The sequence below is a fragment of the Microcebus murinus genome, chromosome 6 (assembly GCF_040939455.1).
Source record: "Microcebus murinus isolate Inina chromosome 6, M.murinus_Inina_mat1.0, whole genome shotgun sequence".
NCBI classification, from domain to species: Eukaryota; Metazoa; Chordata; class Mammalia; order Primates; family Cheirogaleidae; genus Microcebus; species Microcebus murinus.
This window is the reverse complement of record NC_134109.1, coordinates 112,611,208-112,683,296: the sequence shown is the minus strand read 5'-3', so window position 1 is coordinate 112,683,296 and position 72,089 is coordinate 112,611,208. Positions and strand designations below refer to the sequence as shown.

Sequence of the window (72,089 nt, the reverse complement as noted above, 5' to 3'; positions counted from 1 at the left end):
TGCCCATCTGCCCTGAGTGTGTGGACACAGCCAGTTTCACACAGCGCCCTGCCTGCCCGTCTCCCGTGGGTGTGGGGACACAGCCAGTTCCACACATCGCCCATCCCTCCCGTCTCCCGTGGGTGCGTGGACAGAGCCACTTCCACCCAGCGCCCTGCCTGCCTGTCTCCCGTTGGTGTGTGGACAGAGTCAGTTCCACACAGCACCCTGCCTGCCCGTCTCCTGTGGGTGTGTGGACACAGCCAGTTCCACACTGCGTCCTGCCTGTCTGTCTCCTGTGAGTGTGTGGACACAGCCATTTCCACACAATGGCCTGCCTGTCTCCTGTGTGTACCAGGATAAAGCCATTTCCACACAGCGCCCTGCCTGTCAGTCTCCCTTGAGTGGTGGTCACAGCCAGTTAGTTCCACAGAGCACCCTGCCTGCCCGTGTCCTGCAGGAGCGTGGACACAACCATTTCCTCAGAGCGCACTTCCTGCTCGTCTCCCGTGAGTGCGTGGACACCCCCACTTCCACACAGCGCCCTGCTTGCCCATCTCCCGAGGGTTTGTGGACACACGCTAAGAACATTTAAAAGCCAAAAAGAAGACAAATAAACCAATTAAAAACAGCACAGAACTGCATGGACACCTCAACGAAGACACACGTATGGTCAAGGGTCATGCAAAAGGACGTCCAACTTCATATGTCATTAGGGTACAGCACATTGCAAGAACAATGAGCACGGCACTTCTTTAAAACTGCTAAACTCTACAAACTTGACAAGCCATTGCTGCAGGCAAGCACAGGAGCTTCACCCGTTGCGGGTAGAGTCCATAATGGTACAGTTCCTTTCAAAGACAACGTAGGAGACCAGAATATGCCACCCCCAAATATGACTGTAGAAGACCACAATAGACCACCCAAAAATATACATCTCTTTTTTGAGACAGGGTATTGTACAGTCATCGAGGCTGAGTACAGTGTCATGATCTCAACTCACTGCCACCTTGAGTTCCCAGGCTGGAGTGATCCTCAACCTCCCAAGTAGCTGGGACTACAGGCATGTACCACCACACCCAACTAATTTTTTTATTGTGCGGGCAGGTTCTTGCTATATTGCCCAGGCTAGTCTTGAACTCCTGGCTGCAAGGGAGCCTACTGTCTGGACCTCCCAAAGTGTTGAGATTTCAAGCATCATTCACCATACCCAACCCAGCGTAAGGATTATTTTGAGCTGATTATTTTAAGAAACTACAGACACAGGAGAAGCTCTCACAACAGGATAGAAGTTACCTTTTTGTAAGGGAAATTCACGTCTAAAAAGGAAACTTACCTCCATTTGTAAAGGTGTCGCCCTCTCGTACCAGGAAGAGAAGGATGACTAAATCATGAGAGATTCTTATCAATAGACAAGGCACCACTTAATTCTGGACAACAAATCTTACCTTCGCTCACCTTGCTTTTCCTGGTTCTCTCTCCACTAGTGACCCCCTACGGCACCCATTCTTTCTTTGTTGCTTGTGAAGATAGTATATAAGCCTGAACTCAAAGCCACCTCTTGGAGATTTACTCTTTTTTGCTGGGTATTTCCAATGCATACATAAAGAAAAAATTTAATTATACTTGTTAGAGCATGGTAATGTAAAAAAAACAAATAAACAGGGATTCTTGATATTAATGAATACATTGAGTGTTTATAATATTACACAGATCCAGAGCAAAAGAAAAATAGAGAGTATATTAGAACAATTTGGTCACAAGTGCTAGGTTATACTTATACTAAATTAAGCATAAAAACATACTAAACTAAGCAATAAAAACTTACACTAAATTAAGCATTAAAAAAAAAAAATTTACTGGAAGGATATTTGGCTTTGTTACAGAATCAAGGAGCTATAATAACTCATGCAGTTTCCAGGATCTTGGATATTGAAACCAGAATCTGGATGCCACCAAATACTCCTCTACTCTACTCTCTTCTTCTCTATTCCCCTCTCCTTGCCTCTCTTGTAGTCTCTTCTCTTCTACTCTTGTTCTCTGTCTCTCTCTCTCTTTCTCCACCTATCTCTCATTTTTATTAATTGCGTGGCTTCACACTCTCCCATAGAAAGGATTTTGCACCATAGCAGGGGGAAAAAACAGATGCCAGAAATTCTATCACGTTTTCACAGCTCAAAACCAATGAGATGAAAAAATCCCCTTCCTCTGTTGATTGCAGTTAAAAGAATCCTGGGGAAAGACTCTGACTGGCCCCACTCAGGGCTCACGCTCAGTCTGGACCAATCACTGGGTCCAGAAGGACTAGATAGTAAGACAGTCTCAGCCTTGGTCTTGTGCCCATCCCATGAGCGAAATTTTCTGGGTATGTTACAAGAATGAAGCTTGTTGATTTCCTAAGAACTCTCCCAAGTGAACTGACTATAAAAGGTAAATAATACATAGCAATCGCCCTGACCCTAACCCTGACCCTAACCCTAAACCCTAAACCTTAATTATAACGTTAACCTTAAAACTGTCTACAACCTTTTTATCCAACACTGTCTTAGAAATACAGTGACTATACACTGGCGTTTCTCTGAAAAGTGTTTAGTTTCCTAAGAATTATACATTAGAAAAGGTAAACACTCGCATACAGAAGTTCCCAACAGCAATATTTACTGCAAATTACACAAAGACTTGATCATATAAATTTACTTGATTTTCTTTGAGAAGTGAAGCCGTAAAGAATAGAAGTTCTTTATAGAAGCATTGAATGTTTCTAATATGTGTTTGTGAAAACAATGTAAACATTGTTTTGTTCTTATAGAAGAACAAGCGTTTATGCAAGGCTTTATCTCCTGTGTGTAGGTTAAGGTACACACATATAGAAGTTCTTTAAGAGAGAACAGAATGTTTCTTATATCCGTTTGTGAAAAAAATATAAACAGTGCTTCAGGTATTAGAGAAGAAAAGTGTTTAACAGGGCATATTCTATCTCTTTAGTCTAACTGCAAACATTTATGTAGGAAGTTCTTTATGAAAGAACTGAATGTTTTTTATATCAGTTTGTGAAAACACAGCACACAGTGTTTCATTCTTAGAGAAGAACAAGCAAATAAGCAAGACATTCTATATCCATAGTCTAATTCACTGCATTTATGTGTGGAAGTTCTTTATGAAAGAACTGAATGTTTCTTACATGGGTTTCTCAAATTTTTCTACAAAGCGCTTCAGAGAACTAGCGTATAACCAAAACACTTTCTCCTTTTGTAAGACACTGTAAACATTTATATATGGAAATTCTTATGAAATAACTGAATGTTTATATGTGTTTGTGAAAACAATGTACACGGTGTTTGTATGCTCAGGGAACAAGCATATAAACAAGGAACTCTCTATTTTCTTTATCAAAGTCATTGTAAACATATATATGTGGGAGTTCTTTATGAAAGCACTGTATGTTTCTTCTATGTTTTTGTGAAAGCAATGTGCACCTTGCTTCAGTTCCAAGAGAACAAGCGTATAAAAGTTTATTATGAAAGAATTGAAAGTTTCTTATATGCATTTCTCAAATCTCCCTACACAGTGCTTCAGAGAATAGGAGTATTAACAATGCACTTTTTGTCTCCTTTGTGTAAGACACTGCAAACATATACATGGAAGATCTTTATGAAAATACTGAATATGTTTCATATATGTTTGTGAAAACAATGTACATGGGGTTTCAGTTCTCAGAGAAGAACAAACGTATAAACAAGGTACTCTCTCTCTTATGATTAAGTTACTGTAAACATTCATATATTGGAGTTCTTTAAGAAAGACTGTTTCTTATATCCGTTGGAGAAAACAATGTACACAGTGCTTCAGTTTTCAGAGAAGAACAAGCATAACAGCAAGGCACTTAATCTATCCTTTGCCTATGGCACTGCAAATACGTCTATATGAAGTCCTATATGAAAGAACTGAATGTTTCTTATACGAGTTTGTGAATACAATTTGCTTCTGTTCTAGAGAAGAACAAACGTACAAGCTAGGCACTTTCTCTCTTTTAAGTCACTGCAAACATTTATATAGGAAAGTTATTTATGAAAGAACGATGTTTCTTATAGGCGTTTCTGAAATAACATGCATGGAGGTTTAGTTCTCAGCTGAGAATAACCTTACAAGCAAGAGACTGTCTAGCTCCTTGGCCTAAGTCATTGTAAGCATCTATATGTTGGCGTTCTTTATGAAAGAAGTGTATGTTGCTTATATGCGTTTATGAAAACAATGTACACATTATTTCAGTTATCAGAGTAGAACAAGCATATGAGCAAAGCATTATCTCTCTTCTTTGTCTAAGTCTCTCCATTTATATATGGAAGTTCTTCATGAGAGAACTGAATGGTTTTTATATGGTTTGTGAAAACAATGAACACAGGTCTTCAGTTTACAGTGAACACGCAAGGCACTTTTCATCACCTCTGTCTAAATCACCGCATTTAGATAGGAAGTTCTTTAAGAATGAACTGAATGTTTCTTATGTGCACTCTCAATTCTCAGAGAAAAACAAGCGTTTAAGCATGGCTCTTTCTATATGCTTTAAGTCACTGTAAGCATTTATATATCGGAGTTCTTTAAGAGAGAACTGTACTTTTGTAATATGTCTTGTGAAAACGTACAGATTGCTTCAGTTATCAGAAAAGAATAAGGATATAAGCAATTCGCTTTTGGTCTCCTTTTTGTAAGTTACTGTAAGCATTTATACATAGATCTTTTGAAATAACTGAATGTTTCTTATGTGCGTTTGTGAAAACAAAGTACACAGTTTTTCAGTTATCACAGAAAAAGCGTATACACAAGGCATTATCTAGCTCGTTTCTTTAAGTTACTGCCAACATTTATAAATGGAAGTTAGTTTTAGGAAACAACTGAATGTTTCTTATATGCGTTTTTGAAAACAATGACATAGACGATAGAAAGTGCCTTGTTATACGCTTGTTCTTCGCCAAGAACTGATGTGCTATGTACAAAATTTTTGACAAACGCATATAAGAAACATTCAGTTCTTTAGCAAAGTTCTTCCACAGAGAAATTGTTACAGAGACTTAGACAAAGGAGATAGAAAGTGGCTGGCTTATACATTTGTTCTTCTTTGAGAACCGACACAGTGTGCACATTGTATTCTCAAACAGATCCTAAAGAAACCCAACATTTACAATGACTTAAACAAAGGACAGAGAAAGTGAATTATATGCTTGTTCTTCACTGAGAACTGATACTGTTTACATTGTGCTCACAAACGCATATGAGAAACATTCACTTCTTTCATAAATAATTTCTTAGTATAAATGTTCATCGTGACTTCACAACGAACATAGAAACAGCCTTGTATATGCACTTGATCTCCTCTGAGAACTGAATAATTGTGTATATTGTGCTCACAAAGACATGAGAAACAGAGTTCATTCATAAAGAACTTCTATATATAAATACAGTGACTCAAAGGAGATAATGCCTGGCTTATACGCTTTTTCTTCACTGAGAATTGCACTTAGAGAGATTTGAGAAACACACTTAAGAATCTTTAACTTCTTCACTATAGAACGTTGTAAATATTTACAGTCACTCAGAAAAAGGTGCTAGAAAGTGCCTTGCTTAAACGCTTATTCTCGGCAAACTAAAAGCTCGACTACATTGTTTTCACAAATGCATATGAGAAACATTCAGTTCTTTCATAAAGAAATCCCATATATAAATGTATGCAGTGACTTATGCAAAGTAGATAAAAGGGCCTCGCTTATGCGCCTCTTCTTTACTGAGACTTGAAGCACTGTATAGATTCGAGAAACCCATGAAAGAAACTTTCAGAGTTCTCATGAATTCTCCCAGAAGCCACCGCTCTTCCTCTTCCCCTCAAGCGGCCTGAGGTGATAAGTGAAAATGGTTCGCTATTCACTTGACCCAGAAAACCCCACAAAATCATGCAAGTCAAGAGGTTCAAATCTTCGTGTTCACTTCAAGAACACTCGTGAAACTGCCCAGGCCATCAAGGGTATGCATATACGAAAAGCCACCAAGTATCTGAAAGATGTCACTTTAAAGAAACAATGTGTACCATTCCAACGTTACAATGGTGGAGTTGGTAGGTGTGCCCAGGCCAAACAGTGGGGCTGGACACAGGGTCGGTGGCCCAAGAAGAGTGCTGAATTTTTGCTGCACATGCTTAAAAATGCAGAGAGTAATGCTGAACTTAAGGGTTTGGATGTAGATTCTCTGGTCATTGAGCATATCCAGGTGAACAAAGCACCCAAGATGCGTCGCCGAACTTACAGAGCTCATGGTCGGATTAATCCATACATGAGTTCCCCCGCCACATCGAGATGATCCTCACTGAAAAGGAACAAATCGTTCCAAAACCAGAAGAGGAGGTTGCACAGAAGAAAAAGATATCCCAGAAGAAACTCAAGAAACAAAAACTTATGGCACGGGAATAGATGTAACATAAAATAAATGAAAATAACAGTAAAAAAAAAAAAAGAAACTTTCAGTTCTTTTCATTTGGGACTTATTAATATGTGTACAGTTACTTAGTCAAAGAAGATAGAAACTGCGTTGCTTATATATTTCTTCTTTTTGTAAATCTGAAACACAGTGTACATTGTTTTCAGAAACACATATAAGACACAATTCGTTCATAAAGAACTTTCATATATAAATGTAATTGCAAACATAGATAAAATTTGAAACAGATAAAATGAGAAAAAAATTCCTTGTTTATACACTTGTTCTTTGAGAACTGACCTTCTGGATACATTGTTTACTCAAACGTATATAAGAAACATTATGTTCTTTCATAAATAACTTCCGTATATAAATGTTTGCAATGACTCAGATAGGAGAAGGTGCCCCGCTTATACGCCTGTTCTTCTCTGAGAACAACAGTAATGTGTACATACTTTTCATTAAACACAAAAACACAGTAATTTCATAAAGAAATTCCACTTATGTATACTTACAGTGATTTAGAAATTTAGAAAAAGAGAAACTGCCTAGTTTATATGCTAATTCTTCTCTGAGTAGGGAAACTCCCTATTATTTTTTATTAACGTATATAAGAAACAGTCAGTTCTTTTATAAAGAACTCCCACGTTTGCAATGACTTACCCAAGAAGCTAAGTGCCTTGCTTATACAGTATGCTTCTCTGAGAACTGAAAACACATCTATATTTTCACAAAAGCATATACGAAACATTGTCTTTTCATAAAAAACTCCCATACATACATGATTACAGATTCATATACATAAGCGATAGAAAGTGACTTCTTTATATGTTCTTCTCTAATTAAAATATACAAATGTTTGCAGTGACTTAGACACAGAGAAAGTGCCTTGCACAGATATCTCATCTGTGAGAACGGAAACACATTTTTCATTGTTTTCAAAAAAGCATATAAGAAATATTCAGTTCTTCCATAAGCAATGTCTCTATGTGGACATTTAGTGTCTTAGACAAAAAAGATAAAACACCCCTTGATTTTACAGTAGATTTTCTCTTAGAACAAAAGCAATGTGTATATGGTTCTGCAAAGGAAATATGCCATTCTTTCATAAAAAAACTCCAATATATAAATGTCTGGAGTGACATAGACAAAGGAGATTAAAAAGCGCATTGCTTGAAGGCTTTTCTTCTTCTCTGACAAATGAAACACATCGTATATTGGTTACACAAACGGATATAAGAAGCATTTTGTTCTTTCATAAAGAATGTCCATATATAAATGCAATCATTTACACAAATGATAGACAGAATTCCTTGCTCATATGCTTGATCTTTTCTGAGCAATGAACTGTGTACATTGTTTTCAGAACAATAAGAAACATACAGTTCTTTCATAAAGAACTCCGATATATAAATGATTACGGTTTTGTAGACAAAAGCTATAGAAAGTGACTACCTTATATTTGTTCTTCTCTAATTAAAGCACATTTTACACGGTTTTCACCAACGTATATTAGAAACGTTAAGTCCTTACATAAAGAAGGTTACATATAAATGTTTACAGTGACATGGACAAAGGAGATAGAAAGTCCCTTGCTTAGACACTTGATCTTCCCTTAGATCTGAGGAACTGTATACATTGTTGTCAAAAACGCATTTAGAAAATATATAGTTCATTGTTGTGTGCTGTCCCGAACACCGGAGAGTTGAAGTGCGGTTGTTGCCCGGAACACTGGGGTCCTTGACACATAGCACCTGGCGCCTTAACTTTGAGCTCTGACATTCTTGGCCTTTCTTCCAGCTCATGGGGGGTGCTGGAGATAACAGTAGCAGTTATAGAGGTCACTGAAGTAATCCTGTGCACATAGCCCTTGTAGCTTATAGCTCCCCACTGAAGCCCTACACCCTCCTTTACCAGAATTGTTAGTTACGTTTGGGTGCTCTTTTCCTTGAACTGTCTGAGTGATCATAGTTGAGTGTATTTTTTTTTTTTTTTGAGCCAGAGTCTCACTTGTTGACCAGGCTAGAGTGAGTGCCTTGGTGTCAACCTAGATCACAGCAACCTCAAACTCCTGGGCTCAAGCAATCCTTCTGCCTCAGCCTCCCAAGTAGCTGGGACTACAGGCATGCGCAACCATGCCCCGCTAATTTTCTATATATATTAGTTGGCCAATTAATTTCTTTCTATATATAGTAGAGACGGGGTCTTGCTCTTGCTCAGGCTGGTTTCGAACTCCTGACCTCGAGCAATCTGCCCGCCTCAGCCTCCCAGAGTACTAGGATTACAGGCGTGAGCAACCGTGCCGGCTGAGTGTATCTTTTTTGATATCAGAAAACAGTTAAGTTGTAGGTTAGAAAACTGCTTAAGCGAGGGAAAGGGCTATCAAAGTGAGGTAAGTTTGAAAGAACAAGAACTGTTTTGTTTTCTGGTTTAATGAAGATATATACTACCTGTTCCTTTGTATTTCGCTTCTCCTTTGTTCTTTTTTTTTTTTTTTTTTTTTTTTTTTTGAGACAGAGTCTCGCTTTGTTGTCCAGGCTAGAGTGAGTGCCGTGGCGTCAGCCTAGCTCACAGCAACCTCAAACTCCTGGGCTTGAGTGATCCTTCTGCCTCAGCCTCCCGAGTAGCTGGGACTACAGGCATGCGCCACCATGCCCGGCTAATTTTTTATATATATATCAGTTGGCCAATTAATTTCTTTCTATTTATAGTAGAGACGGGGTCTCGCTCTTGCTCAGGCTGGTTTTGAACTCCTGACCTCGAGCGATCCGCCCGCCTCGGCCTCCCAAGAGCTAGGATTACAGGCGTGAGCCACAGCGCCCGGCCTTCTCCTTTGTTCTTATCTGTATAAATACAGCAACGGAAATAAACGAGGTGCGGAAGTCACCAAGGACTCTGTCCTCCCGTCCCCATCTTTTTTTTTTGTCTCTTCATTTCTCAGCCTCGCCCCCTAAGTCCAGGTGATGCACGTCGCCGGCTGGCACCGGCAGGCAGTGGCCCCTATAGGGAACCCTCTCTCCAAGACGGCCTTCGGCGGTACTTGGTGACACGGGGATTCGGTGAAAGCTGTGGCCATGGAAGGCCGGCTGTGACAGAAAGAAAGGTGAGTTGGGCAGAGAGTGTAATTGATGGGAGTCAGAAATTATGGGACAAGGAACTAGTAGGATGTTGTTTGTACAAGTGTTGAAGACTATGCTTCGGGCCCGCAGTGTTAAAATAGGAAAAAAGCAGTTAGAAAATTTTTTAAGTTTTGTAGAAGAAGTATGTCTTTGGTTCCCTGAGGAAGGAACGGTAAATTTTGATACATGGAAGAAGGTAGGAGTTAAATTGCAGGACTATTACTCAGCCCATGGACCTGAGAAGATTCCGGTGGACGCTTTTTATCTTTGAAATCTTATTCGGGATTGTCTAAACCCCCGGCATACTCAGAAACAGGCACATAATGTGTAAGGAATTAGAAAATCTAAAAAACATGATGCAACAACTTCTTATTCAAAATGCTGCTATAGGCTTGTTATTAGGTAGAAGCAGTATCACTTTGAAAAGCTTACTGGTGACACCAGGAATTATAGATCAGGATTATACAAGAGAAATTAAAGTTTTGTACTCCTCTCCTAGCTCTATTTCTGTTGTCAATCCTGGCCAGCGCATTGCTCAGCTTGTTTTGATTTCTTTGCTATCCCTTGGTAAAGTACAATCGCAACAAGCCAGGGTACCCTCTGCTTTTTGCTTTCAGCTGCTTACTGGATGCTATTACTAGGAATAAGCCTGAAATGGTTTTGTGGGAGAATGGCAAGGCATTTAAAGGAATTGTAGATACTGAAGCTGAGGTTCCTGTTATCACTGAGCAACACTGGCCCTCCTGTGGCCCAAGCAGGAAGCCGTTGGTTCGCTCCAAAGTATAGGCTAAGCCCGTAATCCTGAACAGTAGTGAATTGCTTACCTGTGTTGATGAGTAGGGACATTCCGGACAATTCCAACCATATGTTTGACTTACTCTACCCGTTAATCTTTCGGGAAGAGATTTTATGCAGGCTATGAGAGTTTATTTGTATAGCCCGAACTTGTGCCAAAGATTTGTTGCCAATGCTTTGCTACTAGAATCAAATATCCTACTGTGTATATCATCCACTATATGGATGACATTCGTTTAGCCTATGCAGATGAAGGATTCTTACTGCAAGTTTTTGATCATGAAACAACACAATTAAACAGGGCCTTGTCATTGCTCGGGAAAAGGTGCAGAGGCACCCTCCTTATTGTTATTTGGGATACCAACTGCATAAATACCATTTTATTAACCAAGGAATTCAACTTCGTAAAGATGGCTTAAAAACTCTTAATGATTTCAAAAGACTTCTGGGAGATATCAATTGGATTCGACCCTATTTGAAAATTACCACTGGAGACCTTAAGCCTCTTTTTGACATCTTACAGGGTGATACCAATCCTGATTCTCCTCGTCAATTAACCTCTGATGGGAGGCAAGCCTTAAAATTAGTAGAACAGGAATTGTCCCGCCAACATGTTCCTTATGTAAACTATAACTTGGAATGGGCTGGCTATGTTTTACACAACTCTCATACTCCCACAGCAGTCCTCTATCAATGGGGACCACTAATGTGGCTACATTTGCCCTCCTAGCCCTCTAAAGTTCTAACTCCTTATTATGAGATGGTTGCTACCTTAATCCATATGCTGCGTTCAGAATCCTGCAAATTACTAGGTAAAGAGCCACACTTTTTTTGTGTTCCTTTTTCTAGTCTGCAGCAGGAGTGGTTGTTCTAGCATAGTGACTCCTGGGCCAGAGCCCTGGCCAATTACCCTGGAAAAATTGATAACCATTACACCCCTGATAAGTTGTTACATTTTGCTAGCCTACATCTGTTTATTTTTGTTGCCCAAGTGTCTCCTGTACCCTTTGACAATGCTGTTCTGATTTTTACAGATGGGTTTTCTAATGGTATGCAGTCTATTCAGTTAACAATGCCATTAAATCTTGGCACACTGGGTCTTCCTCGTCTCAAGAGGTCGAATTGCAGGCAGTTTTTTCAGCTTTAGAGGCCATCCCTGCTACACCTGTTAACCTTTATTCAGATAGTCATTATGTGATTCGTGCACTCCAAGTCATAGAGAATGTGCCCTTTATTGGGACTTCTAATAGTAATGTTCAGAAATTGTTTCGTGCCTTGCAAGCTCTCATTCACTCACGTACAGGAAGATGTTTCTTTGGGCCCCTTCGTGCTCATTCTCACCTGCCTGGTCCCCTCGACCAAGGAAATGAAATTGTAGATCTTGCCACTAGAACCAAACCCCTTCTTATTTTGTGGAAGGATCCACTGACTAGCCAGTGGTCAGGACCGGATCCAGTTCTTATTTGGAGTCGAGGTCATGTTTGTGTATTTCAACAAGATGCTGAAGGCCCGTGCCGGCTCCCAGAGAGGCTGGTAAGCCAGGCAGGAACCCTCCATAGAAAACAGTATGAAGAGACTGAAGCTGAAGGTCAACCAGCAACCTCCAGTTAGGATGACAACAAGACAAGCTCTGCTGCCATCTTGGAGTCAGATTGACACTTACTGAGATTGCTTCCAAGCTGGTTCGAGCGACAGGAAAGCCACTGAATTCTTTGACCTTGTTTTTAGCTATGGTAACCGTGCTATGGACGCCTACCCAGGCAGCCAACATTTGGACTTATATAACCCTACCCTAACCCTAACCCTAAACCTGACCCTGACCCTAACCTTGACCCTGACCCTTACCTTAAGGCTGATCCTATTCTGACCCTAACCATGGCTTTGACCTTGACCCTGACCCTGACCCTAACGCTAACCATGACTCAGACCCTTACGTTGACCCAAACCATGACCCTGACCCTGTCCCTAACCCTGACCTTGACTCTGACACTAACCATAACCCTGACCCTGACCTTAACCCTAACCCTAACACCTAACCCTAACCCTAACCCCTAACACTAACTATAACCCTAATCCTAACCCTAGCTCTGCATTTAACCCAAACACTAACCTTAACCATCACCCTAACCATAACCCTACCCTAAACCTAACCCCAACCCTAACTCTGGCCATACTCTAACCTTAACCCTAACCCTGACCTTGACCCTGACCCTTACTCTAACCTTCACCCTGATTTTGACCCTGACCCTGGCTTTGACATTGACTAGGACCCTGACCTAACGCTAACCATGACCCTGACCCTGACACTGACACTAATCATGACCCTGAGCCAGTCGCTGACCCTGACCTTGACACTGACCATAACCGTAACCCTGACCCTGACCTTAACCCTAACACCTAACTCTAACAATAACCGCTAACCCAAACCCTAGCTCTGCATTTAACCCTAACCCTAACCGTAACCATAACCATAACCGTAACCCTATCCTAACCCTAATACTAACCCTAAGTCTAACCCTACTCTAACCCTAACCCTGACCCTGACCATGAACCTGACCCTTACCCTAACCCTAACAATGATTATGACACTAACCCTGATTCTGACCTGGACCAGGACCCTGACACTAATGCTAAACATGACCCTGACACTGACGCTAACCATAACCATTATCCTGGCGCTGACCCTGACCTTGACACAGACCTTGACCTTAACCATAACACTAACACCTAAACCTAACCCTAACCCCTAACCCTAACCCTAACCCTAGCTCTGCATTTAACTATAACCATAACCTTAACCATAACCCTAACCTTAACCATAACAATAACCTTACCCTACCCTACCCTAACCCTAACCCTAACCCTAACTCTAACCCTACTCTTACCCTAACCCTGACCCTGATTCTCACCATGACCCTGGCTCTGCCCTTGACCAGGATCCTGACGCTAACGCTAACCATGACCCTGACCCTGATGCTGACCCTGAACCTGTCACTGAACCTGACCTTGATGCTGACCCTAAGCGTAACCCTGACACTGACTTTAACCCTAACCCTATCCCTAAACCCTAACCCTAACCCTAAGCCAGGACTTAAACCTAACCCTAATACTAACCCTAGCCCAGCCCTTAACCCCAACACTTACCCTAGTTGAAAACCCTAAACCTCTCCCTATTTATGCCCTTCACCATAACCCTAACCTTAACATTAGCCCAGCCCTTCCGAACCCTAACCCTAAACCTAGCTCAAAATTCTACCCCTCTTTCTATCTCTGACCTTCACCCCAACCCTAAACCGAACACTAAACCCTGAGTCTAATCCTAACCCTAGTGTGAAACCCAAACCCTAACTCTAAAACTATCATAGAAGTGCATTGAATATACGCTTGCTTCCTCTGAAAGATGTTTCTAATTTCCTGTGAATCCAACAGAAATAACAATCTATAACTTCATAAAGAAGTTCCAAAAGCCAAAAATTAAAGTGACTTACACAAAGAAATGAGAAATTGCATTGATAATGCAGTTGCTGTTCTCTGAGGAATGAAGCATTTTGTAGAGTTTCATAGAAAACACACCTAAGGTACAATAAGTTATTACACAAATAACGTCCCAAGGAAAATATTCACATTGACTTACACAAAGATGCCACAATGTGCATTCCTTACACACTTGCAGTTTCTGAGAACGGAAGCAGTGTGTACAGTTCTTAGCAAACAACGCTAAGTTTCAATGAGTTATATCATACAGATATTATAAAGACACATATTTACAGTAACACAAAGAAGTCACAATGTGCATTGATTATAAACTTGTGTCTCCCAGACAACTGAACAAGTGTTTATAGTTTGCCTTCACATTCGTAAAACAACCATAAGGTTCTCTCTAAGGATCTCCATAAAGAACCCTATGCGTAACCATGGCTCAAAACCTTAACCCTAATCCTAGCTCAGCCCTTACCCCTTACCCGAAACCAAAACCTAACACTAACCCTAACCGTTCCCCTGGCGCTACCACGAAACCCTGATTCTAACCCTAACCCTAGTGCAAACCCAAACTCTAAAGCTGACACGATCCTAGCAGTACATTGAATACATGTTTGCTTCCTCTGAATGATAAGTGTTTATAATGGCCAGTGAATCGAACAGAGTCACAGCGTACACTTTCATAAAGAATTGCCAAATGCAATACTTAGAGTGAGTTCACAATGAAGTGAGAAATTGCATTGAGTAGTGAAGCTGTGTGTAGAGTTTCATAGAAAAACACGAATAAGGCACAATGAGAAATGACATATAACTTCCAAAAGTAAATATTTACAGTGACTTACACAGGAAGCCTCAATGTACATTACTTACACACTAGCTTGTCTCGAAAAACGGAATCAGAGCGTAGAGTTCTTGGAAAACAAGGCTAAGATTCAATGAGTTACATCATAAAGATATTCAAAAGATACGTAATTACAGTTCCATATAGAGTGACAGTGTGTATTCATAGGAAACTTGTGTTTCCCTCACTACTGAACCAGTGTTCGTAGTTTCCCGTCATATTCATACGTCAAACATAATGTTCGTTCTAAGGATATTGATATGAGACCCTAACCCTAACATTGGCTCAAAAGTCTAACCCTAACCCTACCTCTGCATTTAGCCCTAACACTAACCTTAACCATAACCCTAACCGTAACCCTACCCTAACCCTAATCCCAACTCTAACCCTACCCGTACTCTAACCCTAACATTGACCAAGACACTTACCATAACCCTAACACTGATTTTGACCCTGACCCTGGCTCTGACCATGACCAGGACCCTGACCCTAACTCTAACTATGACCCTGACCCTAACGCTGACGCTAACCATGACCCTGACCATTTCGCTGAACCTGACCTTGACACTGACCCTAACTGTAACCCTGACCCTGACCTTAACCCTAACACTAACCCTAACACCTAACCCTAACAATAACCCCTAACCGTAACCCTAACACTAGCTCTGCATTTAAACCAAACCCTAACTGTAACACGAACCCTAACCCTAACCCTAATGCTAAACATGACCCTGACTCTGATGCTGACCCTGACCATAACCATGACCCAGGTGCTGACCCTGAACTTGACACAGACCCTGACCTTAACCATAACACTAACACCTAACCCGAACCCTAACCCCTAACGCTAACCCTAACCCTAGCTCCCCATTTACACCTAACCCTAACCTTAACCATAACCCTAACCGTAACCTACCCTAACTCTAACCCTAACCCTAACCCGAACCCGAACCTGAACCCAAACCCTAACTCGAACCCTAACCCGAACCAGAACCCTAACCCTAACCCTAAACCTAACCCTAACCCAAACCCTAACCCTATAATATATTGTAATATGGTTGTTTTCTAGTAAACTCTGCACACTGCTTCATTTCTCAGAGAAAGCAAATATGTTATCCATGTAATTTCTCACTTCTTAGTGTAACTCACTCTAAATGTTTGCATTTGGAACGTCTTTTGGAGTGTATATACTCTTACCTATGTGTGATTCACAGGAAACTGGAAACGCTGTATTTTAGAGAAAAGCTAGCATGTATTCAATGTAGTTCTAGGGATCTTTTAGCGTTGGCGATAGGATTTTGGCTTCAGGTTAAGGTTAAGGATTGGCTCTAGGGTTAGGATAAGGATTTTAAGCTAGGGTTAGAGTTAGGGTTTCAGGTAAGGGATAGTTGTAGGGTTAGGGTTTTGGGCAGCTCTAGAGTGATGGTTAGTGTTTTGAACTACTGTTAGGGTTAAGGTAATAGTTGCATATGGAACTTCTTTAGAATAAACATTAGGTTTGTTATATGATTGTCACCAGAAACTATAAACACTCCTTTCATTGTCTTTGAAAAGCAGGTTTGTAATCAGGACACTTTGTCACCTCTTTGTGTAACTGTAAATTGTACCTTTACAATATCTTTATGGTATAAATCATTGTAACCTATGGTTGTTTGATAGGAAACTCTATACACTACTTCATTTATCAAGGAAAACCAAGTAATAATGCACATGATCGCTTCTCTGTGTAAGTCACCGTAAGATTTACCATGGGAAGTTATTTAATATCTTATTGTACCTTATCCATGTATGCTATGAACCCCACACCCTGCTTCATTTCTTATAGAAAAGCAGCTGTGTTATCAAATTAATTTCTCACTTCTTTGTGTAATTCACTCTAAATGTTTCCAATTGGAACTCCTTTATGAAAGTACACTATTTATGTGCGATTCACAGGAAACTAGTAACACCTTTACTTTCAGAGAAAACCAAGCGTATATTCAATGTACTTTTAGGATAGTGTTAGAGTTAGGTTGTGGGTTTTGGCTTCGGGTTAGGGTTTCACTCTAGGTTTAGCATTAGTGTTTCACTAATGTTAGGTTTATGTTTAGGTTTAGGGATTCATGCTAGGGTTAAGGTTAGGGTTAGAGTTTCGGGGAAGGCTAGGGTTAGGGTTAGGGATTTTAGCCTGGGTTAAGGTTAGTATTATGGTTGCATATGGAACTTCTGTGTTATGATCATTGTTTGCTGTTAAGAATGTGACCGAAATCTCTTAACGCTGTTTCAGTTGTCAGTGAAAATTGTCTGTTCTTTGTGTAAAGAACTAAATAGGCCTCCTTGTAATGTCTTGTGATATAAAATATTGTAACTTATGGTTGTTTGCTAGGAAACTCTACACAATGCTTAAGATCTCAGAACAGAGAAAGTGTGTAATTAACAAACATTGTCGCTTCATTGTGTATGTACTGTAAATATTTATGTTTGGACATTATTTATGTTATAAACTTATTAGTTATGTAATTTATGTAATTAAGTGTTTATGTAATAACTTATTGGACCTTATGTGTGTTTTCTATGAAACTGTAAACCCTGCTTCTTTTCTCAGAGGAAAGCAACTGTGTTGTAAATGTGAAATCTTCTTTGTGTAAGTCACTCTAAATGCTTGCATTTGGGACTTCTGTATGAAATATCTACTGTTACTTATGTGTCATACACAGGAATATAGAAACATTGTTTGACTTTCAGAGAAAAGCAAGCGTATTTTCAACATACTAGTAGGTGAGGGCTAAGGTTAGTGTTTTGGCTTCTGGTTAGGATTAGGGATTTGCTCTAATTTTAGGGTTAGTGTCAGGGTTTCATGTTAGTGTTAGGTCTTGGGTTTCGGGCAAGGGATAGTGTTAAGTTTAGGATTTTGGGCAGGGCTAGGATAGGGGTAGGTTAAAGGTTGTATGTAGAACTTCTTTAGAAGCAACGTTATGTTTGTTGTATAAATGTGACCTAAAGTGTAAACACTGCTTCTGTTGTTAGAGAAAAGCAAGTTTGTAATCACGCACTCATCACATCTTTGTGTAACTGTATTATATATCTTTGGAATATCTTTATAATATAACTTATTGTAACCTGTGGTGTTTTACTAGGAAACTCTACACTCTGTTTCAGTTCTCAGAAAAAAGCAATGTGTAATTATCGCATGTGTCTTTTGATTGTCACTATAAATATTTATCTTTGGAATTTATTTAATAATTTATTGTACCTTATGAGTTTTTTCTATGAAACTCTACACAACACACCATTTCTAAGAGAACAGCACCTGCGCTATCAAAGAAATTTCTCACTTCTTTGTGTAAGTCACTGTAAATGCTTTTATTTGGAACTTCTTTATGAAAGTGTATGCTACTTATGTGCGATTCACAGGAAAATAGACACACTGACGTTCAGACAAGCAAGCGTATATTCAATATTCTTCTAGGATGCGTTAGGGTTAGTGTGTTTCGGCTTGGCATAAGATTAGGGTTTCACTCTAGGGTTAGTGTTAGAGTCAAGGTTTGGCGTTAGGGTTGGGGTTAATGTTAGGGTTTCGCCCTAGGGATAGGGTTAGGGTTCCACGCTAGAGTTAGTTTTAAGGTTTTTGCCTTATGGTGAAGTTTTGGGAATGGGTTTCGGGTTGGGAAAGGGTTAGTGTTAAGTTTTGGGCCGGGCTATTATTGGGGTTAGATTATTCAGCTAGGTTAAGGTTACTGTTAGGGTTGCATGTGGAACTTCTTTAGAAAAACATTAAATTTTTGTATGAATGTGATCGGAAATTTGAGATATTGCATCATTTTATGGGAAAATCAATATTGGAGTGAATGTTCTCTCTTAGTTCTTTGGGTAAGTACCTATGTAGTGTCTTCTAGACATCTTCATGATATAACTTACTGTAACTTATGGATGTTTTAGAAACTATACATTCCTTCTTTTCTCAGAGTAAAGCAGGTGTTATCAAAGCAATTTCCCACTTCTTTGTGTTAGTCACTGTTAATGTTTGCAATTTGAACTTCTTTATGGAATTATAGACTGTTAATTATGTGTGATTCACAGGAAACTAGAAACACAGAGTTTCAGGAGAAGGAAGTGTATATTCAATGTACTTCCAAAATAGTGTTAGTGTTAGGGTTTTTGTTTCGCCTACAGGATAGGGTTTGGGTTTCACTCTAGGGTTAGATTTAGGTTTGGGCTAGAGATAGCGTTAAAGTTTCACGCTAGGGTTAGATTTAGGTTTTCATGTTTGGGGTAGAGTTAGTTCAGGGTTTCAGTGTAGAGATCAAGTTAGAGTTAGAATTTGGGACTGGGTAGGGATTTGAACTAAGGTTAGTGTTAAGGTGGTTGCATGTGAAACTTCTGAAAGAACAGTATGTTTGTTGTATGTATGTAATCATAAAATATAAACACTGCTTCAGTTGTCAGGGAAGGCAAGTTTGCCATCAATGCACTTTCTCACTTCTTTGTTTAAGTTACTAGGTATGTATCCGGAATATCTTTATAACATATTGTATCTTATGGTTTTTTCTAGGGCACTCCATGCTTCTTCCGTTCTCAGAGTAAAGCAAGTGCATAATTAACGCAAATTGTTTCTTCTTTTTTAAGTCACTGTAAATATTTGCATTGGAAGTTAGTTATCTAAAAACCCATTTCATCTTATGCGTTTTTTTCTATGAAACTCTACACACTGCTTCATTTCTCTGAGAAAAGCAACTGTGTTATCAATGCAATTTCTCTCTTTTCTGTGTAAGTCACTCTAAATGTTTGCATTTGGAACTTCTATATAAAAGGATATACTGTTACTTAAGGTCGATTCATAGGAATTACAAACACTCTTTGACTTTCAGAGTAAAGCAAGTGTATATTCAATGTACTTCTAGGACAGTGTTAGGGTTACTTTTAGGGTTTTAGCTTTAGATTAGGGTTAGTGTTTGCGCTAGGGTTAGTGTAAAGGTTTCTCTTTTGGGTTAGGGTTAGGCTTAGAGTTTGGAGCTAGGGTTAGGGCTAGGGTTAGAGTTAGGGTTAAGGTTTTGAGCATTGTTAGAGTCAGTGTTTGGCTTTTAGCTAGGGTAAAGATTAGGGTTAGGGTCCCATGTGGAACTTCTTTAGAGAGAACAATATGTTTGTTCTACGAATGTGTTCAGAAACTATAAACACTTCTACAGTTGTAGGGAAAAGCGAGTTTTAATCACCACTCTTTGTCAGTTCTTTGTGTGAGTAACTGGATACTTATCTTGGAATATTTTCATGATATATCTTATTGTAACATATGGTTGTTTTCTGGGAACTCTACTTACTGCTTTCTTTATCATAGAAAAGCAAGTGTGTAATTAAAGCACATTGTCAGTTCTTTTTGTAAGTCACTGTAAATATTAACCATGGGATGTTATTTATATAACTTATTACACCTCTGGCGTGTTTTTTGTTAAACTCTATACACTGCTTCTTTGCGCAGAGAAAAGCAACTGTGTTATCAATGCAATTTCTTTTTTCCTTGTGTAAGCCACTCAATGTTTGCATTTGTTACTTCTTTATGAAAATGTATACTGCTAATTTTGTGCGATTCTAGAAACACTGTTGACTTTCAGAGAAAACCAAGCCTATATTCTATGTACTTCTAGGATAGTGTTAGGGTTTCAGTTTCGGCTTCGTGTAAGGGTTAGGACTTCGCACTAGGTTTAGTGTTAATTTTTTGCATTAGGGTTAGGGTTAGGGTTACGGTGTCAGGCTAGGCTTAGGGTTAGGTTTTTAGGGTTTGGCTAAGTTTATGGTTACGTTTTTCAATTATTGTTAGGGCTGCATATGGAAATTTAGGGTGAGGGCTTCTTATAGAACTTCTTTAGAACAAACATTATGTTCGTTGTATGAATGTGACGCAAAACTATTACCAGTGCCTCCGTTCTCAGGGACAAGCAAGGTTGTAATCAATGTAATTTGTCACCTATTTGTGTAAGTAATTCAATAGGTTTCTTTTGAATACCTTATGATGTAAAATATTTTAACTTATGGTAATTTCGTAAGAATCTCTACACACTCTCTAGTTCTCAGAGAAAAGCAAGTGTGTAATTAACACACATTGTCACTTTTTTGTGTAATTCAATGTAAATATTAACTTTGAGATATATATATATATATATATATATATATATATATATATATATATATATTTTGAGACAGAGTCTCACTTTGTTGCCCAGGCTAGAGTGAGTGCCGTGGCGTCAGCCTGGCTCACAGCAACCTCAATCTCCGGGACTCAGCGATCCTACTGCCTCAGCCTCCCGAGTAGCTGGGACTACAGGCATGCGCCACCATGCCCGGCTAATTTTTTTTTTTTTTGTATATATATTTTTAGTTGGTCAATTAATTTATTTCTATTTTTGGTAGAGATGGGGTCTCACTCAGGCTGGTTTCGAACTCCTGACCTTGAGCAATCCGCCCGCCTCGGCCTCCCAAAGTGCTAGGATTACAGGCGTGAGCCACCACACCCGGCTGATATTTTTTATGTATTAAATTATTGTGCCCTATGCATGTTTTGTATGAAACTCTACACACTGCTTCGTTTCTCAGAGAAAAACAGCTGTGTTATGAATCCAAATTCTTGCTTCTTTGTGTAAGTCACTCTAATGTTTACCTATGGAACTTCTTTATGAAACTACATACTATTACTGCTGTTTGATTCACTGAAAACTAGTAACACTGTTTGACTTTCTCAGAAAAACAAGCATATATTCAATGTACTTCTAGGATAGTGTTACGGTTAGCGTTAGGCTTTGGTCTTTCAGTTAGGATTAAGTTTTTGGTCCAGGGTTAGGAGTAGGTTTTTGCGTTAGCATTAGGGTTAGGTTTCGCGTTTCGGGTTAAGGTTAGGGTTAGAGTTTCAGGCTAGGATTAAGTTTATGGGTAGGCTTTTTTATAGGGCTAGGGTTAAGTTTTCTGTTTTGATTTAAAGTTAGTTTTAGTGTTATGGTTGCGTATGGTACTTTTTTACAGGGAACATCATGTTTGTTCTAGGAATTTGACCTGAAACTCTAAACACTGCTTTAGTTGTCATGGAAAAGCAAGTTTGTAATCAGTGCACTTTTTCACTTCTTTTTGTAAGTAACTGCTAATAAGTATCTTCTGAATATCCTCATGACCTAAGTTATGTAACTTATTGGTGTTTTCTCGGAATCTATAACACTGTTTGCTTTCTCAGCAAAAAGTATCTTGTAATTAACGCACATTGTCCCTTCTTTGTGTAAGTTACTGTAAATATTTACCTTTGGAAGTTATTTAATAACTTACTGTATTTTTTTTATTTCGGCATATTATAAGGGTACAGATTTTAAGGTTTCAATAAATGCCCTTTCCCCCCTCCCCCCACATGTCTGATTTCCAGCATGACCATGCCTCAGATGGTGCCCATGTCACTCATTATGTATGTATATACCCGTCCCCCTCTCCCTTTCCCCTTCCCCAATACCATGTTACTGTAGTACCTATGTGTCCACTTAGGTGCTATTCAGCAAATACCAGTTTGCTGGTGAGTATATGTGTTGCTTGCTTTTCCATTCTTGGGAAACTTCACTTAGTATGGGTTCCAGCTCTAACCAGTGAAATATAAGATGCGCTATACCACCGTTCTTGCTTAGAGCTGAATAGTACTCCATGGTATACATATACCACATTTTATTAATCCATTCTTGCATTGATGGGCACTTAGGCTGTTTCCACAGCCTTTCAATTATGAATTGTGCTGCTATAAACACTCGAGTGCAGGTGTCTTTTTTGTAGAGTGTCATTGGATCTTTTGGGTAGATTGCTGGATCAAATGGTAGATTCACATGTATCGCTTTAAGGTATCTCCATATTACTTTCCACAGAGGTTGAACTAGTTTGCAGTCCCACCAGCAGTGTGGGAGTGTTCCTCTCTCTCCGCATCCATGCCAGTATTTGTTATTTGGAGACTTTTTGATAAACGCCATTCTCACTGGAGTTAAGTGATATCTCATCGTAGTTTTGATTTGCATTTCCCTGATGATTAGAGACGATGAGCATTTTTTCATATGTTTGTTGGCCATTCTTCTGTCTTCCTTAGAAAAGTGTCTGTTCAAGTCCTTTGCCCACTTTTTAATAGGGTTGTTTGATTTTTTTCTTACTGATTTTCGTGAGTTCTAAGTATAATCCAGTTAGCCCTTTATCGGATACGTAGGATGCGAAAATTTTCTCCCATTCTGTAGGATATTTACTTTCATGACTGTTTCTTTGGCTGTGCAGAAGCTTTGTAGTTTGATCATGTCCCATTTATTTATTTTTGTTGCTGCTGTGATTGCCTTTGGGGACTTTTTCATAAACTCTTTGCCTAGGCCGATGTCTAGCAGAGTGTTTCCAACATTTTCCTCTAGAATTCTAATTGTTTCATACCTTACGTTTAAGTCTGTTATCCAACGTGAGTTGATTTTTGTCAGATGTGAAAGGTGTGGGTCCTGTTTTAGCCTTGTACAAGTGGCTATCCGGTTATCCCAACACCATTTATTGAAAAGGGATTCTTTTACCCAGTGTATGTTTTGTCAGCTTTGTCAAATATTAGATGACTATATGAGGATGGTTTTATATCAGGATTCTCACATCTGTTCCAGTGGTCAATAATCCTATTTTTGTGCCAATACCAGATTGTTTTAATTGCAACAGCTTTGTAGTATAATTTGACATCTGGTATATTTATGCCTCCTATTTTGTTTTTGTTGCCTAGAATTGCTCTTGATATTTGGGGTCTTTTTAGGTTCCATACAAAGCGTAAAATTATTTTTTCTATATCTGTGAAGAATGCTGATGGGATTTTAATAGGTATTGCATTGAATCTGTAGATCAGTTTGGGTAGTATAGACATTTTAATGATGTTGAGACTGCTGATCCACGAGCATGGAATGGATTTCCATCTGTTTACCTCCTCTACTATTTCCTTCCTCAGTGTTTCATAGTTCTCCCTGTAGTGGTCTTTTACCTCCTTGGTTAAGTATATTTCTAGGTACTTTAATTTCTTTGTTGCTATTGTGAAGGAGTCTTTAATTTGGTTCTCGATTTTATTGTTGTTGGCTTATACGAATGCCTCTGATTTCTGTGTATTGATTTTGTATCCTGAGATTTTGCTAAATTCATTTATCAGTTCCAGGAGTTTCTTGCTTCAATCTTTGGGGTTTTCTAACTATAATATCATATCATCAGCAAACAGTGAAATTTCGATCTCTTCTGATCCTATTTGTATACCTTTAATTCCACTTCCCTGTCTGATTGCTGTAGCCAGGACGTCCAGTACTATGTTGAATAGAAGTGGAGATAGTGGGCAGCCTTGTCTGGTTCCAGTTCTAAGTGGGAATGCTTTCAGTTTTCCCCATTCAGTATGATGTTGGCTATGGGTCTGTCATATATGGCATGTATCATTTTTAGGTATGTCCCTTTTACGCCTATTTTCTTAAGTGTTCGTATCATATAAGGGTGTTGAATATTGTCAAAAGCTTTTTCTGCATCCATTGAGAGGATCATGTGGTCTTTGCTTTGCTTCTGTTTAGGTGGTGAATTGCTTTTATAGATTTACGTATATTGAACCATCCCTGCATCTCTGCAATGAAGCCCACTTTGTCATGATGGATTATTTTTTTGATAAGCATCTGGATTTGGTTAGCTAAGATTTTGTTGAAAATTTTTGAATCTATATTCATTAGGGATATTGGTCTGTAGTTTTCTTCTTTTGTTGCATCCTTTCCTGGTTTTGGTATCAGAGTAACATTCGCTTCATGAAAGGTGTCTGGGAGGTTTCCATTCTTCTTGATGTTGTGGAATAGTTTCTGCAAGATAGGTACTAGTTCTTCTTTGTAAGTGTGGTAAAATTCAGGTGTGAAACCATCTGGACCGGGACTTTTCTTTTTAGGGAGATTTTTAATTGCTGTTTCTATTTCAGCTGTTGAAATGGGTGTGTTCAGGTAATCTATTTCTTCTTGATTGAGCCTAGGGAGGCTGTGTTTCTAGAAATTTGTCCATTTCCTCCACATTTTCCAGTTTGTGTGAATAAAGATTTCTGTAGTACTCATAAATTATATCTTGTATCTCTTTGGGATCAGTTGTGATATCTCCTTTTTTGTTCCTGATGGAGCTTATTAGAGATTTCTCTTTTCTGCTTTTCGTTAGCTTAGCCAGTGACATGTCAATTTGTTTAATTTTTCAAAGAACCAACTTTTGTTTTGTTATTCTCTTGAATAGCTTCCCTGTTTTCAATTTCATTTAGTTCTGATTTGATCTTATTGATTTCACTCCTGCTGGTTTTGGGGCTGGTCTGTTCTTCTTTTTCCAGCTCTTTGAGTCGTTTCATTAGATTGTCTATTTGTGATCTTTTTGACTTTTGGTTATAGGCATTTATGGAGATAAACTTTCCTCTCAGAATTACTTTAGCTGTGTCCCAGAGAATTTGATAACTTGTCTCTCCCTTGTCATTTTGTTCATAGAATTTTTAAATTTCCATCTTTATTTCTTCATTTATGAAGTAATCATTTAGTAGGAGGTTGTTTAATTTCCACGTTTTTCTGTAGAAATGTGAGTTTCTGTAAGGGTTGATTTCTACTTTTATTCAACTGTGATCTGAGAAGATACATGGTATGATTTCTATTTTTTTAAAATTTCTTGAGGTTTGCTTTGTGTCCTACGATATGGTCAATCTTAGGGAATGTTCCATGAGCTGATGAGAAGAACGTATATTCAGTGGATTTTGGGTAGAATGTCCTGTAAATGTCAGTCAGACCCAATTGTTCTAGAGTTTTGTTTAAGTCCATTATTTCTTTATAATTTTCTGTTTGGAGGATCTGTCTTGAACCGTCAGTAGGGTGTTGAAATCTCCGGTGATTTTGGTGTTGCTATTAATCCATTTGCTTAGCTCCAGTAAGGTTTGCTTTATGAAACTGGGTGCACCTAAGTTGGGTGCATATATATTTAAAATTGTTATCCCTTGTTTAACTGTGCCCTTCACCATTATATAATGACCCTCTTTGTCTTTCACAACTTTTGTTGGTTTACAAACTAAATCTTCTGAAATTAGAACTGCCACGCCAGCCTTCTTTTGGCTTCCACTGCCTGGAATACTGATCTCCATCCTTTTACTTTTAGTCTACATGCATCCTTGCAGGTTAGATGTGTTTCCTGAAGACAGCATATACTTGGCCTGTATTTTCTTATCCATTCACCCAGCCTATGTCTCTTGAGTGGAGAGTTTAAGCCATTCACGTTTATTGAGAGAACTGATAGGTAAGGTAGATTACTTTTCATTCTGTTGGGTTGGATGTTGTTGCTTTGATTTCTCTCTTTATCCATAGAGATATCTGGCCTTTAATCTTTGGGTGTTGGTTTTTTTTTTATATTCGTGAGTTTCTATTATGGTGTTCCGTGTATAACACTGTTTTGAGTACTTCTTGTAGGGCTGGTCTTGTCTTGGTGAATTCTCTGAGCCTTTGCTTGTCTGGGAATGTCTTTATTTCTCCTTCACATATGAATCTTAGTTTTGCAAGGTATAAGACTCTAGGCTGGGCATTGTTTTGTTTCAGAAGAGTTAGAGTGGGGCCCCAGTCTCTCCTTGCTTGTAAAGTCTCATTAGAGAAGTCTGGTGTTATTCGTATTGGCTTTCCCTTGTAAGTTACTTGCTTCTTTCTTCTTACAGCTCTTAGAAGGGCCTCTTTAGTAGATATTTTGGTCAGTCTGATGACTGCATGTCGTGACGTCTTCCTGTTTGCATTGAATCTCCCATGTGTCCTCTGGGCTTTTGACCTTGTATATCGAGATTTTGAGCAAGGCCTGGGAACTTTTCCTCTATTATATCTTCAAAAAGCGTGTCCAGCCCTTGAGTGTTGTCTTCTTCCCCTTCTGCTAACCCTATGACCCTCACATTAGGTTTTTTTTTTTTACATAATCCCACAGCTCTTGTAGGCTTTGCTCTTTTCTCTTGTTTCGCTGCTCTATCTCTGTGACTGATTTGTTTAATTGGAAGGTGTTATCTTCAATCTCTGAGATTCTTTCTTCTCTTCGATCTACCCTGTTCTTGAGACTTTCCACCGTATTTTGTAATTCCCTGAGTTGAGTCTTCATCTCCAGGACTTCGGTTAAAGTTTTCTTCACTGTGTCGATCTCTTTAATGAACCTTTGTTCCATATCCTGGAGGCTTTTTGTGGTTTCTTTGTGTTGGTCATTGAGTTGTTGTTGCAGGTCGGTGAGTGTTCTTATGATCCACATTCGAAATTCCTCTTCTGTCATTTTAGCTGCCAGGTTTTGGTTGTTGTCTGTTTCTAAGGGGCTGGTGCTCCTCTTTGGGGGTGTGTTTTCCGTTTGTTTCTTCATATTTCCGGAGTTCCTTCGCTCATTTCTCCCCTTTTTGCTCAGTTGTTGTTTCTTTCCTTTAGGTTTTCGTTTGGGTATTCACACATCTTGTTTAGTTTCTGAGCCAGTAGGTGGAGTTGCTCTCTGACGGCAGCCGTCACTGGGCTGGTGTCTGCAGGTCTCTCTACCCGCTGGGGAGCCAGCAGTCGGAGATGTAGTGGAGGGGAAACAGCCAGTTACCCTACCCTTCCTGCTGGTCTCCGGGCTGCTCCGGCTGCCTCCCGTCTTCTGTCTCCCTAATTACACAGATGGAGATAGATGGCAGGAACGGGAGCAGTTCCTATCTCAGCTCCATGACCAAGGCGGGGCTAGAAACTTTGGAACCGAAGGCCCAGCCCCAAGTCACCAGAGTGTGTGGGTCGTAACGTCTCTCTGACTTGTATTCACCAAAGGCTGCTTCCTACTAGGCTTAGCCCTGCCCAGGCAAACTCCAGGGTCTGGACAGTGAGCCCCGTCTTCTGTCTCTTTAATTGCACAGGTGGAGATAAGGGGTAGGAATGGGAACAGTTCCTATCTCAGCTCTGCCCCCAAGGCGGGGACAGAGACTTTGGAGCCAAAGGCTCAGCCACAAGACACTGGAGCGTGGTGGACGTAAAGTCTCTCTACCGTATAGCCACTAAGGTCAGTCTCCCACGAGGCTCAGCCCTGACCAGGCGGGCTCCGCACTCTGGACACAGAGCGCCCGGGAGACCTGTGCAGGGAGAGACTGACCAGAGGCAGGCAGGCAGTCAATGGGACCCACCTATCCCTGCCTTTTGTCTCTTTAATTACCCAGGTGGAGATAAGCGGCAGGAATGAGAACAGTTCCTATCTCAGCTCCGCCCCCAAGGCTGGGACAGAGACTTTGGAGCCCAGGGCGGGGCTCTGGGTCCCAGGAGAGTGTGGAAGGCAATGTTTCTCTGCCTTAAATTCGCCAAGGGCAATCTCCCCTGTAGCACTGCGCCATCTAGGCAGGGTCCACTCTCTGAGCACAGAGTCAGTGCCGCTTGTGCAGCAAGAGCCGGTTCAATATCAAATTGGTGGAGCAGTGGAGCGTACCAGCGCTCTCTCTGCGCCTCCTCTCCAAACCCCGAGCCCAAGTCAGCGCTGGAATGCCGAGTCAGCGCTGGAATGCAGGGGCAGAGCGGTGCCGGAGGGGCAGAGGGAGGGCATCCTAATGGATCAAGGAGTCTAACTTTGCGCACTCTGACCTCTCAGTGCTATCCCAAACCTCCTCTATATCCAAAGTCAAAGCCTCCTGTGTAAACACCCCTTAACCTTGATCTGAGAGTGTTCTGCAGGGAGATGCCCGAGCGGGCTCTGGTTCCTGCTGCGTGGAGAGCGGTTGCTGCGCGCGGACCCTCCCCCACCTTAAACCACGGCCGCTGTGTGCTCTGGTGAACTCAGCGTGTTCCCTGCTCTAGTTTCTTCTCCACCCGGCTTAGTCCTGCGCTGCCACTTCTCACCAACTTCAGGCACCTCCCGGCCTACGTGGGAGTGGAGCTCGGTGTGGGAGGGGGTGTTTCTCAGCACCAGGTAGGGCTGGCGCTACTGCCCACCGGCAGCGGCTTAAACTGCGCCTCGCTCCCTCCCAGATGTGTGCCTCCGAATCCCCGAGTTTTGCGGAAGAATGATCGGTTCACCTTTGCTTTAGGCTGTAAATGGTCTTATCCCTCTGTTTCCTGTTGGATGTCTGCAGCCTTGCAAAGCTGGTCTCATGGAAGTGCAGATCGCTCGAGTGTGGCTATCCAGTTTCTTCACTTTTCACTCTGGGAGCAGAGAGCCAGGAGGGCACTCCTACTCCACCATTTTTTTCCTCCGAAAAACAATTTACTGTATCTTATGCGTGTTTTTCTGTGAAACACTACACACCTTCATTTCTCTGAGATAAGCCACTGTTTTATCAAAGCAATTTTTGGGCTTCATCCCAGGGATGCAGGGATGGTTCAACATATGCAAATCTATAAATGCTATTCACCACATAAACAGAAGCAAAAACAAAGACCACATGATCCTCTCAGTGGATGCAGAAAAAGCTTTTGACAAAATTCAACACCCTTCCATGGTACGAACACTTAAGAAAATAGGCATAGAAGGGACATACCTAAAAATGATACAAGCTATATATGACAGACTCATAGCCAACATCATACTGAATGGAGAAATACTGAAAGCATTCCTACTTAGAACTGGAACCAGACAAGGCTGCCCACTATCTCTACTTCTATTCAATATAGTGCTGGAAGTCCCGGCTACTGCAATCAGACAGGAAAGTGGAATTAAAGGTATCCAAAAAAAAATAAATTTGTTGCTAAAATTCCCCCCCATGTGGAGATTTTGTTTTTCTTATACAATTCAGCCAGTCCTAGCTAAAATGTAAAATTTATATATTTAATCCTAAAGTCATTTGAAACTTTAAAAAAGGTATAAAAGAGGCCTTTTTCTTTTAAATCAAACTACTATAGAAACGACTTTACCCCAATTTTTTGTCCATGCTTTTCATTAGATTACTTACCAAGGTAAATAAAATTTAGCTGTGTGCACAGGTCCCTAATATAATTTGGATCCATCTGTTCTTTTATAAACCCGTGAGTTTATATTACTATGCTTTACTGTCTCATAGCTAAATTTCAAAATGAAAGCTAGGGAATCTGCTTCTATGTCCTCATGTTGTCTGCATGTTTTTATGTTGTGTGTATGTAATATTTTTCTACCAACACATATAAAAGAGTTCTAATTAATTGATTGACTTAAAAGGAAAAATTAAGCAGTTAAATCCAGTGTTTTATCAAAAATATAACAATTAACCCAAATGTTTTTAAGTTTATGTAACTTAGGTAAGTTTGTGGTAAATAAACTGATTTTAAAATTGGTAGGAGGAGGGAGGTCAAACAGACCTCATCATGCCCCCTCCCTTCCTGGAGACATCCTCTGTAAACCATGAACAGGCCTAAGGGTATGCAAGACAATCCTGCAGGGCCTCAATTTACAAACAAAATCTATGTCTGGTGGCTTATCTCTGATCACAGCTCCTTATGTTACAACATTCTAAGCCTTTAGACAAAGCTTCCTGTCTTTAACCAATTACAGTCCGAAGAATCTTTAAACCCACCTATAACCTGTAAGCCCCCCTGCTTCATGATAGCCCACTTTTTTGGGCCAAACTAATGTATGCCTCCCATGCATTGATTGATGGCTTTACCTGTAACCCCTGTTTCCCTGAAATGTATAAAACCAACTGTAACCCAGCCACAGCGAGTCCACTTGGCCAAGGCTCCAGGTCACGGTCCTCAAATTTGCCTCAGAATAAATCTCTTTAAAATTATTTTACAGGCCGGGCGCGGTGGCTCACGCCTGTAATCCTAGCTCTCTGGGAGGCCGAGGCGGGCGGATTGTTCAAGGTCAGGAGTTCAAAACCAGCCTGAGCAAGAGCGAGACCCCGTCTCTACTATAAATAGAAAGAAATTAATTGGCCAACTGATATGTATATAAAAAATTAGCCGGGCATGGTGGCGCATGCCTGTAGTCCCAGCTACTTGGGAGGCTGAGGCAGAAGGATCGCTCGAGCCCAGGAGCTAGGCTGATGCCACGGCACTCACTCTAGCCTGGACAACAAAGGGAGACTCTGTCTCAAAAAAAAAAAAAGAAAAGAAAAAGAAAAAAAAAAATTATTTTACAGAGTTTGGCATAGTCGGCAGGATCTTGGAGAAGACTCAGGACCGCCTAAGGAGCAGCGTGAACTCGGGGCCAGGTACCGGCCTGGCCCTTTTAGACCCTCTGACTTCTAGTTTCTCCTTTGGCAGAGCTGGTAAGTCCTGAGTTCCGGACCTCCCATTTTTGGTTGATAGTCTTGGTTTATTCTGAGCTGGTTCTTTTCCTAGGAATTGTTGTTTGGGATCCTAATTTAGGTTTGGAAGTGCACTCCATTGCCTTTTTTCCTCTCAAAATTAATTTCAATTGGCTTATCTGCGCATTTGCGCAAGAAACCCAACTGTTCTATTTGTTGATAAATGAGAGACTGAGTTTCTCAGCTCCGAAGATAAGGGGCAGCTTACTACTCCCAGACCTAAGGCAGCCCTGGGCGACCAGGGCCCTGATTGGGAGTTCCCCGGGGCGATTCCCCGAGGCGTGAGTAGCCTCACAGGGAACCCCCCAACAAACTAATTAAAAGAAGGCTCATTCAGGAAACGCACATTAAGAGCTGATCACTCAGCATTTTGAGCCCTCTCGGATGTACTAGACCCCCAAGAGAGAAACTGAGACATGTAAGAGGGTGGGACCAACTCAATGATGAAACAGTGAGGAGCCCCACACACAGCCACTTACAGGTTACAGGTGGGTTTAAAGATTCTTTGGATTGTAATTGGTTAAAGACATGAAGCTTTGTCTAAAGGCTTAGAATGTTTTAACATAAGGAGCTGTTATCAGAGATAAGCCACCAGACATAGATTTTGTTTGTAAATTGAGGCCCTGCAGGATTGTTGCATACCCTTGGGCCTGTTCATGGATTACAGAGGATGTCTCCAAGAAGGGAGGGGGAATGATGAGGCCTGTCTGACCTCTCTCCTCCTACTCTGCTCCAAGACACCAAACCCTAGACCACAGTTTGGTTCCTTGAAAACAAAAAAAAAAAAAAGAGAAACAAATTCTTTAAGAACGAGGAAGAACAAGGAGAATGACTCTTGTAGGGCACCCCAGTTGGTTTGTGGCAGCTCTATTTGCAAGTATTTTTGTAAATGAAAAGATTCAAAGGTGTAAGATACTGGGCTATAAGGACAATAGACACCTTCCAGCTTCTGTTTACTGCTTGTTTGCTTAACCGCAAGGCATTATGAGTATATTATGGGATGCAGAGGAAAAAGACAAAGAGAGCTGAAACCTGAGTCTCTTAGCTAGGACCCAGAACAGGTTAGGGCCTATCAGGGGCAGGCTGAAGTAAAAATCACTGTGGGGCGCATGCATGACCAGTGTGTAAACAACTAAGTTATAAAAAAGGGACTAACATACAAAGGAGGGTCCCTGCCCGGAGAAGAGGCCACTGCACTGGCACTCTGGGGGCTCGGACCCTAGCTCGAGCTAGACAATAAAACTCCTTTTGATAATTACAGCCTCGGTGACTCTGTCTCTCTGTCCTGCGGCCTTGTGAATCTCGAATATAACAAAGGCATGCCAGGTTTTCTAGGGCTCCAGCTGGTTATAGCTAATTCTTGTGCACAAGGTTTTACTAAAGGGCAAATTACATCAAGGAAAATTCACAGATGAAAGATATTTCTCTCTCTTCTGGCTACTCTAAAACCTGCTAACTTTTTCTATTGATGTTAAGATAACTCATTGTTTACAGTATTTACAATTGAAAGGCTACCTGGAGACCCTGCTTGGCCAGTTCTAGCTAAAATGCTAACATTGAAAACTCATTTTGAACTGCAGAAAAAAAAGGGGGTAAACATTTTTTTAAAATCAAACTGCCATGGAAACTGCTTTACCCCAAACTTTGATTCACAGGCCTAATTAGGCTACCCATCAGGTGAACTAAAGTTTGCCATGTGAACAAGTTCCAGTCTCATCAGAAGTAATTTGGATCCAGCTTTCTTTTACAGACTGGTGAGTTTGCATTACCATTTCATGGCTAGACTTCTAGGATAAAATTTATTAGAACTTTGTGTGTAAGAGAGTGTATATGTTTGGGCATGTTTTGTGTCTGTCCATGTATTACGTATTTGTGCTTATATGGCTTCAGACTGGTTTAAAATATAGGGGGCGCTCATAAATTAAACCCCAAATGCTTCATGTAAATTTAGTAATCTTTGATAAATAAGCTGTGTTATTATTAAAAAATAAATAAATAAAAAGGGGTTATTAGTAAAGTGATAACAAAAATGCATTCAAATTGTCAGCATACATTTATTTTTGCCTGGGTTTTACTGGACATTTTAATGCTCTTGAGGTGTCAAGATTTAATATTGTGAACTAAAATCCTCAACCCCTACCGGCTGACTGAATGGACCCCCTCGTGGCCAGAGGAATATTCAAGGGCAAATTTGCCTGCCAGGAGGAGGGAGGTCAGACAGGCCTTATCATGCCCCCCTCCCTTCTTGGAGACTTCCTTTGTACCCTATTAACAGGCCTGAGGGTATGCAAGACAAACCTGCAGGACCTCAATTTGCAACAAATGGTGGTTTACCTCTGGTAAACAGTTTATGTTAAAATATTCCACCTCTTTAGACAAAGCTTCATGTCTTTAGCCAATTACGATCTAAAGAATCTTTAAACCCACCTATAACCTGTAAGCCCCTGCTTCAAGATGGCCCTCCTTTTTGGGCCAAACCAATGTATACCTCCCACACATTGATTGATGGCTTTACCCATAACCCTTGTCTCTAAAATGTATAAAACCCAAACTGTAACCCAGCCACAGCGAGTCCACTTGCCCAAGGCCTCTTGGCAGTGGCTCCCGGTCATGGTCCTCAAATTTGGCTGAGAATAAATCTCTTTAAAATTATTTTGCAGACTTGGCTTTTTTTTCCGTCGACAATATAAAGGTTATAAAAATACAAACTCAGCTAGGATGTGAATAGATTTTGTTTGAGGATGTGATGTTTTGGAAGGATCTAATTAACTAATACCTTTAAACAAGATATTCTAAAATGACTACTATGTTTATAAAATTTACAAGTGATGTTATATTTGTTTAAAATAACAAGTTATATTGAAATATTTATTTTTTCTTGATAAGATTTATGAGTTTGTATTTTGATCCCTGTTCTGTGTTATATATATCTAATTTACAGTGTATAAAAATAGTTAACAGAAAAGTAACTTAAACTAATAGCTGAAATCTAAGTGAACTGCTAAGATAAATTAGGTAAATATAAATGAAATAACGTATAATGAAGTTTTCATGTAATTTAAAATCTTAAAGTCATTATGTTAAGTTAAAAAAGATAATCATAAAATGTCTGGGTCATTTATAAGGTAAAATCCTAAAACATCAGTTCTTAAACCTAAGTTTAAGCTTATACGTCGATATCTTAGCTTTATATTTAGGAATACTAATAAAATTGGTGACTAACAGTTCAAAGTTACTTTAACTTCCTAGGTTTTTCTGAGAGTTGACGGACGTTAGGATTAGTACATGTAATTAAAACTTCTAGATAAAAGGGAAACAACTCTGTATAAAAATTCTTTTAATAAAAATGTTATAAAACATAAGTATTAGTTTTGTTAAAAGATAATTTTGTTTAATTTATTGGTTTTTGAAAGTACTTATTCAATATATAAATGATCATTAAAAATTAAGGTTATAAAAGCTTTATAAAGTCTTAACTTATAATCAAATTGGTTAAAATTAGATGAATTTGTTTATAAGATTTTATTAAAATGAACTTTATTATTGATACACTAATACAATGAAATTGGGTTTTCTCTTTTAAACTAAATTGTCATATGATATTAATAAAAATAAAAGATTTTTTATTCACCTTATAATAAACTGCAAAAAGGAAAGGAAGGAAAGAAAGACACAGATTCAGCTTCCTTATTATCTTGTACTTCAGTCTGTCTATTAGGTCTTATACTTGCTTGAAAAAACTGAGTCTCCTCTCTTACAAAAAATAGGATTTTTTTTTTTTTTTTTTTTTTTTTTTTGAGACAGAGTCTCGCTTTGTTGTCCAGGCTAGAGTGAGTGCCGTGGCGTCCTAGCTCACAGCAACCTCAAACTCCTGGGCTCGAGTGATCCTTCTGCCTCAGCCTCCCGAGTAGCTGGGACTACAGGCATGCGCCACCATGCCCGGCTAATTTTTTATATATATATCAGTTGGCCAATTAATTTCTTTCTATTTATAGTAGAGACGGGGTCTCGCTCTTGCTCAGGCTGGTTTTGAACTCCTGACCTTGAGCAATCCGCCCGCCTCGGCCTCCCAAGAGCTAGGATTACAGGCGTGAGCCACAGCGCCCGGCCTAAAAAAAAATAGGATTTTTGAATTTAAAAATATATATATATTTGAATTATCAGTTTGGCTATAATTCTATAGTAACCTGCAATATTGTTTCATGACAGGTGTCTTATGATGAAAAATTCATAACTTCCTACTTTTTAAGCTTTCACTAAAATTTAAAGTTAGTAAAAATAAGAATTCTAGTCAATGTGTGCAATTCTATATATAAGGTGTACCAAAGAATAAGACTTTCTAATAAGAAAAATTACAAAACAGAATGTGTTCTTATTAAAAATATATATAACTTTGTCTAATTCAGAGGTTATTTAAAGGTGGAATCAAAATAAATTTAGAAAGAAAATCAAAACAAAATTCCACATGTGAGTAGGAAAAAGATGTAAAAAGACAATAAATATAGAAATATATTTTTGGTAAGAAATGTTAACCAGAAAGAGTAATGTAAAGAAAGGATCTTGCATAAAATTTTTGTCCTAAAATGACTGGTTATTTAGGAAAAGGGAATGTTAGGACAAAATTGAAGGTTTATGGTATGTTTTATAGATAGTGTGTGGTACATGCAGGTAGGGATAAAGTTTATGAAAGGGAATTTATTAAAGAATTTTGGCTAAAACAAAGATTTCTGTCAATATTAATTTAATCTTAATAAAATGACATGATATACTAATTTTGATTCTATAACATGTTTGCTTCCTTTTTAATATAAAAAATAATGTACTACAAAAGGTTTTTGTTTAATTTGGTAATTGACCTAAAAGAAACAAAGATTTTATGCTTTACCAGATTATCCCTGTGATCTTTATTAGGTTTTGACTAACTAAAAAAAAAAACAGGGCCGGGCGCGGTGGCTCACGCCTGTAATCCTAGCACTTTGGGAGGCCGAGGCGGGCGGATCGCTCAAGGTAAGGAGTTCGAAACCAGCCTGAGCGAGGCCCTGTCTCTACCAAAAAATAGAAAGAAATTAATTGACCAACTAAAAATATATATACAAAAAATTAGCTGGGCATGGTGGCGCATGCCTGTAGTCCCAGCTACTCGGGAGGCTGAGGCAGTAGGATCGCTGAGCCCAGGAGATTGAGGTTGCTGTGAGCCAGGCTGACGCCACGGCACTCACTCTAGCCTGGGCAACAAAGTGAGACTCTGTCTCAAAAAAAAAAAAAACAAAAAACAAAAAACTAAAGTTTAAAAGGATATTTATACCCATATAACTTTTTGTGACCTAAAATCAAATTTTAAGGCTCACCCCCCTCACCAGATGACTGAATGGACCCCCTCGTGGCCAAAGGAATATCCTAAAACTAAATTGTCTGCCAGGAGGAGGGAGGTCAGACAGGCCTCATCATGCCCCCCTCCCTTCATGGAGACATCCTTTGTAACCATTAACAGGCCTGAGGATATGCAAGACAACCCTGCAGGTCCTCAATTTACACAACAAATCTATGTCCAAAGCTTCATGTCCTTAACCAATTAAAATCCAAAGAATCTTTAAACCCACCTATAACCTGTAAGTCCCCCTGCTTTGAGATGTCCTTTTAGGGCCAAACCAATGTATGCCTCCCACGTATTGGTGTATGACTTTAGCTGTAACCCCTGTCTCCCTGAAATGTAAAAAACCAACTGTAACCCAGCCACAGCGAGTCCACTTGCCCAAGGCCTCATGGGCGCAGCTCCAGGTCATGGTCCTCAAATTTGGCTCAGAATAAATCTCTTTAAAATTATTTTACAGAGTTTGGCTTTTGTCTGTTCACAACATGAACCAAAGAAAAGCCAAGAATAAAAAACCCTCTAAATACCTTTTTCTAAAATGCTTCCTCCCCCACAATGACTAATCAAACAAATCAGACTGGCAAAACAAAAAATAAATTTGTTGTTAAAATTCTAGGCCACGTGAAGATTTTGTTTTTCTTATACAATTCAGCCAGTCCTAGCTAAAATGTAAAATTTATATATTCAACCCTAAAAGTCATTTGAAACTTTAAAAAAAGGTATAAAAGAGGCTTTTTCTTTTAAATCAAACTGCTATAGAAACGACTTTATCCCAATTTTTTGTTCATACTTTTCATTAGATTACTTACCAAGGTAAATAAAATTTAGCCATGTGCACAGGTCCCTAATATAATTTGGATCCAGATGTCCTTTTATAAACCAGTGAGTTTATATTACTATGTTTTACTGTCTCATAGCTAAAATTTCAAAATGAAACTAGGGAATCTGCTTCTATGTCCTCATGATGTCTGCATGTTTTTATGTTGTGTGTATGTAATATTTTTCTACCAACACATATAAAAGAGCTCTAATTAATTGATTGACTTAAAGGGAAAAATTAAGTACTTAAATCAAGTGTTTTATCAAAAATATAACAATTAACCCAAATGTTTTTAAGTGTATGTAACTTAGGTAAATTTGTGGTAAATAAACTGATTTTTAAATTGTTGGTAAAATAAAAATAGAAATGTCTTCAGAAGTGTGAACGTATAGTTTTGCCTGTTATATATTTGAAGGTGTCAGGGTTTGACACTAAGGTCATAAAACTATAAATCCAGCCTAAAAACAGAATGACCTTTGTTCATGTAATTCTTTGTGAGGACTGAACTCTAATTTTTGCTAAAAACTCCTTCCTAAGGAGGCCAGCTGGGTTAGGCTGGCAAATGGTAAGGAGGCCAGCAGGGTTAGGCTGACAAACGGTAAATTCCCACAAAGCAGCTTTTGTTAACCAAACGAAGCAGTGGTTTACTTCCTGACTTGATTCTGGTATGGCATTAACATCACCTAAAAGATAAAAAGCCCCTGTCTTAACTCAAGCATCCTGGCAGATGCCTATCATAAATCTAAAATGTCTTAACTGAGCATCCTAGCAGGCGCCTATTCTTAAATTTAAAGCATCTTAAAACATCCTAGCAGGCGCCTATTGTAAATTTAAAATGTCCTCCTGTCTGGACCTCCCAGAGTGCCCACAACCTTATCTTAAAATAAGCATATCCTTTCTGGTCTTCTAGATAAAGCCTAACCCTCTCAGCCAGTTGCCAGCCAAAGAATCTTTAAACCCACCTATAACCTGTAAGCCCCCGCTTCGAGATGTCCCACCTTTTTTGGGCCAAACCAATGTATACCTCTCATGTATTGATTTGTGACCTTGCCTGTAACCTTTGTCTCTCTGAAAATGTATAAAACTGAACTGTAACCCGGCTACAGCGAGCCCACTTGCTCAAGGCTTCTTGAGAGTGGCTCCGGGTCATGGTCCTCAAATTTGGCTCAGAATAAACTTCTTTCAAATATTTCAGGGCTTGGATTTTTTCCGTCCACATTTGGTAATTAAAACTAATTTAAAAACTGATTTAATATTTTTAAACTATTTTAAGGCCGGGCGCGGTGGCTCAGGCTTGTAATCCTAGCACTCTGGGAGGCTGAGGCGGGCGGATTGCTCAAGGTCAGGAGTTCAAAACCAGCCTGAGCAAGAGCAAGACCCCGTCTCTACTATAAATAGAAAGAAATTAATTGGTCAACTGATATATATATAAAAAATTAGCCGGGCATGGTGGCGCATGCCTGTAGTCCCAGCTACTCAGGAGGCTGAGGCAGGAGGATTGCTTGAGCCCAGGAGTTTGAGGTTGCTGTGAGCGAGGCTGACGCCATGGCACTCACTCTAGCCTGAGCAACAGAGTGAGACTCTGTCTCAAAAAAAAACAAAAAAAAAACTTAATATTATTGATTTAATAAAAACATCTGTATTTTCTGAGTTACTGACAAGATACCTATATATTTAACTTTAGGGTTCCTACTTAGGTAATCAATGCCTGATATTCACAGGCTATAAAAATGGTTAAGAATGAAATGGCTTGAAATAATGCCTAGTCTTGTCTAATAGATCACATTTTATAAGTCATCTAGGTATAATTGTTAAACATAAATAAATGAGGTACATGTAAATGACAAAAATATTTATAAATAAACTCTTTAGAGTTTAAACAATTTTTTATAGCTTAAAATCTTAAGGTTATGTTAAATTAAGTAATAGATATTAATTAAATGTCTGGGTCATTTCCAAATAAGATTAAATCCTAAACCATAAATTGGTGAACATAAATATGCTTGTTTTTGGTGTTTTAAATTTTATAAAAAGACTAAATATGAGTCATGCACATTAAAAATTATGAGAAAACATGTTTCTAAATTATTAAATGAGTCTCATCTATAAAATACTGATATGTGACAGTTCAAAATCTCTCTCCACCCCCCCGCCGGCCCTTCCCCTGTGAGTGGGAGGGGACAGCGTCTGCATCCGGGCCGCGTCCTCGCCCTTCTCCTTCCTTCGTCCTCACTGGATAGTCTGGCGCAAGTCCTGCTGAAGACTCTGCTTCCTCTGTGGTCTTGAACCCACTCACATCTCTCCATCCCCACGGCCACCGCCGCAGTCCTGCTTCATCCTTCCCTGGCCACACGCACTCACGGCCACCGCCTCCCACCTGACCTCCCTGCCTTCCTGCCACCCGCAGCCACCTCCGACGTGGACCTGGACTGTCACTCTCCTGCTCTCGCGCTGCCCCGGGCTCCCTGTTGCCCCCGTGAAGTCTGCAGCTGCTTAGGAAGGTGCTTCCCCACACACCCGCCCCATGCGCGCTTCCCTCAGCCCTGAGCACAGCGAGCTCTTTTATAGGGCTGTGTCCATGTTTTCTTTAGTCTCTGATATGTCCTCTCTCCCAATCCTCATCATTACCTGCCTAACTCCTGCTCACCCTGCAGGGCTCAACTTAGAGGCCACCTCTTCTGGGAAGCCTACTTTGATTCCACCCAACCTGGGTGAGGTGTTTCTCCTTGCCAAGTCTATGCAGCAAGTAAATTATTGAACTGGGATTCAAATTCAGGCCCTGCTGCTCCCAAAACAGCAAGCCCAAAACAGCAAGCCCAAAACAGAAGACTGGGAAATTACTTATTTATTTAGGAAAAATGACTCAAGAGTAAAGTAGAGCTACGCCAACATGTGGAAAGATGCCCAAAATATATTAAATGAAAAAAGCAAGTTGTAGAACAATGTGTATGGCATAATTTCATTGAAAAACCACCACAACAAAGAATATATGTTGATATATGTTTTGTAAAGCACAGAACAAAGCTGAAATGGATACAAATTGAGCTGTTAACAATATTTATCGGATAGGTGGATTTAAACATTCTGTAAGGTTTGAAATTATTGTGTATTCTTTATGTCCTGAAAAAATCAAACTCAAATTAAGGGAACTCAAAAACAGCTTTTCTCCAATCATAAGGGCAAGGCTTGAGCACTCTGGAACTGCAGTGTCTAGGGACTCGCTTTGGGAGGGAGGGCTGCACCCCTGCAGTGCTAACCTGAGCGGAGGACAGATGCCCTGGGAGCCACACTCACCTTCCCTAGCAGCTCGGGCAGGCCCAGCAGCTGTCCAGTGAACACGCGACGCAGATGAAGATGGCAGTCACCTGCCCCAGGGAGCCGCGGATCTCCTTGGGGGAGATCTCGCTCAGGTACATGGGGAGCACGCTGAGGGCAATGCCTGCGGAGGAAGCACAGCAGGGAGTGAGTTGTCTTCCCCCAGGGAGCAGCACTCCGGCAGCGCCTCCCCTGGCTCTGCTTTGCCCTGGAGGGTAAAGGCGCTGCAGCAGCGGCACCATTCCCAGCACTTTGCACAAACTGCAAAGGCTTTCACATGCACCTTCTCATTTAATCCCTCAGGTGAGGCTGGGAGGGCATTTCAGAGGCCAGGGCACAGCTGATGGTGGTGGTGGTGATGGTGTTGACAGTGGTGACAATGATGGTGGTGGTGGTGACAGTGATGGTGAAGATGGTGGTGATGGTGGTAGTGATGATGGTGATGGTGATGCCAATGGTAATAATGATGGTGATGGTAGCAGTGATTATAATAATGACCAACACATATTGTGATTGCCAAGTAGCAGGGATCCTTCTCATCTCTTTATATATATTAATTTATTTACTTTTTACAGCAACCCTTTGAAGTAAATGTACTATCATTATCTCCATTCTAAAGATGAGGAAACCAAGGCACAAAGAGGTTGAGTAATTCGCCTAAATTGCCAAGCGATGTCCAGAGATGCCCAAAGAGGTTACTTTGCCAAATAGAGCCCGAATAGGTCTCTGGTTCTAGAACTTGAGCTTCCCACCAGCTAACATTGCTCTTTACATAAATTATGGGAGAGACTATTAGACTCATTTTATACACTAGGCCAGCCACATACAACTTCATTACCTTTGTGATAAATTTACATGTTCAGAGGCTTATTACAGATATTTTGGATAAAAAAGTAATAGTTATAAGGATGTTTTACAAAATGCTCACTGCACACATACTGGGCCTATTAGAAAAAATATGATGCCTTGTCATTTTCAAAAAATAAAAATAAAAAGCAACACCTGGTTCTCCCCTACACCTGGGAAAGGTTCCTCTTAAGGCCCTTTGTAGGCCTCTAAATGGCTACAGTGCACTTAGCCTGGGCAGAGCCACTGCTTGTGTGGAGCACAGACTGCAGGGTCTTGAGTCGCACGGCCTTCTGGGCGGGCTCCCTGCAACTCGCAGGCTATGGGACGTTGGGTGCGTTGTTAGCTCCTCTCCGCCTGTTTCTCTGGCCACAGTATGGGGTAAGTATTGAGCCTAACTTCATGGGATCTCTGTGAGAGTTAAGATATACTCGGTGTCTACTCATTGTAAAATGCTATAAAATTAGCATTATTAGAACTTATTACTATTATCTAATTTTTCAGATTTTTAGATTGTGAAGGCATCAGAAATGTCTTTTCTGCCTTGGTTTCCCAATGCCTCTAGCACATTTCCAGACATATTTTAGGAACCAATAAATGTGCTTCAACTTGAGCGAATTCACCCCAGTTGTTAGAATTCAAGGAGGCCCTTCCTAAAAAAAGTTAATGAAGGGAATGCATGCCCCAATCTGCAAACCAAGAATCTCAGTCATTGCATCTTAGCCAAGGCTACTGCTTTGGTTCACCACTCAAAGCAAACAGGCTTAAGAAGCAAAGAGATGGAAATTATCTGGAAAGTCACAGAGTAGACCAGATGATACTTGCATTTTTATCCAAAACACATATTGGGAGCATATGGCCTCATGGGAGAACAGGACAGCCACTGATCCATTTAGCACGTCTCTGCTCAGCAGGCAATGGTGAAATGTACCGCCCTGGAGTGGAGTCCCAGCGCACGGTTTCCTTACTGGGTGGCCTAGATCAAGTTCCTTAACCTCTCTTCGCCTCAGCTTGCTCATCTGCAAAATGAGGCATGCCTGCCACCTATTCCTGCTGGGGTGGAATGAAATCAGTGCATGTAGTCACCTGGCTCATGTGCACTCTCCTTAAGAACACTGAGAACACTGTTGGCTTCTGTAACCTGACGCTCCTCCTGCCCACTCGCCACCTCACAGACACAGTGAGGGAACAAGAACGTGTAGGGCAGAGGGGCGTGGCCCGTGGCGGGGGCACAGGGCTAACTTCCCGCCTCTTCTGTGCGGCTGGGACAGCGACCGGCGCCTCCACATGCTGCTGCACACGCACGGATCCTAAGTCAAATGCTTAGCAGAGCGCCCAGCATACACTGGGCTGTCCATAAACGCTGACTGTTCTTACTTGTCCCCTGTGAGATGACATGGAGAGGGAGAGACCAGTGGCGAGTGAGGATGGGGGCTGTCTGGTGAGCTCGCCGGTGGCTGGCCACTCACCCCAGTGTGCCTGGTACTGTCCGTGCTGGGGACCCCCTCAGTCCCGACAAACCAGGATGTTGGTCATTCCAGCCCCACTGGCTGCACTGAGCAGCCTCTGCTGACCTCTGACCCCATCTCCAGCCACCCTTGCCCCCAGGTGCCCTGGCCTTGGGGTTCACGGAGCACTCTAGGCTCCTTCCGATGGCATCATGTTGGCCTTGCTCTTCGTTCGTCTGGAACCCTCTGTCCTCAGAGCTCCACAGGTTTCTTGACCTTCCTGTCTCAGTTCAGTGTCACATCCTGTAGTGGGTGATTGTGTGCCCCCAGGACATACGTGGAAGCCCGATTCCCGTTACTCATGAATGTGAAATCGGGTCTTTGCAGAGGCTGTCGGTGATGGTGAGGTCATGCTGGACTAGGGTGGGCCTGAGCCCAGTACCTGGCATCGCTGTGGGAAGGCCACATGCAGACACGGACGCTGAGACACACGGGAGGAAGCCGAGGTGTTGCAGCAACCAGCCAGGGAGGCCGGGGTTCCTGGCAGCCGCCAGAAGCTGGGAGAGGCCTGGAGCAGACTCTCCATCTGGCCCTTCAGAAGGGGCCAATCCTCCCGACACAGCGGCGCGTCCGCAGACACGGCCTGTCCGAGAGAGGCCTCCCCATGCAGCAGGCACGCCTGGCACCCCGGCCTGTCCGAGAGAGACCTCCCCATGCAGCAGGCACGCCTGGCACCCCGGCCTTGTCCGGGAGAGACCTCCCCATGCAGCAGGCACGCCTGGCACCCCGGCCTGTCCGAGAGAGGCCTCCCCATGCAGCAGGCACGCCTGGCACCCCGGCCTGTCCGAGAGAGGCCTCCCCATGCAGCAGGCACGCCTGGCACCCCGGCCTTGTCCGGGAGAGACCTCCCCATGCAGCAGGCACGCCTGGCACCCCAGCCTGTCCGAGAGAGGCCTCCCCATGCAGCAGGCACGCCTGGCACCCCGGCCTTGTCCGAGAGAGGCCTCCCCATGCAGCAGGCACGCCTGGCACCCCGGCCTGTCCGAGAGAGGCCTCCCCATGCAGCAGGCACGCCTGGCACCCCGGCCTTGTCCGAGAGAGGCCTCCCCATGCAGCAGGCACGCCTGGCACCCCGGCCTTGTCCGAGAGAGGCCTCCCCATGCAGCAGGCACGCCTGGCACCCCGGCCTGTCCGAGAGAGGCCTCCCCATGCAGCAGGCACGCCTGGCACCCCGGCCTGTCCGAGAGAGGCCTCCCCATGCAGCAGGCACGCCTGGCACCCCGGCCTGTCCGAGAGAGGCCTCCCCATGCAGCAGGCACGCCTGGCACCCCGGCCTTGTCCGAGAGAGGCCTCCCCATGCAGCAGGCACGCCTGGCACCCCGGCCTTGTCCGAGAGAGGCCTCCCCATGCAGCAGGCACGCCTGGCACCCCGGCCTTGTCCGAGAGAGGCCTCCCCATGCAGCAGGCATGCCTGGCACCCCGGCCTTGTCCGAGAGAGGCCTCCCCATGCAGCAGGCACGCCTGGCACCCCGGCCTTGTCCGGGAGAGGCCTCCCCATGCAGCAGGCACGCCTGGCACCCCGGCCTTGTCCGGGAGAGGCCTCCCCATGCAGCAGGCACGCCTGGCACCCCGGCCTGTCCGAGAGAGGCCTCCCCATGCAGCAGGCACGCCTGGCACCCCGGCCTGTCCGAGAGAGGCCTCCCCATGCAGCAGGCACGCCTGGCACCCCGGCCTGTCCGAGAGAGGCCTCCCCATGCAGCAGGCACGCCTGGCACCCCGGCCTGTCCGAGAGAGGCCTCCCCATGCAGCAGGCACGCCTGGCACCCCAGCCTGTCCGAGAGAGGCCTCCCCATGCAGCAGGCACGCCTGGCACCCCAGCCTGTCCGAGAGAGGCCTCCCCATGCAGCAGGCACGCCTGGCACCCCGGCCTTGTCCGAGAGAGGCCTCCCCATGCAGCAGGCACGCCTGGCACCCCGGCCTTGTCCGAGAGAGGCCTCCCCATGCAGCAGGCACGCCTGGCACCCCGGCCTTGTCCGGGAGAGGCCTCCCCATGCAGCAGGCACGCCTGGCACCCCGGCCTTGTCCGGGAGAGACCTCCCCATGCAGCAGGCACGCCTGGCACCCCGGCCTGTCCGAGAGAGGCCTCCCCATGCAGCAGGCACGCCTGGCACCCCGGCCTGTCCGAGAGAGGCCTCCCCATGCAGCAGGCACGCCTGGCACCCCGGCCTGTCCGAGAGAGGCCTCCCCATGCAGCAGGCACGCCTGGCACCCCGGCCTGTCCGAGAGAGGCCTCCCCATGCAGCAGGCACGCCTGGCACCCCGGCCTGTCCAAGAGAGGCCTCCCCATGCAGGAGACACGCCTGGCACCCCGGCCTTGTCCGAGAGAGACCTCCCCATGCAGCAGGTACGCCTGGCACCCCGGCCTTGTCCGAGAGAGGCCTCCCCATGCAGCAGGCACGCCTGGCACCCCGGCCTTGTCCGGGAGAGACCTCCCCATGCAGCAGGCACGCCTGGCACCCCGGCCTTGTCCGGGAGAGGCCTCCCCATGCAGCAGGCACGCCTGGCACCCCAGCCTGTCCGAGAGAGGCCTCCCCATGCAGCAGGCACGCCTGGCACCCCGGCCTTGTCCGGGAGAGACCTCCCCATGCAGCAGGCACGCCTGGCACCCCAGCCTGTCCGAGAGAGGCCTCCCCATGCAGGAGACACGCCTGGCACCCCGGCCTTGTCCGGGAGAGACCTCCCCATGCAGCAGGCACGCCTGGCACCCCGGCCTTGTCCGAGAGAGGCCTCCCCATGCAGCAGGCACGCCTGGCACCCCAGCCTGTCCGATAGAGGCCTCCCCATGCAGCAGGTACGCCTGGCACCCCGGCCTTGTCCGAGAGAGGCCTCCCCATGCAGGAGACACGCCTGGCACCCCGGCCTTGTCCGGGAGAGGCCTCCCCATGCAGCAGGCACGCCTGGCACCCCAGCCTGTCCGAGAGAGGCCTCCCCATGCAGCAGGCACGCCTGGCACCCCGGCCTTGTCCGGGAGAGACCTCCCCATGCAGGAGACACGCCTGGCACCCCGGCCTTGTCCGAGAGAGACCTCCCCATGCAGCAGGCACGCCTGGCACCCCAGCCTGTCCGAGAGAGGCCTCCCCATGCAGGAGACACGCCTGGCACCCCGGCCTTGTCCGAGAGAGACCTCCCCATGCAGCAGGTACGCCTGGCACCCCGGCCTTGTCCGAGAGAGGCCTCCCCATGCAGCAGGTACGCCTGGCACCCCGGCCTTGTCCGAGAGAGGCCTCCCCATGCAGCAGGTACGCCTGGCACCCCGGCCTTGTCCGGGAGAGGCCTCCCCATGCAGCAGGCACGCCTGGCACCCCAGCCTGTCCGAGAGAGGCCTCCCCATGCAGCAGGCACGCCTGGCACCCCGGCCTGTCCGAGAGAGGCCTCCCCATGCAGCAGGCACGCCTGGCACCCTGGCCTTGTCCGAGAGAGGCCTCCCCATGCAGCAGGCACGCCTGGCACCCCGACCTTGTCCGAGAGAGGCCTCCCCATGCAGCAGGCACGCCTGGCACCCCGGCCTGTCCGAGAGAGGCCTCCCCATGCAGCAGGCACGCCTGGCACCCCGACCTTGTCCGAGAGAGGCCTCCCCATGCAGCAGGCACGCCTGGCACCCCGGCCTGTCCGAGAGAGGCCTCCCCATGCAGCAGGCACGCCTGGCACCCCGGCCTTGTCCGAGAGAGGCCTCCCCATGCAGCAGACACGCCTGGCACCCCGGAAGTGTGGGCAGGAGCGTGTCCAACACAGCCTCCCACCAACACAAAATGCCTGTGTCCTATTGTAACTTTATAATAAGCCTGGGTTTTGCCTCCAGCGCTACACTGTTTGTTATGTTTGTTTTAAAGTAAGAAATGATGTGTTTATTTTTTTCTCCAAGCCCTTTGGGTAAAGGCCAATCCAGAACACGCCCTGTGCCCTCTGTGCCCACGGTGGCCCCAAACGTGCCGCGGGAACCTGCGCGGTCCGTAAGTCTCAGCGCCTCCCACTTTCCGAAAGTCCTCCAGCTGTCACTTGGCTTTAAATCATTTACTAGGAGCAGGGCAGCTGATTCAAGTCACAACTAGCAATTGCCCTTCCTTTCTGACCAATCACCTCACCTTAACTGCCCTCAAATTCCTTTCTCTGCTCTGAGAGGGTTCGATGAGAATAAAGGACATAAAGTCTCCAGGTCTTGGCACGCTCCGTGGGCCAGAAGTCAGAAAGAGTGACGTTTTTCTTCACTCCTTGTTCTTCCTTTTTGTTCTTTTTGAAGAGCTCGCAGGAAAAACGGTCTAAAAGACACTTGTTTTCTATCTGTGGTTTTGTAAAAGTGACATCTGTCTTTGAATGCAGCTTATTTCCAGTTATGGAAATTCAGAAAGCAACTAGTTACATGTGACAAGGGTCATCCCCCCAGATTAGTTACACAGTCAAAGCAACAAGAGAGAGGCTAAATGGATAAAATATAAAACTGCCCGAGAGAGAGACAGACAGACAGACAGACAGACAGACTGACTGAGAATGTCAGCTGCCTCGTTAAGGAAGGAATTCCAAGGCCATATGCTCCAGTCTCACCAGGCCCTTCTCCAAGGGAGGCAGGGTCTTTGAAACCAGACTATCTGGGCCCAAATCCTGGATCTGCACTTTATTAACTAAGAATAAAAATAACAATAACAACAGTGGCCATAACACCACTGCCATCCCTGGGGTGGGCTGGCAGAGGACACTGAGTGCGTGGAACTGTATAAGTACCTCACACACACTGCAGATCATTTAGTTTTTACATAACCCGACAAGGGAGGCCTTACTATGGAGCCAGCTTGCCAGGTGGGAAGGAGGCTAGACAGTGAGGCAGACTGCTCCTGAGGTGGCTTGGATTGTGTACCCTCCCTGCATCCACACCCTTAGGTAGCTAGTCCTCCCTGGCACTGACCCTGCACCTGGCCATGGGACTTGCTTGGGCCAAGGGGACATTAGTAGATGTGCTTGCAAAGTGCTTGCACATTGGGACTTTCTCCTCTTGCTGCTCTTTGGAGCTCTGGGAACTCCACATGAAGAAACCTAGGCTACCTAAGCACAGGGCGAGAAGCCACTTGGAGCAGAGATGACCAGCTGGCCCTGCTGAGAGCCCCTGAGACCAACCCGCCTGCCAACAGCCAAGCACAAGTGTGAGACGATCCTGAGCTGTCCAGCTGCTGACAAGACTGCGGCCGACCACAGACATGGGAGAGGGCCCTGCAGACGTGGGCAGAGCTGGCCCATAGCTGAACTGCCCAGCCAACCCAAGTGAAAATGCCGTAAAGTGGTTATTGCCTGGAGCCGTTAAGTTTGGGCGAGTTTTTTTTTTATATACAGCTAAACCTAGCTGATACAGATACGTTAATGGAATCAACCCAGGTAAGGGACAGCACCCAGGCAGTCTGAATTTACAGCCCTCAGCCTTGGCCACTTCCTACTCCACCTTTCAAAGCCTCTGTGTCCTTACATGTAAAATGAAAATGAAAAACACACTTTCAGTGTTAGGAGGAGATGAAAGAGATGAAAGACATGAACTCGATTGGTCAATTATAAAACACTACATAAACACTAGTCATTATTCTTGCAGATAAACATTCTTTGTAATTCTTTTTACTTGACTAGCAAGACCCAGGAGTCATTTCATCTTGGGTTTGGATTGTCACAAAGTCCTGGATTACCCCTCCCCACAGCAGCGCAGTGAAGGCGAGTGAAGCCTCCCCTCCCTACTCATTTCCAGCCCTCACTCTCCCTGGGACGCACGTCTCTTGTTCAGCTCACTCAGCTCTTCTTTATCCTTAGAGATGGGGACCCCGCGTCACCCAGGCTGGAACGCAGCACACTACAGCTTGAACTCTGGGCTCCAGGGATCCTCCCACCTCAGCCTCCAGAGCAGCTGGCACTGTAGGTGTGTGCCCCTGCGGCTTTTAAAACATCAACAGGGAAGGAAATTAGCTTTTAACAAGGTCGTACAGGTTGAGTCTTCCTTATCTGAAATGCTTAGGACCAGAGTGTTCTGGATTTTGGAGTTTTTTGGATTTTGGAATATTTGCATGTACATAATGAGATTATCTTAAGGATGGGACCCAAGTCTACACTTGAAGTTGACTCCTGTTTCACATACACCTTATCAAGGCAATTTTTACAGTATTTTTAATAATTTTGTGAAATTATTAAATGAGGTCAGTGGAATTTTCCATTTGTGGCATCATGTATGTTGGTACTCAAAAAGTTTCAGATTTGGAGCATTTTGAATTTTGAATTTTCAGATTAGGGCTGTTTGTACCAGTTCCAAGCAGTTTATAGATATATACTGTGAACTAAAATGCTCACCTCCCCCCCACCAGCTGACTGAATGGACCCCCTCATGACCAAAAGAATATTCTAAGGCAAAGTTGCCTGCCAGGAGGAGGGAGGTCAGACAGGCCTTATCATGCCCCCCTACCTTCTTAGTTCTTAGAGACTTCCTTTGTAACCCATTAACAGGCCTAAGGGTATGCAAGACACACCTGCAGGCCCTCAATTTGCAACAAATGGTGGCTTCTCTCTGGTAAACAGTTTATGTTAAAACATTCCACCTCTTTAGACAAAGCTTCCTGTCTTTAGCCAATTACAATCTAAAGAATCTTTAAACCCACCTATAACCTGTAAGCCCCCTCTGCTTCGAGATGGCCCTCCTTTTTGTTCCAAACCAATGTATGCCTCCCACACATTGATTGATGGCTTTACCCATAACCCTTGTCTCTAAAATGTATAAAACCCAAACTGTAACCGAGCCACAGCTGAGTCCACTTGCCCAAGGCCTCTTGGCAGTGGCTCTAGGTCATGGTCCTCAAATATAGCTTAGAATAAATCTCTTTAAAATTATTTTGTGGACTTTGGCTTTTTTTCCGTTGACAATTTTGGCGTAGTCGGCAGGATCTCAGAGAAGACTCAGGACCGCCTAAGGAGCAGCGCGGACTCGGCGCCAGGTACCGGCACGGCCCTTTTAGGCCTCCGACTCCGAGCTTCTCCTTCAGCGGGACTGGTAAGTCCTCCTGAGATCCGGACCTCCCGCTTTTGGTTGATGGTCTTGGTTTATTCTGAGCTGGTTCTTTTCCTAGGAATTATTGTTCGGAATCCTAATTTAGGTTTGGAGGCGCACTCTAAAGGGCTTTCTCTGTTGCCTTTTTTCCTCTCAAAACTAGTTCAATTGGCTTGTCTGTGCATTTGCGCAAGGAACCCTACTGTCCTGTTTGTAGATAGATGAGAGACTAAGTTTCTCAGCTCCGAAGATAAGGGGCAGCTTTCTCCTCCCAGACCTAAGGCAGCCCTGGGCGACCAGGACCCTGATTGGGAGTTGCCTGGGGCGATTCCCCAAGGCGCGAGTAGCCCCACAGATAACCCCCCAACAAATTAATTAAAAGAAGGCTCGTTCAGAAAACGCTGATAAAAGCTGATCACTAGGCATTTTGAGCCCTCTCGGAGGTACTAGACCCCCAAAGAGAGAAACTGAGACATGTAAGAGGGTGGTACAGACTCAATGGTGAAACATTGAGGAGCCCCACCCACAAGCAGCACACTCTGGTCCACGACACCAAACCCTAGACCGCAGTTGGGTTCCTTGAAAACAAACAAACAAAAAAAAGAGAAACAAATTCTTTAAGAACGAGGAAGGGCAAGGAAAATAACTCCTGTTGGGGTGCCCCAGTTGGTTTATGGTGTCTCTACTTGCAAGTATTTTTGTAAATGAAAAGATTCAAAGGCAAGCCAGGTTTTCTAGGGCTCCAGCTGGTTATAGCTAATTCTTGTGCACAAGTTTTTAAGAAAGGGCAAAATTACAACAAGAAAAATTCAGAGCTGAAATGGTCGACCCTCACTATTAAAATGTCTCAAGCTATCTCTCTTCCTTTCTGGCTACTCTAAAATCTGCTAACTTTTTCTATTGATGTTAAGATAACTCATTGTTTGTAGTATTTACAATTGAAAGGCTACCTGGAGACCCTGCTGCCAGTTCTAGCTAAAATGCTAACATTAAAAATTCATTTTAAACTGAAAAAAAAGAAAAGAAAAAGAAAAAAATCAAACTACTTTACCCAAAACTTTGATGCACAGGCCTAATTAAGTTACCTATCATGTCAACTAAAGTTTGCCATGTAAACAAGTTCCAGTCTCATCAGAAGAAATTTAGATCCAGCTTACTTTTACAGACTGGTGAGTTAGTGTTACCATGTCATGGCTAAAGTTCTAGGGTACAATTTATTAGAACTTTGTGTGTGTGTATGTGTATGAGAGAGTGTATATGTTTGGGTATGTTTATGTCTGTCCATGTATTACGTGTTTGTGCTTATAGGTTTCAGACTGGTTTAAAATTAAGGCTCATAAATTAAACCCAAATGCTTCATGTGAATTTAGTAATCTTTGGTAAATAGGCTGTGTTATTATTAAAAATAAATAAATAAATAAATAAGGTGTTATTAGTAAAGTAATAGTAAAAATGCTTTCAAACTGTCAGCATACATTTGTTTTTGCCTGGGTTTTACTGGACATTTTTAAGTTCTTGAGGTGTAAAGGTTTGATAAAAATGTAAACTCAAGCCAAAGACAAAGTAATGAGTGGTATTTGATAAGTAAAGTAAATTTAATATTTCGTCAAATGATAATAATTGAATCTGGGTTGCCAACAAAAATACTTATGTGTTTTACAAGGTAAAAATGCAAATGTGCCTGTGTCAGTAAATTAGAATAAATAAAACACCAAGTAGAGCAAAAAACCAAATTTAATCGTTAAAGGTGCATAAAAAACATTTTGGTTTTGGTCTTTTAATCCTAAATGCAGATATAGTTTACTTCCACTCATTCAATGCCTGTAGAGAGGTGCACAAGGTGTGTTTAACTCACTATTAACAGTACTGTTAGGGATTCAAAGTTGTCCTGAGTGTTGTAAAGAACTTAAATTGAAAGCTTTAGTTTTACCTTGGTCTTGTCCGTTTTTGTCCTACTCTTGACAATCTAGCTAGTTATGAGTACATTGTGTTACTGTAACAGAGTTTTTGCCTAGAAAAAAATTTTCTAAATTATTAATTTTTATATAGCAACTTATTTTAAGATAAAAGGTGAATGATGGTTAAAATCCATGAGGATCTCAAAGTAATCTTACTCTATAAATGTGCTCAAGTTTATGCACTAAAAATTGTTTTGAGACCATTTAGATTGTTTTTTAAAACAGCTTAATCTTGAATCTCATGTAAAAAGCATGTTACCACTTTGTATCATTGTTTGAGGTGCTAACAGTTGGTGCTGAAAGTTTTTTTTCCTCAGTCTACAACCAGGAGATCTTATGTTGATGGGATTAAAAAAAAACTAGCTTAAAATAAAGGCTTCAGAAGGAAAATTTTCTGACCTTGTCTGCCTCTTGTGCCAATTCTTCCCTGAAGCTAGCCATAAAACCTAAAATTATTTTATGTAAAATGGCCATAAAGCAATTATCTGACCTACTTTGTTTTACTGTGAAACCCCATGCCAGAAAGGGCTTTGTCCTACACCCAGAAGGGAAAAATGCACACTCAAGAGGCCAAGCAAAATCTAAATATAAAATGCCTTGCTGGTTCTGCCACTAAGCCTGTTGGAATTAGCTCATATCCTTTTTGTCCAATCATCTTTCTACACAGCTGTCCATACTTTAAACATAAAAAATGGACAATTTCCCCTGCATCTTTGTGTTCATTCTAAAGGTGTCCATGTATAAGTTTTAAGTTTTTCTCTTATTAATCCTACTAATTTTAATGTCAGTAGACTTTCAGCAAGCCTTTACGAGAACAGTGGCCTTTGCTCCCAAACTTTGGGTGCCAGAGACATTGTAAGCCCTATGATGCCAATAGATTTTGTTTGGTGATGTGATGTTTTGGAAGGATCTAATTAGCTAATACCTTTAAACAAGATACTCTAAAATGACTACTATGTTTACAAAATTTAGAAGTGATGTTATATTTGTTTAAAATAATGTCTTATTAAAATGATTATTATTTTTGATAAGATTTGAGTTTGTATTTTCATCCATATTCTCTCATTTGTATCTAATTTACAGGGTATAAAAATGGTTAATAAAAAACATAACTTAAACTTTTAAATAGCTAGGATCTAAGTAAACTGCTGCAAATGCAATAAATACAAATAAAGTTTTCATGTAATTTAAAATCTCAAGGTCATTATGTTTAAGTTAAAAAAGATAATCATAAAATGTCATTATATGTCCCTTATAAATGATTCATTTATAAGGTAAAATACTAGAACATCAGTTCTTAAATATAAGTTAAAGTTTATACCTTCATAGCTTTATATGTAGGAATACTAATAAAATTGGTGACTAACAGTTCAAAGTTACTCTAACTTCCTAGGTTTTTCTAAGAGTTGACATTATGATTAGTACGTGTAGTTAAAACTTCTAGATAAAAGAAAAACAACTCTATACAAAAATTATTTTAATAAAAATGTTATACAACATAAGTATTAGTTTTGTTAAAAGATAATTTTGTTTATAGGCATTTATGGAAATAAACTCTCCTCTTAGGACTGTTTTAGCTGTGTCCCACAAGTTTTGATAACTTGTGTTTGATAACTTGTGTTGTCATTTAGTTCAAAAAAATCTTTTGATTTCTATCTTGATTTCCTCATTTATGAAGTGATCATTTAGTAGAAGGTTGCTTAGTTTCCATGACTTTGTGTAAAAATGAGAGTTCCTGTTAGGATTGATTTCTACATTTATTCCATTGTGATCTGAAAAGAGACATGGTATAATTTCTTTTTTTAAAAAAAATTGTTTGAGACGTGCTTTGTGTCCTAGGATATGGTCAATCTTAAAGAATGACCCATGAGCTGATGAGAAGAACGTATATTCAGTGGTTTTGGGATAGAATGTCCTGTAAATGTCAGTCAGGCCCATCTGTAAATTATCATTATGTAAATTATATGTAATTTATATGTAAATTATATGTAAATTATCATTAAAAATTAAGTGGATATAAAAGTTAAAGGTTATAAAAGGTTTATAAAAGCCTTAACTTATAGTCAAATTGTTTAAAATTTAAAAGATTTGTTTATAAGATTTTATTAAATTAACTTTGATCATTAATACACTAATACAATAAAATTTGGTTTCTCTTTTAAACTAGATTGTCATGATATTAATAGAAATAACAAAAGATTTTTTATTCACCTTTTAATAAACTGCAAAAAGGAAGGGAAAAAAGGCACAGATTCAGCTTCCTTATTAACTTGCACTGCAGTCTGTCTATTAGGTCTTGTTTGAGACACTGAGTCTCCTTTCTCAAAAAAAAAACAAAAACAGGATTTTGGCATTAAAAAATATATATTTAAATGATTATTTTGGCTATAATTTCATAGTAACCTACAATCTTGTTTCATGACAAGTGTATTAAACAATTCATGACTTCCTACTCTTTAAGCTTTCACTAAAATTTAAAGTTACTAAAAATAAAGAATTCTAGTTAATGTGTGTAATTCTATATATACGGTGTCCCCCAAAATTAAGATTTTTCAATAAAAAAATTATAAAACAGAATGTGTTCTTATTAAAATAATATAACTTTGTCTAATTCAGAGGTTATTTAAGGGTTAAATCCAAATATGTTTTCAAAGAAATTAAAAACAAAACTCCACTTGTGTAAAAAAAAGATATAAAGGGGCAATGAATATATGAATATATTTTTGGTTAGAAAGGTTAAACAGAAAGAATAATTTAAAGAAAGGATCTTACCTAAAATTTTTGTCCTAAAATGACTGGTTATTTAGGAAAAGGGAATGTTAGGACAAAATCGAAAGTTTTAAGGTATGTTTTGTAGGTGGTGTAAGGTACGTGCAGGTGAGGATAAAGTTTATAAAGCAATATTTATTAAAAAGAATTTTGGCTAAAACAAAGATTTCTGCCAATATTAATTTACTCTTAATGAAATGACATGATGTGTACTCATTTTTGATTCTATAACGTTTTTTTTCTTTTAATATAAAAAGTAATGTAGTACAAAAGGGTTTTGTTTAATTTTGGTAATTGGCCCAAAAAAAAAAAGCAAACATTTTATGCTTTGTCAGATAATCCCTGTGCTCTCTTTATTTCTTTATTAGGTTTTGACTAAAAAAAAAAAAAAAAAGGGTTAAGATATATATCCATATAACTCTATCACCTTTAGATTTATTTGATGTCTATCTCTCTCTTTTTAAATTATTTTATAGTGGTTTGTGATTATATATTAACAAATGCTTTAAGCCTTTGATATTTGAGGACCTTTCTAAAACTTAAATTCTAAATCCAGCCTTTTGACCTTAAACTAGCTTTTTATACATTAGGATCACTAAAAGTCTAAGACACACATTAGATTTATTTGATATGTCAAAACCATCCAGAGAACATTGTCAAATATAAAATGGTGTTTAACTTTCTTTGGGCTGTACTTGTATAAGTATGTTATTAAGATACTAGTTTTGTAAAATATTGACATGTCTTGGTATGTGTATCAGTAATAATTATGGTTATTATGTAAATTGCTATATGTCACAAAATAACCAATTTGGTTTGTCCACTGTCTGTAACCATGGCTGGTCAAGTTTTATCATCTTTTAAGTTATTATTTTACTTTGATTCATTTCAGAAAGTGATTCTTTCTGGCTAAGTCTAAAATTGGCTTCTTCAAGTAAAGCCCATGGAAAAGACTGACAAATCCACTTAAATACTGGTTTCTAATAACTTTGGAGATTATATATACCACTGGACTAAAACAAAACGAAGTTCCAAGACTTTAACTTTAATTAAAAATCTAATATGACCATGAGTATAGCTAACTCAAACCTCATGAGACGGAACTAAATTTTCATATAAAGACTCTTTATTTAAAACATTACTAATTCTTTTGTTTTGTTTTCCAGAGTCCTGACAAATTTTAGGTAATTAGCAAGTTTACCTGATCTCTGGGACCTTAAAACCATGGAATCTGCCAAAGCCCTATTCAAATGTCCTCCCTCTAAGCCCAGGGAATGTCGCAGAAGAGGGGGCGTGCCAGATTGTAAGGGCCAATTCTGAGGGATGGAATTAGTTTAGACCCTCCAAATAAAGGAGGGACGTGCAAAAGCCTAAAGGAATACTAAATGAAATAGTTTGTCTTTTCAGGCCACATGCTGCAGATATCCATCCCAATCATAAAAAATCTTTTTTTTTCCTGCTTCTTATAAACTTAAAACTTACTGAGTGTAATTTTTATTAGTTATAGATTATACAAATGAAAATATAATGAGTAATTTATCAGCCACTTTGGTATAAATTACTAAACTCCCTTAGCTTTAATGTTAATTAACGATGCTTATATTTACTACAAGTCTACCACTAAACTTAAGAATACAGTATCTCAATACTTGTAGGTAAATTAGTTTTGCAGCTTTGCCTTTGATATTTTGCATTTTACTCGTATGTCATCTAAAGGATTTTAGAGTATTAATGAGTGCCTGTCTACCTCCCATCCTGTATGGCTTATTTAATTGGCTATAAGCCCCAGTTTGGCTCTTCAGTCCTCTTGGCCACAAGGGTCCCACTGAGGGACTAGATGGACCCAGGGCAGGTAGCCACACCACCCTGGCAACGAATGGGACAAAATAAAAGTTTGGCCATAGATGCTGCCTATGACAGATCTTGGCCAAAAGGGGGGAATTGTGAACTAAAATGCTCATGCTCCCCTCCACCAGCTGACTGAATGGACCCCCTCATGGCCAAAAGAATATTCTAAGGCAAAGTTGCCTGCCAGGAGGAGGGAGGTCAGACAGGCCTTATCATGCCCCTCTCCCCTCTTGGAGACTACCTTTATAACCCATTAACAGGCCTGAGGGTATGCAAGACACACCTGCAGGCCTTCAATTTGCAACAAATGGTGGCTTCTCTCTGGTAAACAATTTATGTTAAAACATTCCAGGTCTTTAGACAAAGCTTCCTGTCTTTAGCCAATTACAATCTAAAGAATCTTTAAACCCACCTATAACCTGTAAGCACCCCGTGCTTCGAGATGGCCCTCCTTTTTGGGCCAAACCAATGTATGCCTCCCACACATTGATTGATGGCTTTACCCATAACCCTTGTCTCTAAAATGTATAAAACCCAAACTATAACCCAGCCACAGCTGAGTCCACTTGCCCAAGGCCTCTTGGCAGTGGCTCTAGGTCATGGTCCTCAAATTTGGCTCAGAATAAATCTCTTTAAGATTATTTTGCAGACTTTGGCTTTTTTTTCGTTGACAATTTGTACACAAACGCACACACACGTATATATAGTTTCATTTCAGCCTTATACCCCTTCAGAGTAGGCATTATTATCTGCATTTCACAAATGGGGAGACCGAGGCTCAGAGCCATTAAGTAACTTAGCAACAGTCAGAAATTAGCAAGCAGCACAGCTGGGATCCAAACCCAGGAATTTCTAACCTTAAGGCTTGCAATCTTTCCACCAGTGCCTGCAAGTAGCAGTTCACAGATTTGCCTATGGAGAAAGAAAGCGGAGTGCGTGTGTTTGGAGATGCACTGGAGTCTCCACTCCGGCCCACAGCCAGGGTCCCGCCCCTCTCACCAGCTCCTACCCTCCCCAGCGTCTGGCCCAGCCCAGGTCCCCTCCTGGACAGCTGGCTCTGCTGATTTCACTCCTGGCCCCTCACTCTCTCTATGTGGGAGCAGGAGGAATCGTATGGAAACAACCTCGTCCACGCCATGCTCTTCTCAACCCTCCCTGGCCTCCCCTCATGCTCTACGCCCGCAGCCCTCAGGCATCCACAGGCGGCCTGGCCCCGGCGCCTCTGCAACCCCTGCGGCACCAGCGCCCCCTTGCTCACCGGCCCCCAGCCACACTGGCCTCCCTACCCTCCTTGGACAGCCGAGCCCCTCCCGCCTCAGAGCCAGCACACTCTTCCCTCGACTGGGACTCTGATTCCCCGGATGCTCGCTCAGGTCTTACCCTAGATTCCTCTGGTCTGTGCTCCCGTTTCCCCTCTGAGCAGTCTTCCCTGACTGGCCTTTCTATTCCCTTCTCTACTTTGTTTTCTTCCTAGGACCTGTGATGGCATGCCTTGTTCATCTAACTGTGTCCCTGCCAGCCCCTCTGGATACAAGCTCCAGGGGAGGGTCTCGTTCACCATTATGCCCCGCCCGTAGCACACAGGCTTCGCAGGTGGTCTGTAAGAGCTTGGCGAGTAAATGAAAGAATGAGTCAGAGTCCCAAGACAGGAAGCACATCCTTATGAAAGCTCCCTGGAAACCACAGATAATCTCGGAATGTGAATGTATGACCAAGGTGACAAAACAGAAGGTGTGACATGCTTAAGACCATTCAGGTCTTTGGGGTTGACTGGGGTCTGCCTTCCCCAGCATTTCTCAATTAGGGGCTAGAACACTGTGAGTGGAATCATTCATCCCATGGGACAGTCCTATTTTATGCAGGTTCTAGCATCCTTGGTCCCTGACAATTCAATCCCAGTAGGAATCCCAGTCACGTGACAGCTCCAAACACCTCTCGAGACATTGTAAAACATGCCCTAGGAACAGGTTACTGCCCCTCTTCCACCAGGGTGGTCTCACCTCCATCTATGCCCATAAGCAAGCGTCCCACGATGAGCATCTCAAAGGCTCCCGCCTGGAGAGAACAGGCCATCAGCAAGGCAGCAGAAATCGCAAACCCATTGTTGGCCAGCAAAGTGTGCTTCCTGCAAGAAAAGAGGGGTTTGATGAGGATGCTCTACTGTTAGGTGTGTACTGGCTGTCCGTCCCAGGAGCAGGGGCAGGCCCTCTGGAAGGTCAGCAGAGAAGACTCGGCACCGTGCAGGGAGCACTAGCCGGCCTGAGAGTTGAGAGTGTGGGTCCGGCCTCCACTGCCACCTTCAGCTGCGTGACCTTGAGCAGGGCACTTCTTCCTTCTGGACTCACCAGTAGGGTCAACTAGTTCCTCTGCACAGATGCCATCAACCTTGACGTCTATGAATTCCCTGTGATAGTATTTTATTTCATCGATTCTAAGACTTTCATTTACCAATGCATGAGTCAGGGTCCAGGCAGGAAATGGAAACTGCTCTAGTTATTTTAACGGAGGAAGTTTAACATAGACAATCAGTTAAGCAGATATTGAAGAGCTGAGATGATACAAAGGAGGACCTCTGAAGAGGGTGTTGCCCATGTGGTGCTAACACCTGAAGACCTCGGTGGGAGCTGCACACCAGCACTGTTTCTGCTGAGGGCACCATGACCCTGGTTCTGGGAGTGGATAAAAGTTGGAAGCTGGAATCAACTCCCAAGGTCATTACTGGGATTGGCAGGAAATTCAAGCAAACATTAAAAAGCAAGTCCCTTCTCCCTCCTCCTCTAAGTGCCCCTATTGGCAAAGGATAGATGTGGGTGCAGGTCCCAGCCCCAGCTTCACAGAGCAGAGCATAGAAGGGCACCTGTGGAGGTGAGAGACAACAGCTTGAAACCAGCATAGCAACCTACAGCTTTGGTTGGCTGCTCCCTCCCTCTCTCCCTCCCTCCTTCCACTCTCCTTCCTCCCTCCTTCCTCCCTCTCGCCTTTATTCCTCCCTTCTTCCTTCCTTCCTTCTCAGTAGTTCATACTATAAAATAACTATACTCTTACACCCAATGACATCTCAGATTTGATGAACTGTGGCACTAAGTGCAAGGCAGGACTAATCCCCTCAAACAAGATGAAATCCGTACAGCAATCATTATAATGGCCATGTGTCAGAACTGCTGTCATTATTTTATGAATCTATTCCTAAGACTTCATGGCCCTGTTTGGAGGCTGGGGGACCAGGGTTCCTGTACTCTATGTTTTAGGAGCTAGGAGACTTCGCACTGCATTGCTCTGTGTTTTCCTTGCTTGCTAAGCAACCCCAAGAGCTCCTATTTACTGAACTCTTGCCTTATGAGAGACCTTATTCTGAGCACTTTACCTGAGTAGCTCATTTGACCCTTGAAATGACCCTATGAGGCAGGTGCTCTTATTATGCTTCTTTATAGACAAGTTAACTGGGACACTAGCAAATTAGAAACTTGTCATAAACATCTTAGCCTTTCACAGCTTTTTTCTTCCCCTAAATGAATTAACAGGTCTTGAATTGTTTTTGTACATTGTAAGAAGCTAGAGACTTGAAAGGAGACTTTTTTTTTTTTTTTTAAGACAGAATCTCGCTTTGTTGCCCAGGCTAGAGTGAGTGCTGTGGCATCAGCCTAGCTCACAGCAACCTCAAACTCCTGGGCTCAGGCAATCCTCCTGCCTCAGCCTCCCGAGTAGCTGGGACTACAGGCATGCGCCACCATGCCCGGTTAATTTTTTCTATATATATTAGTTGGCCAATTAATTTCTTTCTATTTATAGTAAAGACGGCATCTCACTCTTGCTCAGGCTGGTTTCGAACTCCTGACCTCGAGTGATCCACCTGCCTCGGCCTCCCAGAGTGCTAGGATTACAGGCGGGAGCCACCATGCCCGGCCCATTGAAAGGAGACTTTGTTATTGCTTTCAGGAGTCATGTCTCTTAACTTCTAGGCCAGAGCTTTATCTGTTATCTCTGACTTGCTTCAAACTTCCATTAAATTTTCTTCCCTTTCTACAACTTCCTGCAGAATCCCAGGGCCTCTGAGTTTTGTGGCTCAATGATTATGGTACAAACATTCCTCACTATAGTAGCTAGAGGCTGGAACAACCCAGCTGTCCATTAATAAGGGACTATTTATGTAAATTACAATATGTCCATACAGTGGGACACCATGCAGATTTAAAACAGTGGTACTTTCTTTATTCTGATACGGAAAGTCTCTAAGATATAGCAAGTACAAACAGCAAGGTACAGAACTTTATGTAAAATATGCAATAATTTGTGTGAAAAAGAAGCGTGTGTGTGTATGTGTGTAGATTAGGCACAAAACTTGCTCCTACTCTTGTGCTCCTCCACCGCCCTGGTAAAGCAGACACTGGACGCTCGGGTCGTATTAACAAGCATCATAAGAGTGGCGGTGCCTCTCTGTGGCGTTCTCAAGCCCGATGCTCACCGACAGCACACAGACCCCGGGGCTCCCGGGCCGATCCCAGGGAACTGCACTCCTGACGTGAGAGCCCTGGACAGTGCTGCAAACACTTCGCAAAGCTGACTCACTGGGGTTCAGAGCTGGGGACGTTAATCATTGTTTCCATTTCTTCCCAAGAGAGAGCAGACCCCAGCACCCCTGGGACTCCATGCGGGATGCTTGATTCACTGTTCTGAGCTTCCCCAACACTGTGGAATCTTCCCCATGAAACCCAGGAGGTCATCAGCTCTCAAGCAAAAACAAGGAAGAGTGATATAGCGATGAGGGGATTGTAGAACAGGTCCCTCAAGGGGAGCTGGGGACATGTAGCCTAGAAAAGAGAAGGTCAGAGAAAGCATGCGAGCCCCCTTCCCTCCTGCCATGCACTAATGTGATGCACAGGAACAAGGTCCATTGAAGACACACCATTATTCCCATTTGAGTTTGGAAGTACTTTCCATTAAGCCCTAGTGGCATGGGAGATACTCCAGAGAGGCTAGCTCTCCCCACACACATTTTCAACAATTCTCGAGCCTTACTCAGCCTGTAAGCCAAGACAGTACCTTGTTTCCACATCTGTCACCCTCCCTCTGTCCACTCATTCCTGTTGACCCAGCTTGAATTCCATGCCCATTTTTTCACACACCCTTTTGTTACAGGTGCCTGGCAAAATCCCAGCTAGTTAAATCTCTGCCTGCTGGGCACATGTGTCTGCAAAGCTCAGCTTGATTGGAGAAAAACATAACTGTGGTGGCTGGTCTCACCTGAAGTTCATGACCACCAGCCTCAAGTGGCCAAAGGCTCCCCAGCAATGATTCTGAAGCTTCCCAGTCCGTTCGGCTCCCTTCTCCCCAGGGGACTATTTCATACGTCCTGTGGCTCTTCACTCTTTCTGCATTCTCAGCCGACGACTTTGCTTTCTGCTCCGCTGAGAATGCAGAGCAGCCCGAGAGACGCTTCCCACATCCCTGCACACGTATGCCCGCACCGCCTCTCCCTGTGCGCCTGGGGACGGCTGTTCCACCCTGCCTGGGGCAGCCCCACCTCCTCTCACCTACTCAGGGATGTGGCTCCAGCAAATTTCACCTCTAGTTCCTGACTGTTGGCCTGTCCCTCCCTTCTGGAATATCTCATCCACGTGCTTTTGTGGCTTCCATCTTAAAACACAAAATATGCTACCAGTTATCCACGCTCTTCCACCTACCACACCATTATCACTGCTCCCCCAAGAGTAAAACTCGAAGAGTTGTCTACACTCACTGTCTCTGGTTCTTCTTCTTCCCTTCTCTCCTAAACCCACTCCAGGGGTCATTCTTCCCAGTGAGCCTTTGAAACAGCTCTTGTCAAGGTAACAGTGACCTTACGTTGCTAAATCCCCTAACCAAAGCTCCATCCCCATCTTCGTTTCTCAGTAGCCACAGATACTGATGATCACCACCTGCTCTTTTCACTCGCTTTCCAGGTATCACTCAGTCCTGGGTCTTTTTCCACTTTCTGGGCTAATCCTTAATATGTCGCCACCCTCTGAACATTGGGGGACTCCAGGGCTCAGGCCTTGGGCATATTCTTTTTGCCTCTATACCCTTCTAGGTGACCTCGTCTTGTCTCCCGGGTTTAAGTCACACCTGTGCATTGACAACATCCAGATTTGTATCCCAGCTCTGAGCTCTTTCCTGATCACCAGTTTTGTGTCTCCACCTTCCCACTTGACACTCCCCTAGGAGATCTACTACACAATTTAAAAGTAATACACTTAAAGCTGAGGCCTTGATGCACCCTCCTCTTCCCCTCAAAACACCCTGCCTCTTCCATAGGCATCCCGATCTCAAAAACAAACAAATGAAACCCAAAAAAACAAAATCACAATCCTCATAGTTGCTCAGGCCAAAAATATCAGCATTATTCTTGATTTCTCTCTCACACATCTGCATATAATCCATCAGCAAGGCCTGTTGTGTCTATCTTCAAAATATTAGTGTGTCCAGAATTCAAACACTTCTCTCTACCTCTCACTAAGTCCTATTACAACCCTAGAGAAAAGCACATTCTCTCCCACCTGGGCTATTACAGGATGCTCCTCGCCAGCCTCCAAGAGCCACTTGGTACCAGTATGCCTTTCAAAATGTAAATCAGATAAGTTCTTAATTTAAAACATTCCAGTAACTTCCCATTTTGCTCAGAGGAAAAGCCAGGCTCTTACCCCAGTAACCTCTGTCTTATTTCCTACAATTACCTTCATACTGACCTCCTGTCTCATCTTGAAAGAGGCCAAGCTTGCTCCTGCTCCTGGGCCTTTGCACTTGCCATTTCTTCCACCTGGAGACCTGCTGCCCAGGGACAGGCATTGTTCACGCCCTGGCTTCCTCCAGCATGCCCCTCCTAGCTCACTGTCTTAGAGAATCCTCTGAACTAGCACCAGTGTGAGCTCACCTCCAGTCTCAGGGTCCTCTTGCCTCTGGCTGGCTCTACTCTTCTAGCAGCACTTGTCACAGGCCACATGACATGCTACCCATACTTGCTTCTTATTGGTGTACCCCCACTTGTCTGAGTGCTCCAGGAGGGCAGGGACTTTGACAGCCTTGCTCACCCCTGAAAACATGGCACATAGAAAGTTCAGAATAGATATTTCTTGAGTAAATAAATATATGAGGGAATGAAAAGTATGCAAACATACTTGGATGCAGGATGGCCACTTTGGGGGTTGTAGCAGAAAAAACTCAAGCATCAAAGACTCTTCTATCCATCCTTTCATTTATGCATCAAACATTTATTGCTTGCCTGCTGTGTATGGGCTGCTATGCTAGATGCTGTGGCCCAAGTGTACATGTGGTTTTACACTGAGGAGCTCCCTTTTCAGGGAAGAGACAGAAAAGTCTCTTGAAAATAACTTGATTACAACTCAAAATGCTGAGTGATGTAACAGAGGGAAACAGGAAGTCCTGTGTGAGCTGAGAAGGTAGGTGTTTGGCTCCGACAGATGTGTGGCAGGGCAGCGGGGACAGGGATAGAGATTGGTTATGGTTTCCAATCCTGTTTTCCCTGCTCGTGCATCCACAACACCCAATGTGTTGTGTCCATAACAAAACAAATCAATGATGCAGGAACAACTTGGACCAAAGAAGCTTCCTGTTTCAGGTGTGCCAATTCTCTGTTGTAAACGCTGGGACACTGCCTTCCTGGTGTCCTTCACTCTGTCACATCCAGGCTCCTCCTGGCCTACCATGAACCCAGGATGGTTTCCTTCTTCCAGAGTTCTTGCCATTGTCACTGTCCTAAAAAGACTTCCAAGATGGGCAGAATCGGACAGAGTGCCAGGTTTCCTGGCTGGTATCTCTCTACCCTCTCAGATCTCCCCAGCCTGGGATTGTTGGCTGCTAAAGGCTCGGGGTTGGCTCTTTTCGTAAGTGGGTCTCCCTCTCCCAGGGCAGCCTGCAGCTAACGACAGAGTGGTGGCGGGGCTGGCAGCACCCTGGCTTCAAGGGGCTTACCTCTCTGGTGTGCGCCAGAGCCCCCGAGGATCAGGCAAAGTGAAACTTGACTGTTTGGCTTCTTTGCCTGCCTTCTTCCGCTTCCTCACCCAAGAGAGCACTCCCGAAGATCCTGCTTCAACACAACGTGTCCACCCGGCCCCACCTCAGGCTCTGCTCGGGCAGTTGGCCCCTGAGGCGATGTCGGCAGCACGGCGCCTGTGCTCTGCTGCGGGCCAAGTTGTGTCCGCAAAAATTCACATGTAAAAGCCTCAACTCCCAGTGCGACTGCATTTGTGTATGGGCCCTTCAAGGAAGTAATTAAGGTAAAATGAGGCCATAAGGGTGGAGCCCTAATCCAATATGACTGGTAAGCCTTTAAGAAAAGAAAGAGACACCAGGGATGTGCACACGCAAAGGAAAGACCACGGAGCACACAGTGAGCAAGTGGCCGTCTGCAAGCCGAGGAGAGAGGCCTCGGGAAGCTCCAACCCTGCCAGCACGTCAATCTTGGACTTCCGACCTCGAGAAAATTAATGTCTGTTGTTTAAACCACTCGGTCTGTGGTTTTCTGTTATGGCAGCCTGAGCACACTAATGCTTTATTGCCACTTGCCTTACAGACTCCTCCAGCAAACATCTAGAGAGCTAAACTTATTTTCTACTACTATAAAATAAAGATGCATTTTAAAAGGTTGAAGTAGTAAAAAATGAAGAGAAAAATAGTCCTTCTTGTAAGGTTTTTCGGTGGTGGCGAAAAGAAAAGAGACACAGAAAGAGAAAGAGTAGGGGGGGGCCAAACCACGTGGCTTTATTATACACTCGTGGACGAGGTTCTGGGGCCCCGGAAGTCGCCGCAATTTGAAGGGGCTGAGGCCTTTTATACCCTTTGGGCGGGGCTAGGGACTTGTGGCGGGAAGAGCTGGGATTCTCTATTGTGACCTTGGAAGGTCGTTGAGAAATAGGAGGGGCTGGAGGTATTGTGGAATCCAGGAGGGAATCCAGGTGGAGATCTGGGTGTGGTTCCTCTCAGTGGGGCCTGGCAGTTTGTCCTTGGCAGGTCAGGTCACTAAGCGTTTTCTTTTTCCATCTAGGGAGGGGAGGGGGCCCCTGCCACCAGCCTTACACTTCTAAGAAACAGCTATTGCCTGGAGTGATGTGCAGGATGCCTGTTGGTGGCCCTTGCCCAGCATCCGTCCTTCTCCTGGGAGAGTTCTCGAATTTCCATCAAGAAACCTTCCTGCTCACACTCAGTGTGGAGGCTGGGAGTGCTCATGTCTCCACCCCACTACGGCTTCAGGAACGGGCAGGCAAAGTAGACCTGGTCAGTCGACATTGCAGTCATCGGCAGCTCTCAAAGCACGTAGGACATTCTTCCTTTGAAGCACGTACTCCAGGGCATTAGAATGCTATTTTATCGGATTTCTCAACCTCAGCACTGTCACCATTCGGGGCTGGAAAACTCTTTGTTATGGGGCTATCCTGTTCATTGTGAGGTGCCCAGCAGCACCCCTGCCTCTCCTGAGTGCTGCAAGCACCCTCAGCTGTGACAAGCAGAAGTGTCTCCTGACTCTGAAATGTTCCCTGCCAGGGCAACAATGCTCTACCAGTTGCAAAGCCCCAAAGGCATGAAACCTCCCTGGGGCAAGGAGATTCATATTGGGACTTTTACTACAACTACTGGGAGGATAATTTTCACCCAGCTGGGCCTCTTGACACTACCCGGAAGACAGCGCCTGGCAACAAAGGCAGAGCTGAGAGATGGAAGAAAGAGACAGATTTGGAATTTTTTTATGATAGCATCTGAGCTACTGGATTCAGCCAAATTATATCTTAGTTATGTGAGCCAGTTAATTCCTTTTTAGGCTTAAGCCACTTTGATTTGGCTTCCTGTGGCAGGCATTCAAAAGCCTCTCAAGTGACGGAAGACATCCTGTGATTAGATCCCATTCAAACCCCACAGCTGCTCTCTCAGGTGGCTTTGCTTATCTGCACTTTACAGATTTGAAAATTAAGACGCATGCCACTGCCCTTTCTTGTATCTCCACCCTCCATCCGCAGCACTTCCGGAGCCCAGTGACTTGGTCAGGAGCTGCTCAGGGGCTGCCTGCCCTGCCCAAGCATCGCCGCGAGGCAGCAGGTGTGGCAGCTCTTGTTCACCGAAGCCCCCGGCCGAGAACAGGGCCTCACTCCTGGTAGATGCGCAGAAATGTTTGCTGCGCGGATCAACGCGTTCACACGGCTAGTCCAAGAGTCTGACCCAGGATCTGATTTCCAAGCCTCTCTGAGTTTCCCTATGTTTTCTTACATATTTTCTCTACTTTGCTCCAGTGGGAAGAACCAGATCCAAGAATATATGTTAGAGGATCCTTTCTGTGCAATTTAAAGAACATATTCACAATCGGCTCTGTCAAGTGTTAAAATGACCCATTTCAGGGAGAGCTAATTATGATGGTGACAATGACGATGATGACACTACTGAACAAAAGTTGGACACTGACTCTGTCAATTGCTGGGATGAACATTTCATAACCACCACCTCGTTTAATCTGCACAGTGATCCTCTGACACTGAATTACTTTATCTTCACGTCACCATGAACTAAATGAAGTTCAGAGAGTTTAAGCAGCTCATACACAGCTCCATAAGCTGTGAGCATCTGCACCCAGACTCAGATCTGGCCCTGTAGCGAGCATCTGTGCACCAACATAGTCACTGTCTTGTCTCATGAGGGAAGGAGGGTTCTGCCACTGTGACCATGCAAGCAGAGGATAGGTGATACCAAACAGGGAGCGGGGATTCAACCAGAATGCTTATAGCCAGGGATTCTCCCAGCCAGGGATTCCAAGAGGTGAGGACCCTGCCTCCCTGAGGCCAGGTAATGTGATGTGGCTCGTCTTCAGGGATATTCCTGGCCCCTGTGTTCCCCGTCCTCATTTTTCTTGCAAATCACAGATGAGTCAGACACCCGCTAGCTAGGGACAACCCTACTGCTGGTGTATGTCCTGAACTCGGAGGACCACACTTCCACCCGAACACTCTCCCAGCCACACCTTTAAGTGCCTCCCACTGGCCCACCCAGGCTGCCACCGACGCTCCCTCCCTCAGCCGCTTACACTGTGCCAGCTTCCTCTTCCTCCCTGACAGTCCCCACGGAGAGGAATAATTAGGCATCAGAAGGAGCTTCCAGTAGCATCACCTAATAGAGTGGTGGCCTGTGATCAGACAGGCCCACATCCGAATTTCAGTTCAACTTCATTCTTTGTAACCTTGCGCAAAGATGCTCAGCCTCTCAGGGTCTCGGACTCATCGTTTGCACGGTAGGGACAATAATACAAGCAGAGTTTTCTTATAAGAAGTAAATGACATATCATACATCAACGCTCACTGGTCTATAGCTGGTGGTGAATAAATGGAAGCTTTCTATTTCAGTTTTTGCTCCTTTTCCTCCCAACAGAGCTACTGTTCAAGCTGAAACTTCAGTACAATTCAACTTCTACACCCATAATGATGAAAAAAGGAACTGGGCGCTGCTTGGAGAGTGACAACCAGCATCCTTGGATCTGCTCACTGTCTGCATCCTCACGTCTCTGGCTCCACTGGGTTGATGTGACGACTCCTCCATCACTTAGAGATTTAACATGTTTTCAAAGACATTTACTCTTTAGCTTTCCTTTTGCTTTTTTTGCTGCCCTCCTGGTGAGGACAGTAAAGCTACTTTCCCTGGCTTTATTTCACATGTGAGAAACACGCTGGCTGAGAGGGGAGGTGGCAAATTCCCACATCACATGCCTGGCACATGGGGCAGTCAGGACATGCTGAGCTCTTGCACCCCAGCCCCGACTTCACTGTCCCTTTCCCTGTCCCATCTGCTTGGGTTAAGAGCCTCCCTAAGGAACAGCCTTGGGGTTTACGTGCCATGGCCGGGTATGAGACAAGTGGACATCACAGGCCACAGCCTCTGGGGCAGAGGGTATGTGACTTCGTGTAATTGGGATAGGCAAGAGGACTGTGGACAGGGTGTGGCTTGGGCCAGCGGATTAGTGACCATACCTCAGGGACCCGGCCAGTGGTGCCAATCTGAGTGCCAGCCAGTCACTTACCTGCTTTCAAACAGTTGTGGACTTCACAGCACCATTTCTAGCAGGGCCCTAATTAAGATCTCTTGGCACAGTGGAAAGATCAGGGCTCTGAGCCCACTGCACATTGGTCCCAGCCTGAGCTCAACCACCACATGTGCCAGCTAAGCTTGTGCAGATCCCCTAATCCCTCTGTCCTCTCATCTCCCATCTCCAGACCCCACAGAGGAGAGAAATTAAACAAGAGAGTGTGTGAGTGCCTGGAACACTGGAGAACTTCAGAACATGGCATCTCTCACCATTTCATCCAAGAGTTGTACTTCCCTGGTACTGAGTTCCCATTAGTTACTGCTCTGTAAGTGGCCTCGGACACAAGGAAGATGTCAGCATCTCCCCCAGCTTACTGGAAGACCACAGACCTTTACGAGCACCACACGGATGTTTTCAGGATGATGTCCTGTCCCAACCTGCTCTGAATCATCAGTTCTTTCTACATGTTGGACTGCAAAGCGGAGTGTAAAGGAACGGGTAGGACCCTTCTTTCTTAGCAGAGGTTCTGTAGCCACAAGGTCAGGGGAGATTTTCTGGGGTCTGATGAATCTCCTGTTCATTTCAGGTCCATATAATATGGAGCTTTGCTGAGCATCTACTATATATTGATGTCATGGTGATGATCAGGATGGTGTTAAATAAGGTGGTAAAATGACAACAGCTTCTATTTATTGAGCTACTGCTAATGGCCACACTCCCTCCATTTATTTTCTGACCTTTGTAACAGTCCTTGCAGGTAAGAACTCTCACCCCCATCTTACATATGAGGAAACTGAGGTTCAAATAAATTGAATGACTTGGCCAAGGCCACACAGCCAGTATGTGGAAGACACAGGATTCAAGTTCAGACATGAATGCCCCAGAGACTCTACTATTTCCACAAACACCTCAACAGCTTCCAGGAGGTTCTTGTTATAAGCAAGGATACAGAGAAAACATAGTTGGGGGAATGTGTTATATGTCACTCTGCTCTGAGAGAGGGCTTCCTATCACAAGTCCGCAAGGAATGAGGCTCACAGGTGGAATGGGGCTGAATGCAGAGGGCCAGTGGGGAATTTTGACATAGAATTTTTGATACTCACTGCAGCCTTATTTGTAATGTAAGATATTTGAAATAACCTAAATGTCTACAATCTGGGAGTAGATAAACAAATGTTCAAATAGCTGTACAAAGGAAGACTGTCTAAATCGCTCATTTTCTTTAAAAGCAGGTCTGCATGTGCTTAGGTGGAACAATCTCGGTGCTGAGTTCTCCAGCTGCCCCGGAGCCCAGATCCACCCCTGCTCACTCTGTGCCCCAGGAGCTGGTCTTCCTGGTCTTCCTTCCCTGCTCCTCCCCTGGGCACCAGGGTTCTGTCACAGCCCAAGTCCCTCCACATGCCAGCTCCTCTCCAACCCGCTGTGGCCTCGGTTCTCCCAGGGCTCTGCTACCCTGCTTCCTCCCCACGCCCGTCGGGCATGAGATCTCTCCAGCTGAACTATGCAGTGGAATTCTGTTGACTGCCAGGACCCTGACTGTGGCACAGATACATTAGGAACATTATGGGGGGACATCTGGATAGAGACAACCCCTACTGACCTCCCAAGAAACTTTCCGATCATCTTCACCATTAATGTCCCCACAAGTCCACCGATGGCAAATATGGACACAGTCACAGACCACAGCAGAGTCAGGGTGTCCGGGTCTATTGGATGTCCATGCTTTCTTTCCCATGACTCATTGTAAAAGGCCTTGATGTACTGAAAATAAAAACAAACCATGTTATTTCCTTCTGGTGCAGCTGCTGCTTGGAGTAAGCCGGCATATAAAACATGGCGGCTTTTGCACAGCATGTTCATGCCCAGCCCTTGGCTAACTTCTGTTTGAGCTTTATCTCATTGGTCTCTTCTAACAGATTTTGGAAATGGTACCTATTTTTACTTCATTTTGCAAATAGGGAAACTGGGGTTCAGGGAGACAAAACGACTTGCTCAGTAACTCGCAAAGCCTGGAGTTGAACTCAGATCTGACCTCAAGCTTAGGACAGCCATTGTACCTGGGTTTCTCCAACATTAATGTACCACCTTGGAAGTATGTTAAAGGCACACACACAACAGAAGAGGTGCCTTGGGGTAAACAGAGATACAGGACACAAAAACACTAACCAAAAAGAAATCATTCAGATCTCATCAAAATTAAAGCCTTATGCTCTTCAAAGGACACCATCAAAACATGAAAAAACAAGTCATAGACTGACATGACATATTTGCAACACATACAACTATAATCTACAATATACAAAGAACTCTGGACTCTAATACAGAAATAAAAAGGCAAACAATACAATCAAAAATGAACAAAAGGCTAAAGAAAATACAGATGACCAGTAAGGTAATGACAGAAGGCTCGACATCATTAGTCAATAGGGAAATGTGAATGAAGACCACAGTGAGATGCCACTTCACAGCCAGCAGATCCCCATGGCTGTCAATTCTGATTCCTGAGTTCGGACGGTGACTAGGTGGCTCTCATGTACACCAAAAACTGAGGTCCTCACACTAAGCTCCCAAGAGTGTTCAATCCCAAGATAAGCACAGCTGCAATTTCTACCCAACATATGTCCACAAACTCAGCACCAGTAGACAGCATTGCAGAGACAGCCTACGATCAGGTCATGCAGACCTGGGCTTGAAACCTAGCACAGTGACTCACTAATGACTTAAATCAGCTGGATCGTGACGTCCTCACTGCAAAATGGAAGTGATGACACCAACCTCTCGGGGCTGCTGTGAGGGTCAAATGAGAGCTTGGAGCAGTATCCAGTACTTGAGTGGAGCTCACACAGGATCCCCGCGTAGGCTATAGATGTAAAGTTCTGGCAAGACTAAGTAGCGGCGAACCATGTGTGCTCTCTGCTTGGGTGTGTGTAACCTTGTACAGACATCTTGCAAAACAGTTTGGTATCATCTAATCAATTTGAAGATGCTCATAAGCTGCATTCCAGCAAATTTACTTCTAAAGCCAGGCGAGGTGGTGGTGCCTGTGGTCCCAGCCACTAGGGAGGCTGAGGTGGGAGAATTGTCTGGGCATGGGAGTTTGAAGCTACAGTGAGCTGTGATCGCACCACTGCACTCCAGCCTGGGTGACAGAGAAAGACTCTGTCCCTAAAAAATCATAAGAAAAGCAAAACCAAACCAAACCAAAAAAACTCCCTGAAAAACTCCTTCCATGAGCCCAGAATATATCTCCTCAAATGCCCATGGTGTGTTGCTCATAACCCCAAAAGGGAAATAATCCAGATGCCCACGGACAGCAGAATGGATAAACAAATAATGCAATTATCATAACAGGAAGCACTACAGCCACAGCCTGAATGAACTGCAGCCACATGCAAACACACAGAGCAAAACCTCACGAAAATAGTATCGATCAAAGGAAGCCAGAAACAAAAAAATATACACAGGATGATTCCATGTATAAAATCTAAAATTATGCAAAATTAAAAGTTTTTGGGAGAATTATATACAGATGGTCAAACTACAAAGAAAGCCAAAGAAATAATTATTTCAGATGTCAGGTCATTGGCCACCTCAGGGGATGGCAGAGGAAACAATTGGGGAGGGGTACTTGGCAGGACCTTCTGTGCTCAACTGGGCTGGCAGTTACACAGGTGCTAGATTTATCATCATTCTTTAAACCG

At 43.2% G+C, this 72,089-nt stretch overlaps 1 pseudogene; it reads right to left on the bottom strand.

Annotated features, from left to right (window-relative positions):
• Positions 1–40,212: 40,212 nt before the first annotated feature.
• Positions 40,213–70,880, bottom strand: LOC105857214 (solute carrier family 2, facilitated glucose transporter member 9-like; annotated as a pseudogene).
• Between the last annotated feature and the right edge of the window lie 1,209 nt (positions 70,881–72,089).